Source organism: Nicotiana sylvestris, chromosome 3 (assembly GCF_000393655.2).
Source record: "Nicotiana sylvestris chromosome 3, ASM39365v2, whole genome shotgun sequence".
NCBI classification, from domain to species: domain Eukaryota; kingdom Viridiplantae; phylum Streptophyta; class Magnoliopsida; order Solanales; family Solanaceae; genus Nicotiana; species Nicotiana sylvestris.
Genome location: NC_091059.1, coordinates 192,151,577 through 192,223,665, shown reverse-complemented (window position 1 = coordinate 192,223,665; position 72,089 = coordinate 192,151,577). Strand labels below are relative to the sequence as shown.

At 37.9% G+C, this 72,089-nt stretch overlaps 2 protein-coding genes across 2 annotated transcripts; both read right to left on the bottom strand.

Annotated features, from left to right (window-relative positions):
• Positions 1-49,299: 49,299 nt before the first annotated feature.
• Positions 49,300-49,924, bottom strand: LOC104238040 (SNW/SKI-interacting protein A-like). The gene is made up of 2 exons (XM_070170392.1): positions 49,871-49,924; positions 49,300-49,764 (listed from the first exon to the last, which is right to left on the bottom strand). The coding sequence occupies exons 1-2, from the start codon at positions 49,922-49,924 to the stop codon at positions 49,300-49,302; spliced, it is 519 nt and encodes a 172-aa protein (XP_070026493.1).
• An 8,016-nt stretch (positions 49,925-57,940) lies between these two features.
• Positions 57,941-59,561, bottom strand: LOC104238035 (dof zinc finger protein DOF3.1-like). Its single transcript, XM_009792299.2, has 2 exons — positions 59,373-59,561; positions 57,941-59,264 (listed from the first exon to the last, which is right to left on the bottom strand). The coding sequence occupies exon 2, from the start codon at positions 59,016-59,018 to the stop codon at positions 58,344-58,346; it is 675 nt and encodes a 224-aa protein (XP_009790601.1). The 5' UTR covers positions 59,019-59,264; positions 59,373-59,561; the 3' UTR covers positions 57,941-58,343.
• Between the last annotated feature and the right edge of the window lie 12,528 nt (positions 59,562-72,089).

The following is a 72,089-nucleotide window of genomic DNA, read 5'->3' as shown; positions in this document are numbered from 1 at the left end:
CTGCACAACACAAACAAAATAGATGGAAAATTTAGGTTTTTTATCAACACCTAATAAAAATTTTAAAACAGTCAAATAGCTAATTTCAAATTCCCCGGCAACGACGCCAAAAACTTGTTGCGACCAAAACACTCACGCAAGTGCACGCGATCGACAAGTAATATAGTAGTAAGTAGAGTATCGTTCCCACGAGGAATTGTGATCAACTTATCGACTGATGTAGACTCAAACAATTATCAATTCAAGCTAAATTATCACAAAATATATAAAGAACCAATTTACAACTTACTTAATAATTGCACAATAATTCAACACAAAATTACTACACCAATTACACAATATTTTGATAACAATTTTGGTAAAGATATTCCAGGGTCATGGACTTGCTAGAGATCATGCTACTATTTTAGCTTAAGATTGATTTATTGAATTATTCGGGTTATTGATTATAGGGTTAATAATATTCATAAGAATCTTTCGAGTTCTTATGCATCTATTCAAGTTAAACTAATACCTATATGTCTATGGTATTAATATTAGCAAGAATGCATTTACAACTCCTATTTTTCAACCAAACAAGGCAATTAAGTATATGTCTATCTTAATTGCAAATCTTTCACCCGATGCCCAGGATCCGAATCTTGATCTATTTGATTCTATATGCAATCAAGAATTTCCTTTTTCAAGTTTAACTCAAGATCCGTAAATAATATTTCACTGTTAGCTACGCAGTAAAATAATTAGAAGCAGAATCAAATAAACAACCCATAACGATAGATTCAAGATCTTCAATCTAAGCTTCAAACAACAAGATCATCTAACATCCATGACCCAAGAATACTAGAGTTTTTAGCTACTCATAATTATACAAATAACAACAATAAAAATCTTTAAACATAATATACGTAAATACTAAGAGAAGGTTTAGAAAAACTCTTTCAATCTTTGCTCCAAGTTGATGTTCCTATTGATTTTTGATAGTTGAAGATGAGTTTCCTCCTCCTTCTCTCTCTAAAAATCAGCTCTTCCCCTCTTCCTCTGCTTAACTCCAATAATGGAGTTCTTGCTTTATGTAAATTGAGTGGGATTAAGAAGAAATTTCAATTTTACCCCTTTAAACAACCTTTCCCGAAATCTGGACTAGCGCGGCCGCGCATCTGACCGCGCTAGTCCAGTTGTCCCATATTCTTGATTCTTTTCTTGTTCTTCCACTCTAATAAATTCCGAGGGTTTTTTTCATTTATTGCTCCAAAATGGTTCCAATCATATTTGATTTACGTAATATATGCGTCTTTACCTGAAATGTATACAATTCACTATTAAAGCCCATAATTCATCAATTAATCACAATATATCATTGGAATATCATCAAGAAGAAGCATAAACAATAGCTAAATCACCCAGATTTTGCTTATTATCAATGCCCCAATTCCTACTTATGATTGTTTAAGGTTGTTATCATCAAAAAGGGGTAAATTGATAGATCTTAAATACTCTTGCCTTATGTTTTGATGATCTAACAAACTTACTGTCAAGAACCAGATAGGGAACCTGACCTACTTGGATTGCTACAAACTCTAATGGATTCCAGCTAAAGGTGAACTACTACAGCTTCAAGAGCTAGGAACCAACACAAGGACCTGATGCGCTTATGGTTTCCTCATAGTAGTACAAAGTCATTTAGACACAGCTGGAAATAAAGTGACTGACGGCACTGTTTCTTCCGCACTGCACTACACTATCACCCCACTCATTCTCTAACCAAACAAAGTACTCACATCATTTCAAGTGATGTGATTAAGATGCACCCAATGAGCTTTATATAAAAGATATCACTGGAAGGGTTCTGTTTCTAAATTCAAGCCTCTTGCAAAAATAGAGAAATCAATCCTCACAAGCTTGAAGAACAAGGTTGAACACTACTACAGACCAGTTTCCAAAAGATAGATCGTTGTTGTCCTAGTTGAGTTGTAACCTTGTTATTGCATTTACTGTATCTCCTAAACCGCTTATCTAGAAGCATTTCGATTAGGAATCCTCTTGTAAATCCGTAAGCTCATTGAGTTTATGTTGTGACTAGATTTAGTCATAAGGAAAAGTCTTTGTAATCATAGAGTTACAAAGTGGCTTGTGGTGATAGCATCACAAGTTAGAAAAAGCCTTTGTAACTAGGATAGTCACAAAGTGGCTTGTGGTAAAGGTACCACAAGTTAGTTGAGTAAATCCTTTGCAATAAAAATTATTGTAAAGTGACTTGTAATAGGTAGATTACAAGTTAGTGAAGTTAAAAGCCTACAGGTGTTGGTCGTGGTTTTTTGATCCCCTTGTGTGGGATTTTTCCACGTAAAAATCCTTTGCCTCATTTACTTACTGTTTTATTAAGTGCTCTCAGTAGAATCTTATAGAGGAACAAGTACCCTACGATTTGGTGGACCCATACAAGCTAACACCAAGTGACAAGCAGAAAAAATCCAAGGTTCTCAAGAGGATGATTTCTCATTGGGGTATAATTATGGAGTACATGTTAGTCACAAATGAGACTTGAGAGGATGTTGGAAGTGGGATGCTTTGGATAGTACTACATATCATAGCATAACCTTACCAAAAAGTAAGAAAGCAGTTATTACATTTTATGGTCATTAGTTTACCTCAGTTACCAGTTATACAATCTTTTAGTTAGCAAGTTTATGATTATTTAGTATGCCAATTGTCAGTTATTCAGTTACCAGATCTCTAATTTTCAGTGTATGAAAATTTTGATGATTGGTGAGACAGTAATGCCAATGGGTGCTAAAAGAAAATGTAAGTAACAGTGATTATAGCAAAATCTTCGCATATTTTAGGTCTGGATTAAGACCAAGACTCACCGGATGGTGCATGAAGTGATTTATCAGATGATGGTATTCTTTGAAAGATAGGTTTGTGCATGGTAGTATATTCGTATGTGTTTCACCTCCCAGAACAATTGCATTCACTCTTGAAAATGGAGCCAAAAGTTGGATGATGATAGTTCAGATGTTAGACTCTAACATTGGTCACTATAGTTTTGGATAGAAAAGAACCTAAGGGTAAAATGCCTAGGAGTCAGAAACGTTATTATTATCAAAGATGTGATTTCGTACAACTCATGCAAATGACTAGAAGATATGGTGTATGCAATGAGAACTAAGAGCAACCAATACTGAATTTCACGAAATGATTTTAAGTTGTTCATATTTATTCAAATCAGAACTAGAAGTATCACGTTAGTAAGCTACTATAAGAAGCAACTATTGATGTAAGATAAAAGATATGGCAATTCCCTCTTAGGTTATATGATTAAGTGATTACCATGGATGTTTATAGTATGATATGATTTTGTATTATATAGAAAGTTTGGGATTAGATATTCTAATTTTATTTAAGACAAATAAACTTTCCCTAAGTGTGATCCATGTACATGGTCCAAAAAACGATAAGTATGCGACCGTAGAACAGGGTCGGATGGTGAGGGAAGTTAGTTATCCAAAGTAGAACAAGAAAACGTGATTCTAGCAGATGTTTAGGAAAAGAATAATAAGTAAGTTTTGAGTTGATATAGTAACTTAGAAATTTCAGCAGAGCTAGTAGAGGTACAATTTGATTCACTTATCCAGGTTAACTCTAGTGAGTGGATGACAATTTGAAATACCGAACGTCTTTTAGAACCCAAAGAGTTTAAGTTAAATCTGAAGTACAGTGATAGTGGGAAAAACAATTAGCTAGCAGTAAGAGAGCAAACTATAGAAGTATATCCTTTAGAAATTATCGAAATGTGGTTTCTCTAAGATTGACAGTGTAAGCAGAGTTAAATTATTAAGATTGTGTATGATAGTTGTGAAAACATTAGATTTCCGTTATGTGAATAATTTAGTTTTTCCTAGTAAAAAACGATTTCTCATAAGTAAGTTGGAAGATGAGTCGTCATTGACATAAAGTGCAAGAATTGCATAAATAAGGAAAGTTATTTGGATCCCAACATAAGAGAAGGATCCGCAAGTACAAGACCTTAACCGTTGGTCTAAGGAGAGATGTGAAAATCGTCAATAAGTCTAATTGGAGATTAGAAACCCACATAGTTAGCATGGGACATTAAAACCATCAAATCATGCCCAATTATGTATCATGAGGGTAGTGCCGTTGCACGAGACTCTAATTTTGGAGTACTAGTCAAAAACTTAGCTCGCAACAATGTTAGAAGTGTTTTCAGGAAGTACCTTAAAAGGATAATAAAGTATGGGAAGTATAGCTCATGATTGAGGCAGACAAGAGGACTATAGTGAAAGAAGTTCACCACTTAGCCAAGATAGGAGTTCGACTTCGGACTCCGAAGATTACTGAGTTATTGTCTAGAATAGGACTTGTCCCCCTTAGTAGACAACGAGAAGGAGAAACAATTTGACGATCCCTATGTGTTGCAGTTGAAAGAGAAGATTCACAAGTATAAGACGATGGCTTTTGAATAAGGGGGAGATGATAGTACTTTGAAGTACCCAAGCAGATTGTGTGTTCCAGACATAGATGGACTTAAGGAGGGAAGATCATGTTAGAAGCCCATAATTCCAGGTATTCTTTCCATCCAGGTTCCCCAAATATGCATCATGATCAAGGAGATTTATTGGTTGAACGACATGACAAAGAACGTCGTAGACTTTGTGGCCAATTGTCCGAATTGTCAGCAAGTGGAAGTTGAGCAGTAGAAAGCCTAGTGTTTATCACAGAATACACATATTTTGAGTGGAGATGGTAAATATAAAATTTATAACAGGATTATCTTGCTCATTTTAAAATCATGATTTGATTGGATGATTGTAAATCGACTTACCAAGTCAGCACACTTCTTGCCGGTTAAAACTACAGATTCAGTAGAAGATTACACCAAGTTGTACATTCAGGAAATCATCTGATTGCATGGGACTCTGTTGTCCGATATTTCGGACTGTGGTGCTCAGTTTAAATTGAACTTTTAGAAGTTATTTCAGAAATGATTAGGCACAAGTTTTTCATCCTCAGAAAGATGGACAGGTAGAGCGCATTATTCAAATAGCTGAGGATATGTCCTTCATATTAAAAGTAATTAGGATGATCACATACCTTTCATTGACCTTGCTAATAATAACCGACCATTCTAGTATCAAGATGGCACGTGCGAGACTCTGTATGGGAGAAGGTGTTGATCACCATTAGGTTGGTCCAACGTTGGTGAAGAGGAGTTGTTGGGACCAAGTTTGGTCAATCAGACTATAGATAAAGTTAAGTTGATTCAGGAGAATTTGAAGACGTCTCAGAGCCGCCAAAAGTCCTATTCGAGCGTGCGGCATAGAGACCTAGAGTTTCAAGTTGATGATTGAGTGTTTCTGAAATTTTCGCCTATGAAAGGCGTTATGTGATTTGGGAAGAAGTGAAAGCATAGTCCCTACCATATTGGGCCATAAAGAATCTTGCGAAGGATCAGTCAATTAGCTTATGAGTTGGAGTTGCCACCAGAATTAGCGGTGGTACAGCCAGTATTTCACGTGTCATATTATAACATTCAAGTTTCTAGTACTCAGATACTCATGTTAGTTCAATACTAAACTACTCATGTCAGTACAATACTTAGATATTCATGTCAGCTTAGTAATCTAATATTGATGTTAGTTCAATACTCAAATATTCGTGTTAGTTTAATATTCATATATCTATATTAGTTCAGTATTCACGTATCCATGGCAGACCAATATTCAGTCAATGCAGTAGTCATTCAGTTCAGTATCTCAACAGTTTAGCAATCATGTATTCATTCAGTTTAGTATGCAAGTGTTAATGGAAGTTCATGTTTCCACCAGACCCATTTAAGGTCATGTGTTAGCATAAGTTACAATCAGGACAATCATTCGAGGACGAATGATCCCAAGGGGGAGATAATGTAACACCCCATACATTCAGACTAGGTGTGTGTCACGCCCCAAAAATCCGAGGAGCGCGACCGGCGCTCAACCGAGTAAACTCGACTCAGGAAGCCTATTAGGTTTCATTCTACCCAAACTAATTCATGAATAAATAGGATATGGACTCCATTAATCATACTTAGTAAGTATTTCATTAAGAACTCCCATTTCATTTTCATTAGCAGCTTAAATCATAATTATCAAACTATTTTTATAAATCTTTGCCAAACATCAATATTTCTACTTTAATTCCAATACCCGACACTACCCACAACCTGTCTACGGAGCCTCTAAACACAACTGAAGAGTAATGTAATATGGAAATGCCGGTAACAAGGCTCCGGCTATACCTCAGATACAAAGTACATGATGAACAGATGAAACAGGACCACGAAACGAAGTGGGGCTCACCAAGTCAGCTGAAAGGATGATGCGGCACTAGCTGCGACTAACACTACCTGCTATAGAAACACATACATCCATTAAAGACGTAGCGCCCCCGGTAAAAGGGACGTTAGTTCCATCGAATAACACTAGTGTGTATAACTAAACAACATCTACTTAGAAAAAACTTTCATACAAGAATAAGAAATCACAAGTATAACTCAAAACTTTAAATGATCACCACATTATTAAATAAAAGAATCATACAACTTTCACATCATTTTCCCATAGCTTTTAGTTTGGGGCATTTCACACTATTCATCATTTGTTCATAATAACACCGCTAACTTGAGCGGAGTCCGATCTCGACACGATCGGCTAGGTTGCCTCATTTGAGACATATACTTCAATCACAATCTCATTTTCCTTCTTTTTCGGAATTCATTCACAATACCACCGCTATCTTGAGCGAAGTCCAATCTCGTCCCGATCGGCTAAGCCGCCTTACCAAGGCGTTGTTCCCTTCTTATTAGTCATTTCGTTTCACATATATTATTTCATAGGCACTTGGGGACACAACTTATCACATCATTCTTGGTACTAGGCCGCATTTTACATTATTCCCAATTTCAATATTAGTTTTTCCATTAAGACAGTAGGTGCACACAAGAGAGATTCAAATTGTAAGCATAGATAAGACTTTATGTATATGACACAACAATGCAACTTCAATCTAAATTTGAGGTCTAAACATTTCAATACATAATTCATATCTTTTGCCCCTTTCAAGTTATCAAGAATAGCACATTGATCAAATTGAGATACATCTTTCATGCATATAAGGTCGCAACCCCAAATTCATGTGAAACAACAATCAATACAACAATTCAACTTTAATCTTACCATATTCACACAAACACTGATGAAGCTCAATTTCTAAAAATAGGGTTTTAGCCATACATACCTCAATGGAGCTTTCCTTAAATCTCTACAATACACCAACACCTCTAGCAATAACAATCTATAAGGAGATAGCGAAAATCGATTAATAATTAGGAAGATTATCCATGGTGTAACTCTCTTAGGAATTTCATCAAACACCTGTCACACCTCGTTTTTACCTACACCCCCCGCGAAGGAGTGTAAAGGAGTTTTTTTCCAATTAAAGGACAATCGAAATGTTATTAATTATTTAAAGATTCAGAGTCGCCACTTGGGAGATTTATGGTGTCCCAAGTCACTGGTTTAATCCTGAATCGAGGAAAAGTTTGACACTGTATTATGGTCAGTGAGCCAGAAATCCAGGTAAGGAATTCTATTAACCCGGGAGAAGGTGTTAGGCATTCTCGAGTTCCGTGGTTCTAGCACGGTCGCTTAACAATTTATACTTGGCCTAATTATCTGACTTATTACACGTATTAAACTTATCGTGTATTTTTAGTTTTTATAACCGCTTTTAGCTTAATTATAGAATTGTCTTGAAACGAATCACGCGTACGTATATTCGTTTTATTTTTGTATATAAGGAATCATGTCACGCGTACGTGTACATAATTAAATTAATAACATTTTTATTATAAGAATGAATTTGGCCGAAGTTGCGCGTGCTTAAAACAAACTACGAACATTTGTCATTTTTGTATGATTAAATGGTAGGCGGCGCGCCTCGGACTATATGAGCTAATTTAATTTAATAACCCCCGAAAACCCATTTTTATTGAGAAGATTTGTTCGAAGTTGCGCGAACGCATACTCCGAATTGTCTTTAGAATTGTAATCATGTCATGCGAACGTGTCCACAACCACGACAGTATATTAAATGTGCCTAAAGCATCTAACGCGTTATTAACTTTGCGAGGGCCTCAAAAATGAGCTAAATGGCACACCTCAAATTTTAAGTATTTTTTAAAAGAAATAATTATTTGAGGGCCACGCATTTGTCATTTTTATTTGTCACGGCGCATCCCGATTATAAAAGAGTTAGTATTAATTATCTGAGGGTCATGGATTATTTAACAAAAATGGCAAATCTCAATTTCTAAAGAGTTAAAATTAATTAAGTGAGGGTCATGGGTTTTGGGATTTTATTCAACATGGCACAGCTCGAGTTATTTTACTCAGCCAAAATGAACTAAGGATGTTCATAAGTGATTATTTTGCTAAATGGGAAAAATATGCTAGCTTTATCACTTAATTGCTTTACCAATTCCTATACGAAATGGCTCGAACCAACAGATCATATTTGTTTTAATCCCAATCCAATTTTGTATCTTCCTAAGATTAACAGACGGCCCAACCAAAGTAAATGCTAACCAAGCAGCCTATCGATTAATAAGACAATGAGAATTCAATTTAACGAAATTCACATTTTCTCAAACAGCTTATTTTCCAACTGAAGATAGAAGCTACATAATATTGTAGCAAAATTATGAATACTAGCAAATGACCAAATAAATACAGAGGAGGCAAATTATATTTCTTCAATTCTTACGCACCAAGAGGACAATACATATCCGCTGATTATTACTGGCTTCAAATGATTACTAGTTTATATCTAAAGCCCTTAAAAGAGAATAGCCATCGAAATAACTTAAACAAACATATACCAACCAAATTTCGAAATTACGACAAATCCATTGCAGTAGGAATGGAGGATCATAATTCAACATAGTTCGGATTTCCATTCAAACTTAAAAGCCAAAAGAATCAAACCTAATAATGGTTTGATTATGAAAGCAATATTAAACTCCAATTTCAACGATTAACAAAAGGCAATGGAATTTAACAATTTCAATTTCACACCAACGCAACTAATCACGCTGCTCCTGCGCAGAAGCTACCATATCTAGTGATATTTGATCATTCAATATCTAATTAAGCCAATGGCTACTCAAAATTAAATGCAGAACTCCATTACTGACCTAACTAAGCAAACATGTTGTCCTGACTTTTAAACAGATTTAAACATCATGACCAGGTCCATTTACACAGTGCTGGTTTTAGATTACAGATTATTCGACCAAAATCGAATCCCATATCCATTTTAAACCAAACTTAACCTCTAGAAGCACTATCACTGACCAACATTCAAACGTAAACATGTTCAAACTAAAACTCGAAATAAAGACAGAATTAAACTCTTCTAATGAGAATAAATGGCCAACATGCTTCAAATCTTCCTGATTTCCATATAACATAAGGTTTTACAGCGGGTAGAATAAAAATGTACCTGGAAATAAAAGAAGGAAGCAGAAAAATGTGGTATCAGCAGTAACCAAGAGCAGCAGTAGCATTCAACACCAGAAAGTAAACCAGCAGACTAATTTTGAAACCAAGAGATGTGATACAATAGTCCAGACCCTAATTTCAGTCTTAATGAATCAGCAGACCCCAAACCAGACTCGACTTAAACCCTTTTTTATTATCAGCTAACTAGAAATTGCTTCCATACTAGAGGAAAACTTCAGAAAATACCAAATGACTCAATGAAACAGTATATTTTCCTAAAATTCTGCAACCGTTTCTGATTTTTTTCCTTTGATTTCTCTCCCTTAGCTCTCTTTCTGTATCCATTTCTGTGTATCTCCTTTCCTATATCTCTCTTAGACTGTCCTCCCCCTCTTCCAATTTTCAGCTCCCTTAAATGGGCATTCCATTAGTGCATTTTCCACTACAACTTATCTTTTCATTTTTAAATTATCCACTAGCTTAGTGCTTTCTTAATTAATTCAGTAATGCAATTTCTACCCTACCACCCATTTAGAAGCTTCTCCAGTTAGGTGACAATTAAATAATTCCCACTGTTATCTTAAAGTCCCTTTTTTAAAAAACTTGAAATTCATGGACCAAGCTGAACCCAATTCACATCATTTAATACAAACAAAATCTACCAGCAGACTGCTTAAGCTCTTAATACAGAAAAACGAAACAATTTTAGCCTTTCAACAAAAATTATTAGGAATCAATTCAAGAATTACTGTTATATGAGTTTAAACTACTGAGCAACAAAACAAAAACCAATTTAAATCAACAAACAACCTATTAATTCGAAAAGAATTAAACTAAAAAAATCATAGAACAGCTGACCAAATAACATTATAACAACAGAAAGGAGTAGAAGAAGATAATAATAAAAGAAAAAAATAGAAAAAATTAAAACCAGGAATACCTACCAAGATTGATTGAACACTGTCTCAAACTAGACCTTCAATGATCTTCGAATTTGTGGCCGGAATAGACCTTAATCGAGTGTTCTCGACTGAGAACACACAACTAAGGTCGATTTTGAACTAAAGTCGATTCCCCAGCAGAGTCGCCAGAGCTGTCACACCTTCTTTTTACCTACACCCCCCCCCCCCGCGAAGGAGTGTAAAGGAGTTTTTTCCAATTAAAGAACAATCGAAATAGGATTAATTATTTAAAGATTCAGAGTCGCCACTTGGGAGATTTATGGTGTCCCAAGTCACCGGTTTAATCCTGAATCGAGGAAAAGTTTGACTCTGTATTACGGTCAGCGAGCCAAAAATCCAGGTAAGGAATTCTATTAACCCGGGAGAAAGTGTTATGCATTCCCGAGTTCCGTGGTTCTAGCACGGTCGCTTAACAATTTATATTTGGCCTAATTATCTGACTTATTACACGTTTTAAACTTATCGTGTATTTTTAGCTTTTATAACCGCTTTTAGCTTAATTATAGAATTGCCTTGAAACGAATCACACTTACGTATAATCATTTTATTTTTGTATGTAAGGAATCATGTCACACGTACGTGTACATAATTAAATTAATAACATTTTTATTATAAGAATGAATTTGGCCGAAGTTGCGCGTGCTTAAAACAAACTACGAACATTTGTCATTTTTGTATGATTAAATGGTAGGCAGCGCGCCTCGGACTATATGAGCTAATTTAATTTAATAACCTCCGAAAACCCATTTTTATTGAGAAGATTTGTTCGAAGTTGCACGAACGCATACTTCGAATTGTCTTTAGAATTGTAATCATGTCACGCGAACGTGTCCACAACCACGATAGTATATTAAACGTGCCTAAAGCAACTTAACGCGTTATTAACTTTGCGAGGACCCCGAAAATTAGCTAAATGGCTGATCGCAGTGGACTCAACCTAAGGAAGAGTGGACGCTAATACTTTTACCCAATAGCGGTATCGGGGTCAATTTTCCACAGGGAGCTTCAATTTGGAGTTGAGTGTTTGTATGGTCTAGGACTATGTTTTAGCTCCTAATTGATCTTCTAACATTTTTGGTTTTCTTTTGATTATCAACTACAATTTATCAACTACAAGTTTAAAGCTAAGTTAGGCTAAGATATAGATTCTAAGTTGTATGCAATATAGAGAAAGGCACTAGGGTCGTGGCATGTACCTAGGTGGTCAACTAACGGGTAGAATTCTTAATGCGAGAATGATGAATATGGGACTTATTCTATAACCGTTGCACTTTTATACCCACTCTCACACCTCCCGGTAAAGAGAGTGGTTTTGCCCAATTGACTCTCTCGAGACCAATTGGGTAGGCCAATTTGCCCAAGCAACTTATGGTTCAAGTTGGGTAATTACTCTCTCGAGGTTTAACCCGTTAATTGGGACTACCATTCTCATGGGTCCATCCCAATTCCTTGTTGGAATTAATCTTGGGGTCATAGACTCTCTTTCTCAAGAAGAGTCAAAACTCACTAAGCTAGATTTAGTGTTTACAACCACCAAATCTTAATGAAAACATAAGAATAATCCAAATAACAAATACCCAACATCATTCATGCACTAAACAATCACACCCATTAATTACCCACACTAGAGTTGAGCCACAACCCTAGCTAATGGGTTTAGCTAGCCATAATAGAAACAGAAATTGAAGAAATAGTAGATGAAATTGACATAATAATTAATTACAATGTTAATCTACTCAAATCCACGTTAATACTAGAAGAAATTGCCCAAAATAGGCTAAAACCATGTAGTCTCGAGTTCAGCTCCTATCTGATAAAAAACCAAAACTAAAAAATTGCATCTAAAAAGTAAAATGTTCTATTTACACTATACAGGAAAAACTAGACAAAAATACCCCTGAGGGTCTGGCGCGGACCGCGCACAAATGACGCGCGGCCGCGTAGGGGTTTGGGTCGTCATATCTTGCTTCTGATACTGGGGACGCGGACCGCACAAATGTGACGTGCGGCCGCGTAGGGTGTTTCTGAACTTCATCCACGCGGACCGCACTGATTAGGTGTGCGGCCGCATAGGCTTTTGCCTTGAACGACTGAGTCTCTGAACTATCATGCGCGGCCGCGTGGCAAAGCAGTGCGGACCGTGCAGGTTGACTTGGAAATTGTCCAGCCTCTGAACTCTCCTGTGCGGCTGCGTGGCAAAACAGTGCGGACCGCACAGGTCATTTTGTTCCCCACTTCAGTTGTCTTTTGACATTTGGCAGTTTTCACTCCTTTTTGAGCCGATCTTTGGTATTTGTCATCATGTCGCTCAAACCTGCAATCAAGCGCAACTTGTAAGCATTTTGGGACTAAGTTATGACAGTTAATGCACAAAGCTTAGGTAAGGATGGGTATCAAACATGTAGAAATTACAGTTATCAACTCCCCCAAACTTAAACCTTTGCTTGTCCTCAAGCAACTAAACTGAGACCTACCCCTCAATGGAAAACACCCAAGTAATTCCTGTTTATCCTAAAGTAACCTCAACAAGCATCAATTGGGACTAACAACTGCCCTCAATACGAATGCATCATTAACATATTTAAACTTTGAAAACTTGTGGATCGAGTGTGACACAAAGCATCAAGAGTTGACACATTTCATCAAGGAACCTTTCTCAATTTCTTTGGTCATTGTGGAACCCAAACTCACACATTCTCGACTTTCCCTAAGTGAACCTCACCTTTTTAGAGTATTTGCACACAAATCGAGGTGAATGGACTTTTCTTCTCATCTCTCACAAAGAAAAGGCCCTAAGTCCGGATCTAAGTACCATATGCTTGCCCCTTATGTAAGTATCCACTAATGTAGGCTTCCCTCAACTCAAGATCATATAGGGCTTTTGAGGAGTCATTGTGAAGGCTTTGGGTAAAGGTAGGACATGTTTTCGTTCAAATGGGTTCAATCTTCCCTTAAACACTTCTTTTGATTTATTTTGGCACACTTTCTTGACTCAATTGAGTAATTCACTTCTTTCAAGGGGTTAGAGAGACACATTGTCACTCTTTTTTTTGCAATTCAAACCGTTTTTCCCTTTTTACCACTTTTCCACACCTTTTTCACCTTTTTTTTTGTTGTCATTAGATTCCCTTTTTGGTTCTTATTCATTTTTTTGTCTTTCTTTTTTGCCTTTTTCTCTTTTTCATTGCCTTCCTTTTCTTTTGCTTTTGCGCCTTTTTACCACATTGATGCCATTCTTGTCTCTACCCCCCCCCCCAAACTTAGACATTTACCATTTACTCAAGGGAAGATTTGGGTGCCAAGAGAGGGTCTCATTAAGAAGGGGTATAGGCTTGTAGCTTGGTTCATGAAAGAAAAAGGTTTAAGGCTCAAAAGGGGTGAACTAGGGATTATTTCATTGGTAGGTCATGGAAATTGTTCAAGTTTTGCATTTTGGATCAAGGAGAGCCTATAATCACGTCTCAAGTCAAGTTTCACCTATGATTTCGTCTCAACAAATATTCAGGGAAAGTTCTAGACCATCGGCTCGGTACTTGGGCTCACGATTCGAATTCTCACTCCACACACTCAAGGATTGCCAAAGACAGAGTCGAGGGCCCACAACGACCTTAGATATGATTCAAGCGCACATTGGCCCAAAATGACCACATGATGATTGTTTGGTCAACACAAGAGTCTCAAGGCCACAACTTTCACCATCCTAAATACAACATAATGTCTTTGACCATATGATCAAAGGCAAATGTGCTTGGCCCAAGTGAAGCTTTGCCTGAGGTACACTTAACTACAAAAACTTGAAGATCAAAAAGAAAAATCAAAAACGGACTCAAACCCTTAAGAAGGTTGTCACGCCATCTATCATTGGGAAGAGCCACCCGGTTCGCACAACACTCTACCCTTGGAAAGAACTGTGGCATTAAGAAAACCAAGGGCTTATTGCAAACGCCAAGACAAAACAAAAAGGCTACGAGCCTGACTTTGCAACTAAAATGAAAATTTTTAACGAAAAATAGAAAACCAAAATGAAAATCGAATGAATATGTACAAAAGGGGAGTAGAATATACAACCAAGGGGAATGAATATACACAGAGAGTTTAAGAGCATCTAGAATGAATAGTTATATACAAGCCATCTACAACTACGAATGTGCTGAAAGTAAAAGAATATATATACAGTAATCCAACAGTCAATCAAAATAGTAGGGCCACACCCCCACAAATAAAAGCTAGCATTGTCCCCAATGCTAACTATAAAAATAAGCACCAAAATTAAAGAAAGGATATAGAAAGGCCCCTCAAGCCTCATCGGACACCCTGTGCTGGTCAGTGGCTCCTAATTCCTCTGTACTGGCAGGGACCTCAGACTGGTCCCCGACCTGCTGCTGTTGTGTTGTTGGGACAGGTGCCTGCTCAAGAACTGGCTCATCAACTGGTGGGGCAGTGGAGTGACTCTCCTGAACCGGTGCTACCTCAATCACAACTCCTTTAGTGCTAGGGAGTTTCCTCTTCTTCCTCGGCCTCTCCTCCTCCTCTTATATCGGTGCTACTGTTGGCTTTATAGCCGGATCCCCAAATAGTAGGTCAATTGGCAACTGATCCACCACGAGCTTGTCCACCTCCACTCGCAACTGTGTCACTGACTCCTTGGAAGCCTTCTGCTTTCTCAGCTTCTTGTGCTCCCGAGCCAATTTCTCCAACGCTTTGCCATGTGCCCCAACCGCCTTAGTCAAGGCATCCTGCGTCGCCATCATCTTTTCCTGGTTGGACAGGATCTTCTTTAGTATATCCTCAATGGAGGAAGGAATCTCAACAGTAACTGATGCTCCATGTGCCTGTACAGTAGTGGTCAAAGTAGACAACTTGGATGTCGCAGCTGACATCTAGTTGTTCAAACTGGCAAGGGAATGAGTGAATTGGTTTGCGGTGAACCGGTGAGTCTTTGATGAAGGGACTACCGGGGCAGCTGCAATAGAAGGACCAGCTGCTGACGACGGACCTGGAGGCAATGCCTCATCAGTAGCAGGAATGGTGGAAGGCTCACTGGGCTGCTCAATGACCGTTGGCTCTTCAGACTAGTCAGGTGCGGTGAAAGTGGATGCCACATTCTTCTTGCCCCTCTTCGGGTTGTCTGGACCCAACTAACTATACCATGAGTACGGGGCCACCGGAGGTACCTTGACATCATATTTATTTTTCTTCACTTTCAACTCTCGAAAGTACAAAGAGAGTGTGTTTGGGAAGGGGTAGTTTGTTTGGGTCTCATTACCAACTGTAGAAATCACTCTCGACATAATATTACCCACATTCAGAGGGAAAATCGCCATGATAGATACTACCAAGACAGCACGAGAAAGGGGAATGGAGTGATCATGTGTAGACGGGTCAAGTCGACTACACACGAAAGTCAACCACCCTTTGGCTTCAAAGTTCAGGGTGTTCCTGAAGATCTTTTGTTGTGCTTTCAACCAGACTGGGACTGTACCTGAGGCTACCAAGTGCTCAGCCAACCAAGGACGAACCTCCTCTTTCATTGCTAGCTTTTCTAAATATTGTGATTCATCCTCTTCTTCGAACCCCAGGAATTCATTCAATGATTTGCCATCAAATACAACTGTCTTGTCCCTTACTTTAGTTGCTTTTGAGTCCCAGACTACATGGTGAACATTGCTGTAGAACTCCTTCACCATATGCTCATTCGCCATCTCAACACGTTCTTTGAAGAAGCTCCAACCCTCTCTAGTGCGGAATTGTGCTTGCACATGAGGGTTTAGAGGGACAAGATCGGCATCTATGAACTTCCTCTACGGAATTAGTTTCCTTTTAGGCCACCACTCCCGGAATCAGTGGAAAGTAACCTCACTAACAAACCTGTCTGCCCATGCCTCCGGTTTTCTAGTACGCTCTATCCCCCCGAGCTGTGGCTCACCTCCCTCAGCATACCCTCCACTCTCCCCTGATAATGAAGCTGTGAGAGATGTGGAGTATTGCTCTTCTTCTCTTGCTACGGACTCACCAGACGAGTCCGAGATGACATTAATCTGCTTCTTGGAGGAGGCTACATTATCATGATCCGGGGAAGGGGAATCATGGAGCTGAAATGAAGTGGACCTGTGGGTGGGGGAAGACTCCGAGGTAATGCTCCGTGAAAGGGCACACTCACTCCCCGTGGAATGACATGCAACTCTATTAGCTTCCCGGATTATCTTCCGGGTTTTCTCTATCAATTCCCTGGTTTTAGGAGCAAGTTTCACAATCCACTTGCCTTTCCCCCCTCGGGAGGAACCACCTCTCCCAGGTTGTTTTTCTTTGCCCGCTCGTTTTTGAACCATTGTCTGCAAGGAATACATGTCTAACATTGTTAGTAGAAGCACATAAGGTGAAGTAGACAGTTCAGTTGAATGCAAAGACTGCAGACACAGTGACACAGACAGAGGGACGTGGACCGCACAGAAATGGTACGCGGCCGCGTTGGTTCAGTGCGGACTGCACAGAAATGGTCTGCGGTCCGCGCATGTGAAATACCCAAATGTTGACCTTTCTGAACTCTTCACAAGCGGTCCGCACTGTTTGTCGCGGCTGTGCTGGGCTCACGCGGACCGCACATAAATGGCACGTGGACCGCGTAGAGAGATTCATCATCTCTTAACCATAGTCACGTGGACCGCGCACAAATGCTGCACGGCCGCGTAGGGCTAATCTAACTGATCCGGGTGTTTGTTCAATTAGATCCAATTTTTTGTTCACCTTTGTGGGTCCTAAGTGTCCCTACTCAGTTATTTAACAAGATTCCATGCCCATGATTAAACAAAAACACACAAAAATCTAAGCTAACAGTTAAACTAAGAAGAAAAAGACGAAAGTAAGAAGTTACACTAGGAAAAAAGCAATTAAACAAAACAAAAATTAGACTATGATTGAAATAAATGAGAGTTGTTACCAGGGATTAATGAGATTTCAACTATGTGCACAATTAGTCTTGATGAACAGTGAAAATAATAGCTTAGGTGTAAATTTGGCAAAAAGGTTAAAATGAGGACCAAGGCCTCTATTTATAGAAAAACCCTGGGACCCAGTACTTACCTACCAGCGCGGCCGCACAAAAAGGGACGCGGACCGCGCTGGATTTTGCATCCTATACATTAGCTATTCAATTCACGTGGACTGCACTGTTTTGATGCGCGGCCGCGTGGAAGTCTTCAAAGACTTGATACTCTCAGCCATCGGCGGACCGCACTGCTTTGGTGCGCGACCGCGTGGGAAATTAGTCAGAGAGCATGTAATTCTGGGTCCTCTAGCGCGGACCGCACAGAAATGTCACGCGGCCGTGCTGGGTCTTCTGGGCCTTAACCCTTCAGCTACTCAGACCTACGCGGACCACACTATTTTACTGCGCGGTCGCGTAGGCAATATTCAGAGACTGACTCATTTGCACTTTGGCCCTGCACTGGTTCAACATTATCCCTGCAACACTTCACAAACTATCAGCTCAAAAATCCTACTCTACAACAGAAAAACAAAGAAAAAGAAAAAGACATGGGTTGCCTCCCAAGAAGCGTCTGATTTAACATCGCGACACGACGCATGTTACCATCACAGTCATTTCAAATGAATGAGTTCCACAACGAGGATGTCATCAATCTTGCCCAAATAGTGCTTGATACGATGCCCATTGACCCGAAAAACTTCACCATTCTTATTTTTGAGATCAATGGCACCAAAAGGAGTTACACCAACCACTTCAAATGGCCCGCTCCACTTAGACTTCAGCTTGCCCGGAAATAACCTCAATGGGGAGTTGAAAAGAAGAACCATGTCACCAACTTTGAATTTCTTCCCTCGGGCATACTGGTCGTGAAAGTACTTCATCTTGTCCTTATACAAGGACGAGCTGGAGTAAGCATGAAACCTAAATTCATCAAGTTCATTCAATTGCTCAACCCAGAGATTTGCAGCGACATCCCATTCTAAGTTCAACTTTTTCAGGGCCCACATAGCCCTATGTTCCAATTCTACCGGAAGATGACAAGCCTTCCCAAACACCAACCGATACGGCGATATACCAATCGGAGTCTTGAAAGTTGTACGATAATCCCAAAGAGCATCATCCAATTTCTTCGACCAGTCGGTCCTATTTGCATTGACAGTCTTGGATAAAATACTCTTGATTTCACGGTTTGACACCTCAACTTGGCCACTCGCTTGAAGATGATAAGGAGTGGTCACCTTGTGATTTACCCCATACTTGGCTAGCAACGATTCAAAAGCCCGGTTGCAAAAATGAGAACCCCTGTCACTAATGATAGCACGTGGAGTGCCAAACCTCGTGAAGATACTCCTTTTCAAGAACACCGCCACACTTCGAGCTTCATTATTTGGCAAAGCTATGGCCTCAACCCATTTCGACACATAATCAACCGCTACCAAGATGTAGGTGTTGCTACAAGAACTTACGAATGGTCCCATAAAGTCTATCCCCCAAACATCAAAAATGTCAACCTCTAGAATTTTGTTAAGGGGCATCTCATCTTTCTTCGAAATCCCTCCGGCACGTTGGCAGTCATCACATATTTTCACAAAGTCACTACATCCTTGAACAAAGAAGGCCAATAGAAACCACAACACAACACTTTAGACGTCGTTCTTGCCCCGCCATGATAGCCACCATAGGGCGAAGAGTGACAAGCTTCCACAATGCTCAATTGCTCTTCTTCAGGAACACACCGGCGAATTACACCATCGGTGCAAATTTTGAAAAGATACGGCTCATCCCAATAGTAGTCCAAACAATCCCGCTTGAGCTTCTTCCTTTCGTTAGAAGAGAGCTCATACGTAACCACACCAGTAACAAGATAATTGGCAATGTCGGCAAACCATGGCATGTCTAGATTTGAAACCGAGAGGAGTTGTTCATCCGAAAAAGCATCATTTATCTCAAGGCCGTCCAAAGGCCTCCCTTCCTCCTCCAATCGAGATAAGTGGTCCGCCATTTGATTTCCATTACCCTTTCTATCAACAATCTCCAAATCAAATTCTTGAAGAAGAAGCACCTATCTCATTAACCTCGCTTTTGAATCTTTCTTCGTCATCAAGTACCTACGGGCGGCGTGATCGGTATGAATAATCACTTTTGCCCCCATAAGGTGTGGTAGAAACTTTTCCATGGCAAAAACAATAGCAAGCAATTCCTTTTCGGTGACCGTGTAGTTCCTTTGAGCTTCATTCATTGTCTTACTTGAGTAGTACACCGGATGGAACATTTTGTTGATTCTTTGGCCCAAGACCGCCCCCACCGCAACATCACTAGCATCGCACATGAGCTCAAAGGGCAAGCTCCAGTTTGGTGCGGTAATGATGGGGGTAGTTGTCAACTTGTGCTTTAGAAGCTCGAAAGCCTCCATACATCTCTCTTCGAACACATATTTGGCATCTTTCTCTAGCAACTTACACAACGGGTTAACTACCTTAGAAAAGTCTTTGATGAATCTTCGATAAAAACCCGCGTGTCCAAGAAAACTCCTCACCCCTTTGACAGAAGTAGGGGGAGGGAGCCTTGAGATAACCTCAAATTTCGCCTTATCAACCTCAATCCCTCATTTTGAAATTTTTTGACCCAACACAATTCCTTCTTCTACCATAAAATGGCATTTCTCCCAATTGAGAACCAAGTTTGTGTTTTCGCATCGGGCCAACACACAATCCAAGTTTTGCAAACATTCACCAAATGAGTCCCTAACCACACTAAGAATATGAGTTTTGCGATTCTCAAGATCAAGAGTTAACTTCCTCGGTTCATAAGAATATGAGCCCATGCCATGTAATGCGTTCACACTCTCCACCCTTCTAGCATCATCATCAACATCTATGTTCAATAGCACGGCCTCAAGTGGATTCTCAACATTTGCCATTGTGCTTGTGTCATCCACTATCACCACCGTGACAATGTCAACAAACGAACATACCTCGGTGCTACCCAGTTGCCTCATTGATTTGCACACGTGGAACACCACCTTTTCATCTCCAACACGGAAGGTCAATTCTCCCGCTTCCACATCAACCAAGGCCTTCCCCGTAGCTAGGAAGGGCCTTCGAAGAATGACAGGCACCTCGAAATCCACTTCGCAATCCAAGATCACAAAATTGGCCGGCAATATGAACTTATCAACACGAACAAGGACATCATCAATAATCCCCAAAGGCCGCTTCATTGACCGGTCCGCCATTTGAAGCCTCATAGAAGTTGGACGAGGTTGTCCGATACCCAAGGTCTTGAAGACCGAATATGGCATGAGATTGATACTTGCCCCCAAGTCACATAGGGCTTTTGCGAAATCGGCACTTCCAATGGTACATGGTATTGTGAATGCGCCGGGATCCTCAAGTTTTGGAGCCATAGAATGCACAATTGCGCTCACTTGATGGGTCATCTTGATTGTCTCACACTCCATTGATCTCTTTTTTGTAACCAAATCTTTCATGAACTTTGCGTATCCCGGCATTTGCTCGAGTGCCTCCACCAAAGGCACGTTGATAGTCAAACTCTTCATCATTTCAATGAATTTCTTAAATTGTTTGTCACCCTTTTGCTTGGCCAACCTTTGAGGATATGGTGGAGGAGGTCTAGGCAAGGGTGCTTTGGGTTTTGGCACCACCGGTTCGGGCATATCAATGACGTGTTCCCTAGATGGGTTCACGGCCTCTTGAGTCTCCTCCTCACCCTCATCAATTTCAATTCTCACATCATCACTTGCACTTTGTTCAACAACATCCTCAACTACCAATGGGACCTCACTATTTTGTAACTCATCTTCATCTACCGTAACTTGGTTTCCTCGTGAGGCATGCACATCACCACCTCTTCCACTTCGCGTTGTCACTGCCATCATATGATTATTGTGCCCACCCTTGGGGTTTACTACCGTATCACTTGGTAGAGCACCATTTGGGCGAGTATTTAAATACTGAGAGATTTGGCCTAATTGCACTTCCAAGTTCCGGATAGATGTGTTATGCGAAGCTAATTGGGCCTCAGAATCTTGGTTCTTTTTCATCATTTGCTCGAACATGCTTTAAATTCTCCCCATCTCGCTTCCGGACGAACTCGGACCTTGAGAAGGAAAGGGGTAGATTGTTCGGTTGTTGGTACATGGGGCCACTTTTAAAACCTTGCCCTTGGTTGCCTTGGTTCCCACCATTATTCTACCCTCCTTGATTGTTGTTGTTGCCCCAATTATTGTTATTACCATGCCAATTTCCTTGGCTGCCTTGATTACCCCAATTGTTGTTTTGGTTGTTGTTATTCCAATTTCCTCCGCCTTGTTGTTGATTTCCCCAATTACCTTGAGGACGCCATTGTTGGTTTGAGGAGTTACCTCTATTCCCTTGATAGTTGTTGGCATATTGGACCTCTTCGCTTTAATCCTCATAGCACTCATTTGAATAACCACCACCATCATTGTTGTTGTCATATTGTTCATAATTACCTTGAGGTTGTTGCCCTCTTTGCCTCCTTTTTAACATAGAAACACCTTCCAGTGCGTTGACTTGGCGCGGGTTTTGGACTTGTTGTAATTGCGCCTTTGCCAATTGATTCATAGTTGTTGTAAGCTCGGTTATAACTTGGCCATGATCGTGCAATTCCTCGTGCAAATGGATGACCGTGGGGTCACCTTGGGGCACATTTGCTCGGCTTTGCCATGCCGAAAAGGTGTCGGCCATTTCATCAAGTACATCACATGCCTCTTGGTAAGAAAGTTTCATAAAGTTCCCTCCGGCCAATTGGTTCACAATACATTGATTTGTGGTGTTGATGCCCCGATAAAAGGTTTGTTGAATCATAGCCTCGGTCATGTCGTTATTAGGGCACTCTTTCACCATTGTTCTATATATTTCCCATATCTCATGCAAATGTTCCGTTGGCTCTTGTTTGAAAGCTAGAATTTCATCCCGAAGAGCTGCCATATGACTTGGAGAGAAGAACTTGGCAATAAATTTGTCCGCTAATTCATCCCATGTTGTAATAGAATGATTGGGGAGCCTTTCTAACCAATCCAATGCTTTACCCCGAAGAGAAAATGGGAAAAGCCTTAATCTCAACGCATCCTCGGACACGTTTTTCTGCTTGCTACCCCAACATGTATCCACGAACCCCTTCAAGTGCTTGTAGGAATTTTGATCGGAGGCACCCGTGAAATAACCTCTTTGCTCGAGCAAGGTCAGCATAACATTTGTGATTTGAAAGTTCCCCGCCCGGATTCGGGGAGGAACAATAGCACTGGCGTATCCTTGATTTGGTAGAACTCTGGGAGCCACTCTCGGTGGTGCCGGAGGAGGGTCTAGAATGTTGTTGTTCTCATTTGCATTTATATTGATATGCCGGCCTCTCCGTGGAAGTTGAGGTAAGACCTCATCTTGTTCTAGATCCTCTACCTCCTCCCCCGCTATCACATTGCCGAGAAGGTCATTTGCATTAAGAGATATTGTACCTAATTGATCGACACAAACAAAGTCAGTAAATAAGAAGGAAAGAGAAGCAAAACACAATACTAGCTACACAAATAGTCAACACCGTAAAGTTCCCCGGCAACAGCGCCAAAACGTGATTGCAGCGGACTCAACCTAAGGAAGAGTGGGCGCTAATACTTCTACCCAATAGTGGTATCAGGGTCAATTTTCCACAGGGAACTTCAATTTGGAATTGAGTGTTTGTATGGTTTAGGACTATGTTTTAGCTCCTAATTGATCTTCTAACATTTTTGGTTTTCTTTTGATTATCAACTACAATTTATCAACTACAAGTTTAAAGCTAAGTTAGGCTAAGATATAGATTCTAAGTTGTATGCAATATAGAGAAAGGCACTAGGGTCGTGGCATGTACCTAGGTGGTCAACTAACGGGTAGAGATTCCTAATGCGAGAATGATGAATATGGGACTTATTCTATAACCATTGCACTTTTGTACTCACTCTCATACCTCTCGGTAGAGATAGTGGTTTTGCCCAATTGCCTCTCTCGGGACCAATTGGGTAGGCCAATTTTCCCACGCAACTTATGGTTCAAGTTGGGTGATTACTCTCTCGAGGTTTAACCCGTTAATTGGGACTACCATTCTCATGGGTCCATCCCAATTCCTTGTTGGAATTATCTTGGGGTCATAGACTCTCTTTCTCAAGAAGAGTCAAAACTCACTAAGCTAGATTTAGTGTTTACAACCACCAAATCTTAATGAAAATATATGATTAATCCAAATAACAAATACCCAACATCATTCATGCACTAAACAATCACACTCATTAATTACCCACACTAGGGTTGAGCCACAACCCTAGATAATAGGTTTAGCTAGCCATAATAGAAACAGAAATTGAAGAAACAGTAGATGAAATTGACATAATAATTAATACAATGTTAATGTACTTAAATCCACATTAATACTAGAAGAAATTGCCCAAAATAGGCTAAAACCATGTAGTCTCGAGTTCAGCTCCTATCTGATAAAAAACCAAAACTAAAAAACTGCATCTAAAAAGTAAAATGTTCTATTTACACTACACAGGAAAAACTGGACAAAAATACCCCTGAGGGTCTGGCGCGGACCGCGCACAAATGACGTGCGGTCGCGTAGGGGTTTGGGTCGTCATATCTTTCTTCTGACACTGGGGACGCGGACCGCACAAATGTGACGCGCGGCCGCGTAGGGTGTTTCTGAACTTCATCCATGCGGACCGCACTGATTAGGTGTGCAGCCGCGTAGGCTTTTGCCTTGAACTACTGAGTCTCTGAACTATCCTGCGCGGCCGCGTGGCAAAGTGGTGCGGACCGCGCAGGTTGACTTGGAAATTGTCCAGCCTCTGAACTCTCCTGTGCAGTCGCGTGGCAAAACACTGCGGACCGCACAGGTCATTTTGTTCCCCATTTCAGTTGTCTTTTGACACTTGGCAGTTTTCACTTCTTTTTGAGCTGATCTTTGGTATTTGTCATTATGTCGCTCAAACCTGCAATCAAGCGCAACTTGTAAGCATTTTGGGACTAAGTTATGGCAGTTAATGCACAAAGCTTAGGTAAGGATGGGTATAAAACATGTAGAAATCACAGTTATCAATGGCACGCCTCAAATTTTAAGTATTTTTTAAAAGTAATAATTATATGAGGGCCACGCATTTGTCATTTTTATTTGGCACGGCGCATCCCGATTATAAAAGAGTTAGTATTAAATATCTGAGGGCCATGGATTATTTAACAAAAATGGCAAATCTCAATTTCTAAAGAGTTAAAATTAATTAAGTGAGGGCCAAGGATTTTGGGATTTTATTCAACATGGCACACTTCGAGTTATTTTACTCAGCCAAAACGAACTAAGGATGTTCATAAGTGATTATTTTGCTAAATGGAAAAATATGCTAGCTTTATCACTTAACTGCTTTACCAATTCCTATACGAAATGGCTCGAACCAACAGATCATATTTGTTTTAATCCCAATCCAATTTTGTATCTTCCTAAGATTAACAAATGGCCTAACCAAAGTAAATGCAAACCAAGCAGCCTATCGATTATTTTCTCAATTTAACGAAATTCACATTTTCTCAAACAGCTTATTTTCCAACTGAAGATAGAAGCTACATAATAATGTAGCAAAATTATGAATACTAGCAAATGACCAAATAAATACAGATAAGGCAAATTATATTTATTCAATTCTTACGCACCAAGAGGACAATATAAATCCGTCGATTATTACTGGCTTCAAATGATTACTAGTTTATATCTAAAGCCCTTAAAAGAGAATAGCCATCAAAATAACTTAAACAAACATATACCAACCAGATTTCGAAATTACGACAAATCCATTGCAGTAGGAATGGAGGGTCGTAATTCAACATACGTCGGATTTCCATTCAAACTTTAAATCCAAAAGAATCAAACCTAATAATGGTTTGATTATGAAAGCAATATTAAACTCCAATTTCAACGATTAGCAAAAGGCAATGGAATTTAACAATTTCAATTTCACACCAACGCAACTAATCACGCTGCTCCTGCGCAGAAGCTACCATATCTAGTGATATTTGATCATTCAATATCTAATTAAGCAAATGGCTACTCAAAATTATATGCAAAACTCCATTACTGACCTAACTAAGCAAACATGTTGTCCTGACTTTTAAACATATTTAAACATTATGACCAGGTCCATTTACGCAGTGCTGGTTTTAGATTACAGATTATTTGACCAAAATCGAATCCCATATCCATTTTAAACCAAACTCAACCTCTAGAAGCACTATCACTGACCAACATTCAAACGTAAACATGTTCAAACTAAAACTCGAAATAAAGACAGAATTAAACTCTTCTAATGAGAATAAATGGCCAACATGCTTCAAATCTTCCTGATTTCCATATAACAGAAGGTTTTACAGCGGGTAGAATAAAAATGTACCTGGAAATAAAATAAGGAAGCAAAAAAATGAGGTATCAGCAGTAACCAACAACAGCAGTAGCATTCAACACTAGAAAGTGAACCAGCAGACTAATTTTGAAACCAAGAGATGTGATACAATAGTCCAGACCCTAATTTCAGTCTTAATGAATCAGCAGACCCCAAAGCAGACTCGACTTAAACCCTTTTTTATTATCAGCTAACCAGAAATTGCTTCCATACTAGAGGAAAACTTCAGAAAATACCAAATGACTCAATGAAACAGTATATTTTCCTAAAATTCTGCAACCGTTTCTGATTTTTTCCTTTGATTTCTCTCCCTTAGCTCTCTTTCTGTATCCATTTCTGTGTATCTCCCATCCTATATCTCTCTTAGATTGTCCTCCCCCTCTTCCAATTTTCAGCTCCCTTAAATGGGCATTCCATTAGTGCATTTTCCACTAAGATTTATCTTTTCATTTTTAAATTATCCACTAGCTTAGTGCTTTCTTAATTAATTCAGTAATGCAATTTCTACCCTACCACCCATTTAGAAGCTTCTCCAGTTAGGTGACAATTAAATAATTCCCACTGTTATCTTAAAGTCCCTTTTTTAAAAAACTTGAAATTCATGGACCAAGCTGAACCCAATTCACATCATTTAATACAAACAAAATCTACCAGCAGACTGCTTAAGCTCTTAATACAGAAAAACGAAACAATTTCAGCCTTTCAACAAAAATTATCAGGAATCAATTCAAGAACTACTGTTATACGAGTTTAAACTACTGAGCAACAAAACAAAAACCAAATGAAATCAACAAACAACCTATTAATTCGAAAATAATTAAACTAAAAAAAATCATAGAACAACTGACCAAATAACATTCTAACAACGGAAAGGAGTAAAAGAAAATAATAATAAAAGAAAAAATAGAAATAATTAAAAACAAGAACACCTACCAAGATTGATTGAACACTGTCTCAAACTAGACCTTCAATGATCTTCAAATTTGTGGCCGGAATAGACCTTAATCGAGTGTTCTCGACTGAGAACACACAACTAAGGTCGATTTTGACCTCAAACCTTTAAACACATAATAATTTGGATTTTGAGATTTAGGTTTCGTTTCTTTAAATCTAGATTCGAGGGATTCCCGGGATATTCGAGGGATAAGGTTCATGGATTTGGAAAGAGGGGAGTGAGGAGATTCTATGGTGTAAAGATGGAGGAGATTGGGGTTAACTAGGGTTCGGGGGTCAAATTTCGATCGAAGATTCGATGATTTTAGCCGTGATTCGAAAGGAACGGTTTAGGGATTTGAGATGATGAGGCGAAGGAGAATCAACGGTGTTAATTTGGGGCTGTTTGGGCCACCGGAATCGCCGTGAGGCGATTTCCCATGGCGGAAGGCGGCAGGGCTAAGCGGTGAGACAGGAGTGTCTCTGAAGAGACGAGTGGGGGGTGTTTTCGTATATTAAAATGGTGATTAGATTAGGGTCGTTGGATGATGAGAATCCAACGGCCATGATGGATCCTTTAATGAGAACGGGGTCGTTTTGGCCGCTTGGGGTGGGACTGGGTCGAGCAAAGGAGACGGGTCGGGTTAGGTTAAAGCTTTGGGACCGTTCGATCAAGTTAATTCAATGGTCCAGATTGAAACGCCCGAAACGACGTCGTTTGGTTGAGGCTGGAGACGGACCGGGTTGGGGCTGGTTTTGGGCTGGACTGGGGTGGGTTTCCGGTGCATTTTATTTGGGCTTTGGGGATTTAGATTAACTTTGGCCCAATTCCGATTTCCTTTTTTTTTATTAATTATTTTCTTCCCAAATTATCTTCAAAATTAAAACCAAAAATCCTAACTCAAATTATAAAACCAAAATTGACTTAAAATACTAATCCACTTCAAATAATATTTATCACAAGTAATTAAATACTAAAAATAAAACAATCACACAATTTGACATTAAACACTTTAAAAATATAAAGTACGTTATTTTTTGTGAATTTTTTATTTTTGTAAAAATAACATTTTACTACTCAACTAAAAAATTATAAAATTAAATCCTAAATGCAAATGCAATCTACTTTTTTTGTATTTTTCATTTATTTAAACATACAAACATGCACGAACTCATGCAAATAATGACAGAAAATACTATAAAAATCCACAAAATTGCAAACAACGGAAAAAATTATTTTATTTTGAATTTTTTGGGGAGTGATTCTCAAAGGGCAAAAATCACGTGCTCACAACACCTAACATATGAAGTAGACCACAAGGTTTAGAAATGGCAATTCCTTCCTCCCTCAACCAATTTTAACATGAACTACCCATATTAGTTTTTTAACATCACATACTACAACTTAGTCCCACATGCATGGCCTATTTCTAACCCCCCCACAACATATTTGAACCTTTAATCTATTGCATGAAGTTTTGGAAGTAGGACTTACCCGAATGGAGGACAATCTATAGTTATCTTCCTTGATTCTTGAAGACTTGAGCAAGATTTGGATGATTATGAAGTTAGGCCCCTCCTTTATCTCTCTATATGCTCTCATATCTCTCTAAAATCAGTAGAAAATGACCCCAAAATGAACCCCAAAGCCTATATATTAAAATGGGGTCGGGTTATAAAAATAGGAAAAATAACCCTCCAAAACCGGGTCTGCGATCGCAGAATGGACCGCAAAATAAGAATGTGGGCCGCAAAATGCACAGCAAAATAGGTGCCCAAAACTGGGCAACACTGGCCCAATTTGCGACAGATCTGCGATCACAAAGTCAAAAATGCGACAGATTTGCGATCGCAGATTCGACACAGGATCACATTTTTCCAGCCTTTGGTAATTTGATCATAACTTTGTATAGGAATGTCCAAATGACGAACGATTTGAAGCGTTGGAAACTTAACTCAAAGACCTTTCATTTTATAGTTTGTTCATCAGATAAAACCTTATACATATTTAGATATGATTGATCAAAATATGGTCTTGTGCAAACTCAGTTGGAATCTTAACCTATTATGAAATTTTCCAATGTGACTTAGGCTTAGGCCTTTCCTTGGGCCCCAAATTACTTACCATAAGACTTGTACACTTATTCACCAAATTCAATTGATGCCCACCATGTTAATAGCACATAAATATTATAATTAGCCTACGTGGCACCACGAAATCCTAGATTACTTAGCGAAATTTTCAGGGGCCTTTCATTCTCCCCCGCTGAGGATCATTCATCTTCGAATGAGGAGTAGAGCCTGACCCAAATACCTAACATGACATATCTTTTTTTTACCCTACCTCAAGTCCCTAAATTTTGACTAACTCCCAAATTTTTCAGAAATTTCGGCAGCATCTCCTTTGTAACTAGGCCTATCCATCTGTCAGAGAATCACCCAAAACCATCCTAAAACTCATCCATAACTCGACAAAGTACCACAATGTATATATTAAAAACATGAACCTCAGCATTATAAGCACTACATTATCATGATGATACTTGGACATGGACTTCACATTTTAAATCATAACACCTAGAATGTACTTTTCAAATCAAAACCAATTGTTATACAATCAAGAGAAATACCTTATTTCCACAATACTCTTGGCCTTCAATGTGGCCTCTTATACTTATAGGCTCTTCCATAACACATTCACGGTAACAACCCCAACCTCCAAAATTATCTAACAAGGATGATAGCTAGATACCTCGCATAAGCTAACTATCTATTAACATTCACCTTCAATAATTTTCACCAGGATGATACACAAATGATCTTCACCTGCCTTCTTAGACATAGACATATGAAAACACAAATTTATAAGGAACAACTATGGGGAAACGTCATACTCCTAGTGCGACCTAATGGGAAATGCGCTTACGTACCCTTCATCATCAACTCACATAACCTCTACAGGGGAGAATTTTGATAATAACCGGTTAACCCTCCTGAATTCTAAATCTCTATGCGAACACCTAAACTAAACTCGTGGTGACCTTCACGATTACTCTAAGATATGCTATAATAAATTGACCATAAAATTACCTATTGAATATATATGATCACACGATGACCACGTTTGAAACTTCAATACCAAATAGATCTAATACAGTAAGGAGCAACAAAGTTCAAGATTGGGATGGAATTATTCAGGAATCCATTTATGCGCTGAGCAGAGTATTCCATGAAATTACATACTAAGAGACACGAAGATTTCTATTAATGAGGCTGACATGGTTTAATTCAGGTGACTACATCAATTTTCAGATAGATGAAGCATAGTGGTAACTAATATTCTTAGATAAGGTGGATACCATGTACGTGAACTTGAGATTTTTAAAGAGGTGATCAAGTAGGATGCACCAGTTGTGTCCCTGAGTGTAAGGTAAGTAGTTGAGCTCAAATGGTAAGACTCTTGCAACATGGGTGTGATTGGGGACGCAAATGAAATACGTGGAATTTGATTTCACTCCTAATAATAAGCGATACAAGGACTTTATGCCACAAGCGCATGAGGAGGGAAAAGAAGTCATCTACTTATGAGATTATCATAATTCGAACAATCTAACCCTTCCTAAGCCGGTGGAATGCCAGAGGTAGCAAAATTCCCATACATGACAATGACGTTGTCAATACTCCTAGAAGCCGAGTGAGTAGAGAGCCACATAACCTCATCAAATCCGACCCATTCATGACTTTTCTGAAAAGGTGACACACTTTGGTTTGAAATCATAGCAATTTAAGCTTGCACTTTAAGGCAAATCATTAATTTTGAAACCCATGAGACAAGCCCTCGTAGTTCTAGAGAATCGTCAATAATGGCAAGAAAGTACTTAAAATCATTACGAGCTGGTATAGAATAAGGCCTCGAAGCGATGGTATGAATAATTATGAAAGGGTGAGAAGTCTTGATGCACTTATCGGAGAAGAGTAACCTAAGTTATCTAGTCAAATGGACAAGTAGAGCAGGTAGATGATTGTTTAGGAGAAAATCTCATAAGGAGTGAGAGCAATATCTTTTTATCCTAACAAAAGGAGCATACCCCAACCCATGATGTCATAAGGCATAAAATTAGATTCAAGAGGAGAGTTACTAGATAAAAATAGATAGTAAGGCGGCACAACTAAGAGTACCACTTGGAATCGACAAGCTTAAACAGAGTTGAAGACATTAGAAGTCTATAGAAAAGGGAAAATTTGCCCACTCTCAGGGCGCTTGTAGAGTACATAAAAGTGAGGTTAATTAAATCAGATCATATAGTTGGATAACTAGTCGAGACATTGAGATAATATCGCATTGAAGATTATGGGTAAACAACACATAATGCAAGACAAATGAAAAGAAAGTGAGAGAGCCTTATGGAAGTAACCTTTACATTGTAACCACTAGGAATTGTGGTAATGTAAAGCGATTACGAGAAGCTACATTTTTGAAAGAAGATCTCTGTATGTAGTCACGTGATGTATAGCTCTAGAATTCAAAAATCCAATTATGTTTAGCAACTCTATTTCACAATGAAGCACTATAGCACACTTCTATACAACCAACTATTACCAGCCAAATTGGGAGACGCTATAAGACTTGACTGAGAGAAAAGTTTTGGCATACGAATGTGTTACTAGGTGTATTGCTCCTTGGTCAACCCAAAACCAAAAGGCGAGAGTTAGATTGATAAGCAGATCGTTGGACTAGCACAAGTGTAGATAATCCATTATCGAAAGGAGATTATTCAATCTCAGCAATTGCGGCATGCTATCAACCCTTGATGTACTTGAAGTGAGGTGGGAACCCAACGAGATAGTGTGAAATGATCATGGAATATTTGCAGATGTTAATAATGAGTTCTCCATGGGTTTGGACTTGAGGAATACCTAGATAGTAATGAAATACAGAAAGACAAGAGAAACAGACGTTGTGCTACGATAAGATAACCTCCAAAGGTGCGCTCGGTCTTGATGGAGAGCCTAGTGAGGGTCCTTACGAGAAAGGAAGTGTTACAATGACACATAGAAGGATATGTTCTCTCATGGTTATCGAACAAGTGTTGGGAAACTAGCACAATGAATTCACTAACTAAAGAACACAATTAACACATGTTGTGGAGATGTAAAGAGAAAATAAACATTTGTTATAAGGTGGACATGCTTCTGCTATATTAACCCCCAACCGCAATATGAGACCATGCCACAAGCAACCACAATACTAGGACAAAGTGAGCTACTTATTGGGGGATGTCCCAAGTGGACACGAAAGTTATACTAAGATGGCGACACAAGATCTTCCTATGACGGGGAGGTGAGGATCTCAATTTTTAGAGAGACTTTATGCACACGGTGACCATTTCGATTGACATGCACTCATGTCATATGTGTTAAGTTATGCTCTTATGTTACTAGACAGTGAAAAGGTTTTATGATGATACTCGCAAGAGAGTGTATTGACTGTTCAAACCATATAAGCCATATACACAACTGAGTAAAAGAGTGACTCGTGAAGGATCGCAACACTGAGATGCTTTACATGGAACTTGACACCACATAGGTAAACTTTACGACGGTGCAGGCATAGGCACAAATGAGCAGATGTTGTCCATAAAAAAGATTTTGTAAGAAATTCATCGGATATAGTCCCTTGTTGAGAATTTAGGAAAGCAAGTCAGAAGTGCTAATCCTAGAGTCATAACTCCATTCAAGGACACAATTTTAGAACTTAATCCCACGAGAATGTAAATAAAAGGATTGTAATAGAGTGGATACACGAATAATGCGTCTCGTTCAAAGAGTCGATACATGCAATGTTTTGTTATTCAACACCTTGTTAAGACCATGTTTATGAGAATTCTTCAATAAGTATGTACACATGCAATGAGTAAAATTTTCGTGTTATTCATAATGATGTACTAGGGAGTGACTTACTTGGTGACTTTAAGTTGATAGGGCAATAACTTAATCAATGCCCCTCGACTCCACATCCCGAACACGCATCGGTAACATACCAATATACTACATTATCTGGTGGTGCAGTGAGATTAATAGTAATAAGGGCACTCCCCTCTTAGCGATAGGTTCTACCAATCCCTACACCCTGCTCAATACATTCTCCTAACAAGTCCTTGGGTAATCCATTCGAACTCAATGGTGGGACCACTACCCTCTCATGACTTCAAATTCGCGGATTATGGTATCATGATTACTCATTTTGAGAGTAAGGCTTGGATAGAAAACAAACTCCCTAACTTGAGCTCTATCACACGATTGGAGTATCAAGGAAGGGTGAAATTTCTAAATGTCCGAATAACCTCCAACTTATAGATGTGGTCGACTACACACTGATAAGAAGGACTCTACTAGACACGGCTCTGAGACATCCTAGGACACTTTAAAACCTTAGGCTCTGATACCAAGTTTGTCACGCCCCAAAATCCGAGGAGCGCGACCGGTGCTCAACCGAGTAAACCCGACTGAGCAAGCCTGTTAGGTTTCATTCTACCCAAACTAATTCATGAATAAATAAGAGATGGACTCCATTAATCATACTTAGTAAGTATTTCATTAACAACTCCTATTTCATTGTCATTAGCAGCTTAAATCATAATTATCAAAATATCACAAGTTTTATAAATCTTTGCCAAACATCAATATTTCTACTTTAATTCCAATACCCGACACTACCCACAACCTGTCTACGGAGCCTCTAAACACAACTGGAGAGTAATGTAATATGGAAATGCCTGTAACAAGGCTCCGGCTATACCTCAAATACAAAGTACAAGATGAACAGATGAAACAGGACCCAGAAACAAAGTGGGGCTCACCAAGTCAGCTGAAAGGATGATGCGGCACTAGCTACTACCAACACTTCCTACTATAGAAACACCTACATCCATGAAAGACGTAGCGCCCCTGGCAAAAGGGATGTTAGTGCCATAGAATAGCACTAGTATGTATAACTAAACACCATCTACTTAGAAAGAACTTTCATACAAGAATAAGAAATCACAAGTATAACTCAAAACTTTAAACGATCACCACATTATCAAATAAAAGAATCATACAACGTTCACATCATTTTCCCATAGCTTTTAGTTTGGGGTATTTCACACTATTCATCATTTGTTCATAATACCACCGCTATCTTAAGCGGAGTCCGTTCTCGACCCGATCGGCTAGGTTGCCTCATTTGAGACATATACTTCAATTACAATCTCATTTTCCTTCTTTTTCGAAATTCACACAATACCACTGCTATCTTGAGCGGAGTCCGATCTCGGCCCGATCGGCTAGGCCGCCTTACCAAGGCGTTGCTCCCTTATCATTAGTCATTTCGTTTCACATATATCATTTCATAGGCACTTGGGGCCACAACTTATCACATCATTCTTGGCACTAGGACGCATTTTATATCGTTCCCAATTTCAATATCGGCTTTGCCATTAGGACAGTAGGTGCATACAAGAGAGATTCAAATTGTAAGCATAGATAAGACTTCACGTAGATGGCACAACAATACAACTTCAATCTAAATTTAAGGTCTAAGCATTTCAATACATAGTTCATATCTTTTGCCCCTTTCAAGTTATCAAGAATAGCACATTGATCATATTGATACACATCTTTCATGCATATAAGGTCGCAACCCTAAATTCATGTAAAACAACAATCAATACAATAATTCAACTTTAATCTTACCATATTCACACAAACATCGATGAAGCTCAATTTCTAAAAGATGGGGTTTTAGCCATACATACCTCAATGAAGCTTTCCTTAAATCTCTACAATACACCAACATATCTAGCAATAACAATCTATAAGGAGATAGCGGAAATCGATTAATAATTAGGTAGATTATCCATGGTGTAACTCTCTTAGGAATTTCATCAAACACCTAACATGCGAAGTAGACCACAAGGTTTAGAAATGGAAATTCCTTACTCCCTCAACCAATTTTAACATGAAATACCTATATTAGTTCTTTAACATCGCATACTACAACTTAGTCCCACATGCATGGCCTATTTCTAGCCCCTACAACATATTTGAACCTTTAATCTATTTCATGAAGTTTTGGAAGTAGGACTTACCCGGATGGAGGACAATCTATGGTTATATTCCTTGATTCTTGAAGACTTGAACAAGATTTGGATGATTATGAAGTTAGGCCCCTCCTTTATCTCTCTTTCTGCTCTCATCTCTCTATAAAATTAGTAGAAAATGACCCCAAAATGAACCCCAAAGCCGATATATTAAAATGGGATCGGTTATAAAAATAGGAAAAATAAACCTCCGAAACCAGGTCTGTGGTCGCAGAATGGACCGCAAAATAAGAATGTGGGCCGCAGAATGCACCAAAAATAGGTGCCCAAAACTGGGAAACACTGGCCCAATTTGCGACAGATTTGCGATCGTAGATTCGACACAGGATTGTATTTTTTCAGCCTTTGGTAATTTGATCATAACTTTGTGTAGGAATGTCCAAATGACGAACGGTTTGAAGCGTTGGAAACTAGACTCAAAGACCTCTCATTTGATAGATTGTTCATCAGATAAAACCTTATACATATTTAGATATACTTGATCAAAATATGGTCCTGTGCAAACTCAGTTGGAATCTTAGCCTATTATGAAATTTTCCAATGTAACTTAGGCTTAGGCCTTTCCTTGGGCCCCAAATTACTTACCATAAGACTTGTACACTTATTCACCAAATACAATTGATGCCCACCATGTTAATAGCACATAAATATTATAATTAGCCTACGTGGCACCACGAAATCCTAGATTACTTAGCGAAATTTTCTGGGGCCTTACAGTGTGGATATGTTAAATGGGTACTAATTTAATATTTTAGACATATGAAGTCCTAGCGGGATGATTATGGATGAAAATAGTTGTTTTAGAATTAAGATGGAGAGCGAGGTGCATAAGATTCGACAAAATCAATTAAGTTTACGAAAGATTTGTCTTTCAGCAGAATTTAGTGTAATTGTATAAGTAATTTGGGAAAACTCAAAACATCAAAGTCGTAGGCATTGGAAATATATTACTAACGATATATTGTGGAGTCTAAACGGATCTTTGTGCAAAACGTTATGTGTGTTTTATAGAACAGTGTGCAATATGCGCACCCAGTGCATGCCTCGTGCGCGGCCGTGCACTTGTGGCAGTGTTACTGCCATTTTGCACGGTCAGGTACACGGTCAAGACTTTAGGTGCATGGGGGCGCACTTGGGGGATCATTTTAAAGCCCTACTTCATCCCTCTCACCCCCAAAATACAAAAACTTGCTCTAGAAAGGAGAGCTCTCAAAAACTTAACTCCTTAAGGGTCCCTCCAACATCCAAGGTAAGTTCTAATGGTGATTCTAAGTTAATTTTAATTTCCCAACATTTTATTAATATGGGTAAACCCTCCATATCATTAGATATTCGATTGGGACATTATTGTTGAGAGAAGGAACCCTAGAACTCGAATTCAAGGGGATTGAACTTTAAAAAGGTAATGTCTACATCGTCTAATTGATTCTAGCATTGGATTAATGATCATAGACTCTAGTTCATGAGATATAAGTTGATGGGTTTGATAGAAAAGTATGAACGGTTATAGGTTTGGGTTGTTGATTGTTGATTATTGGTTAAGGGTAGGGTTGTGCATAATTTGGTAAATACCGAATTACCATACCGAAACCGAAATTTTTGCTATTTGGTTTACATTTTAAAAAAAATTAGTATTTGGTATTTTTTTTTTAAATATTGAAGTACTGATACTGTACCGAAATATATATTGGATTAGTATTAAATATCATGTCATCCTTGAAGCCCTCAGTTACCAGAGAGCTTCAGGAGAATGTTTCTAGTTCCATGTTATTTTGTTGAAGCCTGTGCGCCACCTATTTTTGTCTATGCACTTAATGGATGTTACCCGAATAGTTTTTGTAAACAACACTTGTGAAAGACTTATTTTGGTCACGTTTTAAGAAGCTTATTGGTGTCCGGTATATTACGGAGATGCAAGTTAGAGCTTTAGACCAGACATACTTATATGTTGATGAAGTTTTTAAATATTATTTTAATCTTATGCTCTTGTTTAGAGAAGTCTCATATATGTTGTGCAGTGCTGTAGCATTTATAAGATTGATTTTACTGCCCCAAAATATAACGTTCTGAAGCTGCTTTAGAACTGAATAAACAGAAGTTACCATACCGAATAAATCGAAACTGAAAGGCGAAAAACCGAACTATACCAAATCTAATTAGGTACGGTATTGGTATAGCATTTTAGAATACCGAAAATACCAAATCGAAATGTCTAAATACCGTACCGTACCGACCGACGAATACCCCTAGTTAAGGGTGTTGTTTACCTTATGGGTGATAAATAATGATATTGATTATAACCATTTGAGACTTTAGAATTTATCTAGGAGAAAGAGAATGGGTTAATGGGTGTAGAGACACCATTAATAAGGACTATGAAGCTTTATTCTCACCAAATGTTTGATAAAATACTTAAGTGACCAAAACATGAGTATCATAGCTGATATAGAATCCCTTTGACTTGTATTGCTATAGATTAAAGTTGAAAGGGGTTGACAAACGTTGTATTATGCTCAAGAGCAGAAAGTTAAGATATGTGAGGCTAACTCTCTATGTTTGGGAACATTAATGATTCTCCTTACACTATGTTTCTTTTACGACGTTACTAATTGCCTCTCAAATATAGTTTAGCCTAGTTCCTTGAATAGTTGTAGAACTTCTATTCTTTAGCTTCATAACTCGTTCATGACTTTCATTATGAACGTTGTGAGCTCAGTGCATATTCAATATAGACTTGGATTTGATGCCCCCGAGTCTTAGTATAGATTACTCAGTATGCTATAAACAGTTGAAGTTTCAGTGTTCATAATCAGTTCAAGAATACATGTCTCAGTCTAGTCCTATTCAGTATTCTAGTATTATGTAACTCAGTGTGATCCAGTATTCCAGTATCATGTAACTTAGTATGATTCAGTATTTCACTATCACATATTGCAGTATGATTCTCGGTTCCTAACTTTAAATCCCTGAATGTTGAACACCAGTATTTGGGCATAAGGATGCAGTTTATGCTTTATGCATCTTTGGGCCGGAGGCCGTAGTTATGTATATGTATACTTGGGCCCGAGACCGCAGTTTAATATTCATATAAACAGGTTGTTCATCATTCAGAAAAGAGAGTACTCATATCATTACTTCCTTTGTTCAGTTCACTTATTAGTTGTCATTTCAGTTATCAGTTCAGTTATCAGTTATCAATTCAGCTATCAGTTATCATTTCAGTTACCAGTTATCAGTTATCAGTTAAGTTATCAATTATCAGTTATCATTTTAGTTTCAGTTTCAATAATTATCATTTCAGTTATCAATTATTAATTCTCAATTATCAGCTTAGTTTTAGTTTCAGCATTTAAAATTCTTTCTTTTAGTTTCTTTACATACCAGTGCAATTCAAATGTACTGACGTTCCTTTTGCCCGAGGCCTGCATCTCACGATGCACGTAATGATTTACAGGTTGATGATTCAGAGCGCTAGGATTCTTGTACCAGCTATTTGGTGATCCCTAGTTCTTTTGGGGCATTATCATCACCTTACAGTCTTCAGTATTTTCAGACAACCAGTGTTTTCAGTGCTTCATTAGAGGCTTCATAGACTAGAGTAACAGTTAGATAAAGTCTCAGGTTTTTCATGTTAAGCTATGTTGGCTGCAAATATGTTTCAGAATTGTATTAGTATTCTCGCACTTTGATTTATATCATTCAGACTTTCAGTATATCAGCATTTGTTAGTTTATCTTCCGCATTCAGTATATTATGATATCACATGTTGATTCAGCCAGCCAGTTGGTTCGCTCGGTTGCATGTAGTCAGGCATCGGGTGTCGTGTTACGTCCAGGTCCAGGTTCGGGACATGACAACTTTACTTGTATTTCCATGCTAAATTGTTACTTGTTAGACATTGTTTCTCTTTGCTGAAAGTATTAGTTATTTCATAGTTTCGTTGCCTCCTATTATTTGCTTAAGTTGTTTATCGGTACTTTCAAGGCATATTTTCAGGATTGGTCTCGCTGTATAATATTACTCATGCAGATTCTATATTGAATGAGGTTTCCTTTTCTTGGTTCAGTTTGGTAATTATTTATTGTAAAGGCCTTGTCATTTAGCCTATTGATTTGATTATGGACTTTGAGTTTTTGGTTCTGATATAGTGGGATCGGGCTGCACGCCGAAGCAGGTGTAATAAGGGAGGATTGATATGATAGAATAAGGGTGATATATATATATACACACGCATGGTGAGATCGGGCCGCACGCCATAATAGGTGTAATAAGGGTGGAATGATATAGTGAAATAAGGGTCAAATTACGATATTGATATTAATATATGGTGAGATCGGGTTGCGCGGCGCAACAAATATATTATTTACTGTTATTGATATTCTTATGGTAGAATAAGGGAGAATTATGTGTTGTCTGGTGGGATCGGGTTGCGCGCCTCAATAACCTATATGTTTTCTATTTCTTGAGTTACGTTATTTTTTCGACATTTTGTTTGAACTGGTAAGATTGGTAAATTCTGGATGACACTGGTTTATCTTTGAGGTTGTGGCTATCATTTTCTATTGGTTGTTTAATTTTGTACTGTATTTCAATTATTCTGTCATTATTATATATTGCGTACAGGTTTTAGTGTAGGTGACCCGCCTTAGCCTCGTCACTACTTCATCGAGGTTAGGCTCGTCACTTACCAGTACATGAGGTCGGTTGTACAGATACTACACTCTGCACACTGTGTAGATTTTGGAGTCGGTTCTAGTGGTGGATATTAGTTTGCTCGGATTGGACATTGTTGGTGACTTGAAGTACGGTTGTTCAGCGCTTGCAGCTTCTGAAGTCCCCATCCTTTTTTTCTTTTTAGCTGTATAACTTCATTCAAACAGCTTATACTTATTTCAAACTCTTATGTGTATTACTTTAGAAGCTTGTGCACTTGTGACACTAGGTTTAGGGGATTATAATAGACGTTTGGTTGTTTAACTTCCGCATTTATACTTAGAACATACCTATTATTTTAGTTCGTTATTAATGCTATCACTTTAATTGTTAAAAGTAGTAAATTGTTCTAACGTTGGCTTGCCTAGAAATTGAGATGTTAGGCCATCACGATCCCAACGGTGAAAATTCTGGGTCGTGACAATTTTCTCTGTGGAACTTTAGTTCATCAATACACTTCTAATTATTTAACGTTAGGCTTGTGTTTCACACCATCTGATAAATTCTAACAGGGATGTGGGCCCAACTCTTAAAAGATAGATGCTAGATTTTAGCTCTAAGTGACTTAAGAGGCCCACTTCATGTGGGTTGGTTCAAGATAGGAATCATTATAAATCCACATTGTGGTCCTTGGTAAAAATTGTACGAGGCGCTCTATTTTGTTGCCCCCATTTAACCTATACCTACTTTTTAAAAAAGTTTTAATTTGTACCCATTGTTTAAACAACTTCATGCCTATTTCTCCTCCTCCTTCGCTTCTAAATGTTGAAGATAGAGAGAACAACTTATATTTGCTATTTTAGCTCATTACAGCTAGGAATTAGCTTCTGGACCGTCCAGTTCAGAAATTCTAATTTTAATGGCTACTGAAACATGAAAGCACGACTTGATTCCTTGTGCATTAGGTGAAGCCACAGTATAAAGAACAGAGTAAGAGACTCCAATAAAGCAAACTAAATTATAGATACGAAAGCTTCCCTACAAAGGGTCTAGCTTCAACAACCCATAAGGGGCGGCTAGCCAAGATACACAAACAGTTAATTTGTTTATAGTCACAAAAGTTTTCCTACAAAGGGGCTGGCTTCAACAACCCATAAAGGATGGTTTTCCAAGCTACACAACTCAAAAAACTTTTGTACTATAACTAACGTTAGTTGTTTATAACTCAGAAAACTTTTGTACTACAACAAGCTAACTTTCAAAGAGTATTCTTACTCTATTTTCATATATGGACCAGTTTTTCCATCCATTCGAAAGAAAGAACAAGAGGAAAATTAGAAAGCACTCATATGTAATATATCATAAAAGATTTACAAAGGTTACAAGATGATCCTACAACTACTACAAGACCTCCTTTATATAGGACTAGGAGGTTATTACAAGACAAACTAACATTAAAATAAACCTATCTTACATGGAAAACCTATCTACAAGTGGGTCCCTTTTGGCATATGAAGGACCTGAGGCAAACCAACTAGAAAACTCCTGAAAACATGTGAAAGAGGTGAAATATACATGGTGTAGCACATGAAAGTATGCGGGAGCATGTGATGGCATGTGAAAGTAGGGTGTTGCATGTGATTAAACATGTGGAAACACATGGAAGCATGTGGAAGTGGGGCCCGGATAGTATGGAAAGATGTGAAAATTTGTCTTGGCATGGGTAGATGATCTTTTAGGGTTTTTTGGTAGGTAATATGAGATTATGGTGGGATTAGCAGGGATTAAGATAATGATCTTTCATTGATTCTCTATGATTTTTTCTAGGCATCTTTTCAAAGACCTTGTGTAGTAACGCCTTGAACTTGACGTTCCTTCTTCGTTGTGTTCCTTCTTCTTTGGATTGAGAGATGTAATTTGCAACCTTAATCTGGAGATCTCGTGAGTGATCTTTTCTCGGATGACTTCGTATGGGGTTTGATATTCCTTTGCTGCTTCCCGGACCCTTTCCCAGTGAGGATGATTGCTGGTATAATTCCAGCTTGCCCAATCTTTTAGCCATATCTCCCTCGCGATGTACCTGTTTTGCTGGAAAAGGATTCTTTGTGCCTCGCTATATTCTTCTTCCATGGATAAAATGGACACGGGAAATTTCGACCAGAATGATGCTTCTGCTTGCGCCTGGACTTTTCCATTAATAATCTTCACTGGCCTATGGAACATGAAAACTTTTGCTGTGTAGGAATCGCTGAAACATTTTATCAAATATCTTCTAGGCTTCAACCATAGTAAAAATATTTTAAGAGTTGGTTCAATGTTATCAAAATCCTTAAAGACGTTGCATTTGAATTCCATGAAAATATAGTACTAATAGCATAGGTACAAGAAAACCCATAATAGTTCATGTGGAAAATCTTTGGCTTATGTTATGAATGTATGGCAGAATGGATATTCTGGATTAACCCCATAAGGCTTAAGGATGGATCCTCCATGTTGTCGAAAAACTTGGATCTCATAATAAGTTCTTCATTCCATTAAAATTGATGGATCAAAGGGATCCATGAGGTTGAACAGCTCCGGTAGATGATCCATTGGTTTCAATGAACTTGTTCCTGGTACATTTGAAAACATGAAGATGTGGTTGATTAGCTTTTGTTTTGACTTAATTTTTGTGGGGAAAAATCTCTTTGAGAATTCTTCCTGTCGAGATAGAAAATCTGGGAGAATATTATCCTTTCCTTTCAGGTGCTTGACTTGAAACTTGTATGAAGAGAACCATTGTGCCCATCTGAGAAGCTGAGGATTGGGAATAATTTTTTCATTTATCTAGATCATCTTTGGGAAGGCCTTCATCTCCATTTCTATCAGAAATTCTGTATGTATCAAGAAAAAGTTGAATTTCTTGATTCCATTCTTTACTGCAAGAATTTACTTGAAAGTGGAGTGATAATGCTAGTCCGCATCTTTGAACTTTCCGCTGGCATATCCGCATATGTTTTTCTGGCCATCTTTTTCTTCAAATAGAACGGCACTCCAATATTCATTGATGGCATCAGTTTTGCAGTATCTTCTTATCATCTGAAGGGATGTAGAGGGACTTGACGTTTTTAGATATCTCTTTTATTTCTCTGACTGCTTCATCCTGTTTCTTTCCCCATGATGGAGCATTTTTCTTGAGCATTTCTGTGAGTGGTGAAATGTATATAGAGATATTTGGGATGAAATCTCTTACATAATTTATTACACCCAAGAACTATTGGATCTGCTTTGTTGTGAGGTTGGTATCCGGAAATTTGAGTAATTCCTGACATATATATGTGGTTCTGGACTGTATTCACCTTGGACAAAATGTATTTCGAGAAAATCGACCTCCTTTTGCGCAAGAACCATCTTTTTTGCTGAAATCATGATCCCGTACTATGTTATCAATGCCTCAAATTGACGAAGCAAGTTGATATGTTCTTCCAATGTATCACTAAATAACAGGATATCATCAATGTAAACTAAGGAGGTATGGAGGATGGGTTGGAATATTTTTATCATGGCTTTTTGGAATAAAGAGGGTGCAGTTTTTAATCCGAAGGGCATGACTTTCCATTAGAAGTGATGATCAGGGATGCAAAATCCCGTTTTGGGTCTTTCTTTATGGTGGATTCCCCATTGCCAAAATCCAAATTTTAGATCAAACTTGGAAAAATATTTGGCCTTAGCTAATTAGGAGAAAATAATGAGTTTATTTAGGATAGGGAACTTATCATCTTGGAGGAAGTGGTTAAGTGGTTGGTAGTTAATAACTAACCTGAGTTTTCCTCTTGTCTGCTCAGTCTTTTGTTGACCTAAAATGCTTTGCATGACCATTGTGAATCTCATGACTCTATTAGATCAAATTCAAAGAGTTTTTTACATTCTTTCTTTGCAAGTTGAAGATGATCTGGATTCATGCCTGAATGAATGGCTTTTGTTGGATTGATATTTTCATTCTTCTTGAAAGGGAGCTTGATAAAAAACTCTTCATTTTTCCATAATGGGCTTTTTCCTTTCTTCATGAAGTCCGTGTGAGATTTAGCACATGAATGCTCAATGAGATTTTGCTCAATCTCTTTGATTTGTTCGTCGTTGGTGATTTGAAATAGCCTTGTAATCTCAAAATAAGATTTGAAATGCTTCTTAAAGACTATCACGTTAGCTTTGATCTGGAGTTGATCTCTAAGTTGTCTGTAAATGTCGAATCCAAAAATAAGATCTTTTCCTGGTACATCATACTTTATCAGCTTGGTTCTGTATTTCAATCCTGGAAAGAACTCAATTGTGACCGGATGCTTTGTGATGACGGTGGTAGTCAATATTCCATTTGATGCAGTGTAAAAATCCTTAAAGTGCGGCATCCATTGATCTTCAGGGAGAACAACAAGATTTATGAGTGAGGAAGCAGCTCCAGTGTCAATGAAAGCAATAACTCAAGATGGTTTATCCCATTTGGATGAATAGACTTTGAGTTCGACTTGAGGAACAACTACAAGAGCGTTGATCTCCTCTCAGGCTTCGATCACTGGTTCTGAAATTTGGTAGTGATCATTGCCTTGATCTTCATAGATATCAAAAGAGAATAAAGTTTCTTCACTATGTTCATCATCCACAGAGAATATGGATTCAAGGTCCTCTTCTTTTCCGAGATATATGCCAGTGTAACCTTCAATCTCTTCAAGGAGTTTGACAAATTTTCTTGATTGGGGATAGTTTTTCACGAAATGTCCAATTTTGTGGCAAATAAAGCATCTGTTTTTCTTGTGAAAATTTCCTGGTCTTCTACGTCTAAAATATTTTGCACGTCTCTTGGACCTTGATTTTCCATCTGGAATTCTTAGCCATCTGAACCTCCTAAATCCTTTTTGTCTCCTGGTTGTGTGGCAGGAATATCCTGATCCAGTAATCAGATCGGATCTGCGACATGCTTTGTCAAGCGCTGGATTGTGTTGGATAATTTGTTTTAGGGCTGAGCGCTTTGTACAAATGTCATCTAATGCGACGAAAATAGCTTTCCTGATGTAGACAACTTGTGGGATTGTTATTGACTAAAACTTTTCTTCAATGATGGTCATGGTTTGGTTAGCCAACAACTTTGGAATGGAAGAGACAAAGGCTTGCTTCAGGTTGATGTTTCCACCAATTTCAAAGTATATCTTTGCTATTTTTTGAAAATGTCTATCAATGTCATTTCTGTCAAATGACACACACTTCATCTCAAAGAGCTGTCTTAGCATTTTCTCTTGTCTTTGGCTAGTATCTCCACAAAAAACTTCATGTAGGATTCTCATGTTGAAGGCAAAATCCTGGGAAGTAAGAAAAGTATTTTGTCTTGAATCCCAAGTGAATTCCACCAATCTCTGAGGATTCCTGAGAACCGGGAAGTTAGTTCTGAAAGAATGATATACTTTTCTTGTTCCACCAAATTTTTGGTCACTATCCAAGTATAGAAGTCTTGTATCCTTTGAGGCCATTTTAAAACCTTGACGTCATCTAAGGTGAAAGTGTGGAAGCCAGTTCCAATTGATTTTGATGCCATGGGTTCATGTCTTCTTTCTGGGATTGGCTCATCCGTCATGCCTTCTTGATCATCCTCTACTTCAGATATTTTTGGGTCTCTTGGTTGGCTTACAAAGATTGGGGGATCGTCTTCTTCGGAAGAGTTTGTTGTGGACTCATTGCTTGATTGAGAGTTATCTTCCATTGTTTCAGCGTCTGATGAATTTAGAGATTTTGACCATGGGGTATCTTATTCTGGTATATTTCTTGCCCGGGAGACATAGAGGCCTGGAGTCTTATGATCAAAAATCATCAAACTTTTGGGGTTAGACCCTTTTGAACTTTCTCCTTAGTCTTGCCTTTTTTTGGTATGTTTCTGGGCTGCAAGGGCATCTTTCCTTTCCTAAACCATTTTTGCGATATCGAATTCAGTTTTTTCTTTCAAAAGGTTGGGTGAAAGAAATGGGATTTTGTGAGGTAGTTAGAAAAGTAGAAAAGGTGTAGTCCAATTTTGGAGGAGAATATGCTTGTGGTGACATGGGGTAGAAGGTAGATTATGAAGGGGAACTGGGGCTTTTTGTGGCTCAAAGTGATTATTTTTCAGAAGTTGAATTTGTTCCTTGATGGAAATCGTCTCCTTTTATTGTTGTTGGAAGAACTGGAAAAGTAAAGTTCCCGGTGGACAAATTTCATATTGTAAATTGGTCAATCTTAGTTTCAATGCTTTGATTAGTCCTGCATGGTGAGACGATGGCTGCTCCACCTTTTTCTTAATTGTTTCCACTTTGCTCATTATCTTGTTTTGTGTACGGGCCACGTTTTTTATGGTGTTGCCAATATTGTTGAGCACTTTGTTTTGACAGATGGAATTTTCTAATTGTCAGTTAATTGTTGCTTCGATGTCACTTGTTGGGGTTTTTTCTCCAGTAGGTAGTACTATATTTTTCTTGGGATTTTTGGAGCATGGCTGATACCCTCCTTTTCAAAGGGTTGGAGTGAAGGAAAATCTTGGGTATGACTGGAGCTTGAAGGACTTAGCATAAATATATGTGGTTGTGTGGACTTTTGGGTTGATGGAGTTTTAAGCTCAGATGGATTTTTGGACTTTGGGGTATGAACTGATGGTGGTTTGGATTTGGGTGTTACTTCGTTGTCTGCCCAACTTGGAGTGAACTTTTCTCGTAATTTTGGCTATTCCTGGGGTTTATAACTGATAAGAAATCATATTTACCTACACGGCTTAATGAGCTAACTGAAGGATCTTTATTTTCATATTTGGCTAAAAATTGTTTTTCAGTGGTTTTTCCCTTTTTTTGAATTTTGCTTTGGTTTCGTTAAGGCCGAACCTTTCCCAATGATGTTGGTGGTGTTCATCATATTCTCCAATTGGATCCTCCAAACAGTCTTGGCAGTCACAACCAAGATCCCATGGACAATGTCCTGTGAAGGGGCATTTGAACCACCAAACTCATTTACCCTGTTTGTTAAAGTGTTGGCACCAGTCATGTTCTTCCATGATGCTTTGTATATCCCAGAAGAACTCTCCATCAGGTTCAGGTATGTATCTGTTGTATCTTTGGGTTGAATCATTTGACAAGAGAAAGATGGTTTTATTGGGTTTTTTGAGATGGGAATGGTCAAAGCTTATGGAAACAGTTTTGTCATTTCTTTTGGTAAAAGTTGGCTCACCAGATTGTAGAGATTCTTCTGGTTCCCTTAACGTTTCATAATTTGTGATCCAGGAATCAGGAAGGATATTGACAAGCTCATCTCTAGAAATTTATCTGGGTATTTGGGTGCACATGGTGTTTCCTTTGGTAGCATCAATATTCAAGAGTAAAGCATTTTCTCCTCTGGGAAGGTAGAGACCCATGGCATGATTTTGGACCCGCCACTCCATTTGGTGATGAAGAGTGGCTTGGATAGAATCTTTGGCTTGTGGGGCTCCCTGGATTTGGACTTGGATTTTTAGGGATTCGGTTAGGTACGGGTCATAAAGGGACATGTTAAAATTTGGAAAGATAGTTATGAAGACTGTCCCAGCATTTAGGGTAACTTCGGCAGTACCCAAATTTGCATGTTGGTACTCCAAGTATCTTGTATCTAGAAGAGAAAGTCGAGCAACAACAGGTTGACCTTTTCTTTCGTGATATGTTAAAGCGATTCAGATAGCATCAAAATGGATATGGGTAAAACTATGGTTTCTTTTACTAATGGTCTTGTTTTATAGGGAGTATTGCTTTTCAAATTTTCTGATAATTCCGTTATTCTAAGGCTAAAATATACAATAAATAGTAGTTAGCAACTGGATCTTAATGACAACTTGTCATTGTTGTTTTAGAACTTCAGATCGAAGAATGCTAAAGTTCAGCAAATATAAAAAAAAAATTCAGCTCCTAGAAAGCTGAAGTTCAGCAAATACAAAATAAACTTCAGCCCTGAAGTTCATCACAAACATAACAAAGCTTCAGCTAAAACATGCTAAGTTCAGCAAATATAGAACAAAACTTCAACTAAAACATGCTGAAATTCAGCAAATACAGAACAAAGCTTCAGCTAAAACATGCTGAAGTTCAGCAAATACAGAACAAAACTTCATCTACTAGAATGTTTAAGTTTAGCAATTACAAATAAAAACTTCAGCCAACACATACTGAAGTTTAGCAAATACAGAACAAAACTTCAGCTACTAGAATGCTTAAGTTCAGCAATTACGAACAAAAACTTCAGTCAACACATGCTGTTTGTGTTATTGAACTTTACCATTTGCACTATGAACTGAAGTTTGCAAGTCAGGCCAAACTTCATGCAAAAATATCTGAAGTTTTGCTACACTTCAGGCAAAATATTTTGCTACTTCAGGCCTGTATGTCTGAAGTTACGCGAAAAGTGGGTACGCTTGCAAATTTTTTTTGCAAAGCGGGTATAAGTTAAAATGTGACCCAAAAAGAAGGTATAGGTGCAAATGCCCCGTCCTTTGCTCCATCTCTTTTGCAAATCATGGGTTGCAGGCCTTTCTTGGTAATATCACAAAATATGTTGACTGCATTATATAGATTGCTGTAGTTGCTTTGATTATCGCAATGAGAGCTGTATGTATGCTTCTAGCCTTCCACTTTATGATTGTGTGTAGATTTGAATCTTAGGCTATAGTTTGGTCTCAATTCATCTGTTGTTCCTTGAAGTTTAACAAAATTTCATGTGGATAAAAATGTGAGGAACAATTACACACAATTGAGATATCTTAGGTTTGTTTTGTAGGGTGGGAGGAATAGGTAAAACTAAACCATCAATGAGTGAGCAAAAAAGAGCATAGAGTATGGTGGAAGAAAGTTTGTCTTTTTTACCTTAGAAAAAGAAATAAAAAAGAGGGAAGTTTATCTTTTTAATATAATAGTAAAGAATATGTGTCGATGTTTTTCATGTTCTTACTGTGTTGTATATACTTTTTAAGAGCTGGGAAAAAATTAATCGATATCTGCTTAAATTCTTTTGCCACTTATGTTATACAAATGGACTTGATTGTTTGGCATCTTCGTACTTTTAATAAAAAGATAAGTAAATTCAAGTGAAAATTCTGAATTGCTTTATCATGTCACTCAACCTGCTCTATCAGAACCTGTGTAGTGACAAAAGCTGGAAGAAAGTAAAAAAAATGCGGTAGGTGGGGAAAACAGAGATATAAGTAAAAGTTACAGGTTGAGTTGATGGGACTAATGCCAAATGGAGCACAACTGAATTCTCATAGTACTTCTTAAAAACATATAGGTGCGGGACAATACTTACATCTGCAATGAGACGTACATGAGAAAAAACTGAAATGAAATCTACTAGATTCAAGAAATGAAATTAGATGCATAGATGCTGAGGGACCGGGTAATATGACGAATGGAAAAATGTATTGAAAAAACATATAAATGCTTTGAAAATTGATTATTTAGGAGAATGAACAATTTGTATGCTCTTTTAAATATATTTTGTAGGAAATGGACAGAGAGTAAGTCTAGCTACTCCTCCCAATTCTTGAGTCTGTCTTGAGCGCTGAATAAGAGTCATTTTCCATGTTGTTCTTAGTCGCTGGCTAGAGATGGTCCAAACCAAATGGATCAGCATCCTCAAATTCCAGAGGTCTATCTCTTGGAGCAGTCCTCTCAGATGTTCCAGCAAATGCCTTGTCAGGCTTGAAGCGATCCGTCTTGATGATCTTCTCCAGCTGCTGCTGCTCGTCAGCACCACCATATACATCAGAATCCACGTCTTTCTTCCGTCTGTATGGAGTAGACTGAGCAGTAAATAAGTGTTTATCATAGATGTTGTAGGCATCATCGGTACTGGCAAATCCAGAATTCATCCCCTTCTCTTGGTTGAACAATCTCTGGTCATACATCATGACCTCGCCTCTTGATGTAGAAGCCATCCCAAGAGCCACCTTCTCGCTGATATCACGGTCTCTATCTCTGTTGATCTTTCTCTTCTTATTACCACTCATTGCTGAAGCATTTTTTGCCTCATCCAATCTCCTCTCGCGGCGTCGTATCTTCTCTCTCTGTATATAATCCACACTAGTCATATCATTCATTAGTGAACCTGCAACAGTTCCATCTCTTTCTTTTCCTTAGCTTTCATCATCAGCTCTTTGACCGCATTGCAACCGCTTCTCTGGCTTTCTCCTCTGCAACATACAAAGCCTCCGAAAATTTTGCCATATTATCATTGACCTGCACCTCTTGAAGTCCCCTGATGCCATCAGCAGCGAGACGCCTATCAAGGGGGATTGTGTAACCTTTTGGGTTCTTCTAGTTTGATATACAAGGCGGAATCTTCCAATCCTGTTGATCCTTCAATGTAACAGGACGAGGAGGAGAATGCATAAGAGGCACAGGTGGTGAACCAGAGCCCCTAGGGATCTTTTTGTGCTTGAACTTAGGTGGCTCGATAGGGTCCACTGGCATCGTCCAACCTTTGCACTAGGTTGTTGCTTTGATCAGGCACCGTTTCTACGATGGGTCGTAATCGGTCAACCGTCTCCTCTAGGGATGCTAGACGCTCCCCATGATTCACCATGGTCAGAAATGGTGATGATGGCAAATGTTTTCCCTCGTCCGATGTCGAGCCTAGGCTCTGATACCAACTGTTACGCAACGCCTTCCTGATGATCTTTGGAAGGGCAACGTAAGGCTAAGCAACCGATGTCAGTGCGGTTGCTGTCCGCCAATGAGGTCCTCGCCGCACGCTAGACTAGATTGTCAGTGCCGTGCGGGAAAACCAATGTCGTGGGCAATTGCGGAAGCTTGAGAGAGAATTGGGTTTTGAATGATGATGATGATTTTATTGATGAATGAAAATGCTGATTACAATGATGCGGTGTCGAGGGGGAGAGACACCAGAAAATGCTTGCTTGAAAATGTTTGATTGTTTGGTCCCCCTTAATAATGCTTAAAAAAAATAAACCAACATTACAAGACTAGTCCTAATAAAGCTGTAGAAGCACACTGAAATGAAAATGATGTAAACTAGCCTATGATTACAATGAAAAGGACTTAGATTATTACAAGGAAAAACTAAGTCCGATGGCAGCATCTTTGTCTTGCGGGTCAGGGTCTGCGCGCGCGTTGCTGTGGGCGCGCGCGACACTTGATGTGCTGGCCTGAGGCTGGGCACTGGTGCTTGGCATCAGGGTCTGTGCGCGAGGCGCTGTTGGAATGGGCCTGCAGCTGGGCGCTGGCGAGGCATCAGGATCTGCGCGCGCGGCATTGTCAGGGCGCGCGGCGCTGTTGTCAATGACCAGCCCTTGGGCGCTGGCGAGAGGCATCGGTGGGGCGACAGAGGCACATGCGCGCTTGTCACTTGGCGCAGCCAAGACCACGGGGCCGACCATGGCGCTAGGCATTGTGAGGCTTGCTAGGCCGCCATGGGGCGCGGCCAAGGGGTCATGGGGCATGTCTGGAAAGCAGCCCATGACATTACACATGCATGGCTTAATCTTTGAGACAAGCATATGACTACTGGCAGGATCAACCAGGTAGCAGTACTAATCCTAAAAGGAAAAGGATTCGATTCTACACCTACTTATACAGGGATTGGGAACACTTTCTTTTTTTGTGGGGGGGGGGGGGGGGTCTCTATATAATGTCTCGTAATCCTAAGGAATGGAATGGTAGATAGACGGACAATAATTTCTACTCCTATTTATACAACAATTAATTATTGGGATCCTAAATATATTAAGGAATTTTTGCACCATTCCTTTTCTTTTAAAAAAAAATTGATTTACCTCTATATATATACACACACTAGTCAATTATTTTGTAGAGAGGGAATTATCTTTTTATAAATAGGATGTTTTCTTAACTCGTCTCGAAGACATGGATCAAAGTTGTAATCTTACGCAAATATTAGATGTTATATTCTTAAAATGTTTAAATTCCTTATATAATTGTAGTATTTTAAACATCATAACCCAATATTTCGGATATTGAATATTAACTCATTTAGAATCAATTTGCTGAAATAGAATTCATTCTGAACTGCAGTAGATGGATGGAAACTTGGTGAAACAGACGTGTTTAGACTTAACCTGCTATAGAGGCCAATGCTTTAGTTCTAACTGTAAGATGAGTCGACTAAGAGGCCATCTACTACACAGTCATGAGCAATGGTGGAGGCAAAATTTCGGGGTTCACAAAAAGAAAAAAATTAAAAAATTAAAAGAGATTGTAGCTAGTGGGAATTAAACAATTGATCTCACAAAGATCGCTACAAAATATGTGCAAGAATACCCTTATGCCGTCAAGAACTCCACCATGACAAATACCATCCTATGTGGAGAAAGGAACCTTTAACTTCTATTTAATCGCGTACTTTTCTTAGGTCACGTAAGATGATATTGGACATGGTGAAGGTCCTAACGAAGAAAGAGTATTTTTGCACCTATTTTGTGACATTAGAGGCTGTGGTGAACGAATAGTATAACGAGGTATAAATGATCTTTTTCGCATAATAAAGGAATTTTTTTTTATGCTTTTCCGTTATGTTTTTAATAATCTATACCCTAATCTCTTTATTTCCTTACATCATAATTAAAATACTCTTTTTCTTAAATTATATATGAAGGTAAAATAGGAGAAATATCTCTAAATTTACTTTTACGGGCAGAGGCCTGGATTAGGTGAAACTCTTCCTATAGATGACTTTTTACTTTGGGTGAATTGAGTTTAAGCCATTCAAACGGTAAATTTGACTATGCTGTAATCCCTTTTTCTTCACCTACTATGATTTAATCCTTAGGAAGATGTTTTTTGCCCCATTCCTTGTATTAGCATTTAAAAATGCAGTAAATTTCCTTTCTAAATTTTTTTATTTAATTTTCTCAAATTGCAAGTAATTTTTAGTTCTCTCTGTCTTTATTTGGCTAGAATAAACCTATAAAAACTTTATTATTTCCTTGTGTTCGTTATTTAACAATTTTAATTACTAATTCACATTATTTCCTTGTATGATAACACTAGAAGCAGTAAATGTTCTTTCCAAGTTTTCAAGTTTGTTCATCAAACTTTTTAGTTTTTAACATGTCAGGAAAAGCACGAACTTATTAACAAATAAAAAAAATATTTGTTAAATTAGTAGCTTGAATCCAAATTTTAATAAGAGATTTGCATTTGTACAATAAAATCCATACATGAACGTTGGTCTTCAAGCTTTCTTGCACGTATCTCGACTATTCATAACGAGTTAGGTAAGATTTTAAAACCATTCAAAGTTAATGTAATCTTTTCAAATTATGTTCATCTAATAATTTTATATATTTTAAATAGTTCAAATATGTTTTAAGATTAAAAATGATTTCATACATGTTTCTTAAACTTACATTATCCGGAGATTTCAACTTTTTTACTATTGAGTAGAACGTTAATAATTTTATACTTTTCGATAATTCAAATCTATTTTGAAATGGAAAAATAGGTTGATCCACTAGGGACCTTTCAATTTTTAGTGCTTGAGGCATATTGCTTTAGTGACATTGGGCTTAATCCAGCTTTGATTAGTAGGAGAAATGAAGAATAGCCGAATTAGAAGCTGAAAATTAATTAGAAGGCTTAAAAGATAGTTTGATAATATATTTTTTATTTATTTATTTATTTATTTGGTTTAAAAGAACTATTTTTCAGCTTCTGCTTCTTGAAAGAATAAAAAATGTGTAACTAAAATTTATTCAGCTTCAAATTAAACACATGTTTTAGATTATAAACCAAGCATTCACCAAAAAAAGTAAATGTACTAAATAAGTAAGAAATTTTTAATTCCTATATTACGATCCTTGTATTAGTTTATCCACAAATCAGATGATCCCTTATCAGAGGCGGACTTATGTGTTATGTTAAGGAGTCACTGGACCCCGTAAACTTTGACAGAAATTTTGTATGTGTGTGTATATATATACCTTAGAAATGATTAATTTAAATCGCTTGGCACTCTGAACGCTAAAAGCCTTTATGCGGCACTAGTTGAACCGAATATTGTGCCCTCATCACGTTAAAATCTTGGGTGCGCCTCTGCCCTTATGATTCTAAAACAGATCTTTACCAAGATTTAAATGACTAGCAATTTGATGAGTTCGCCCACAGTCGAAATAGACAACATTGAAAACCAAAGTCAGAAATCTGCAAATTGGGTTGTCAAACAAAGACCCAGCGCCACTCCCTCGGTGGTTGAAGTCAAGGCTTCAATACCATTAAGTACCGCATTCATTCCAAGATTCCAAACCATAGCAACTCAAATATTTTATCAAATGGATAATAGAAAGGCAATAAATGTTATTTATATCTATATGACATTATGACTCTATCAACATCAATATTTCAGTTGTTCTTTTTCTTATTTTTATGTACATTCAACATTTTGAGTCTGAAATAGTGGATACAAGGGAAAAAAAACTTTTATATTTACATCAAATGAATGAATGCATAACACATGTTATCTACATGTACTTTTAATGAATGTATATTCTAACATTAATTTCTAGCGAGTGAATTGCTTACTGTTAGGATCGAAAAAAATCAGGTGTCATGCGGAATAGGGCTGTGCACGGATCGGATTGGATCGGATTTAGCATATTTCGGATTCGAATTTCAGATTTCGGATTCTAGAAAATGCAATCCGAATCTGATCCGAATTATATCGGATCGGATCGGATTTTAATGTTTGGATCAGATCGGATATCGGATCGTATTATTATGCCTCAAAGTTAAACTAATATGTATATTTTCTTTGTAAAAGAGGCAATACATTAAGAAAAATTCATGTTTATGTAATTATGAGAGTACTATGATGTCAATATAGCTAAATCTAGCAATTGTAAAGGTAATAACTTGGAGGTTGATGTAAATTAAAGTGTAGTATTTATACATGTCCTAATAATTTCGGATTGGATTGGATTAAAATATACCAATCCGAAATCCGATCCGAAATCCGAAATTTTAAAAAACATAATCCAAAATCCGAAATTCAAAATTGAATGGATCGGTTCGGATTTCGGATATCCGATCCGAATGAACAGCCCTAATGCGGAAGCTAGCAAAGCAAACTTGAACGATGATATATCATACAACAAAAGAGAAATATACCAAAAGAGACACAAATATTTAACGTAGTTCGGTCAACTGACCTACGTCCATGGCGGAGATGAGCAATCCACTATATAAAAAGAGAGTACAAAATATCGAGAGAACAACTTCACTAAGAGGCAAACACAAGTGACACACTAACACTTGTCCCGTAGATTTCTCCCCCTAAACACAACTCTCAAGCCCCATATGGCTACATTGTGGATGATATTGAATGAGAAGGATGGATCCTCAATTTATAGAAGTCGAAACTTTTTCCTACAAGAAAAAGGACTAGCCAAATATAGGACAATTATAATTTCCTTCTACAAAAAGGAAAACCCAATTAAGGTAATTATATTATCATTTTTCTTCAACAAATAGGAAAACCAAATATTATAAGATAGGGGCGGCAAAAGAGCTCGGTTTTCTATTTTGCGATCTTTAGATTTGTAAGATCATAATAGAGTCCATTACTTTCTATTATGCTTAATTACGTAAATTTATATGATTTGGTGTAAATTTAAGGAGTAAGCAAAAAATTCTATATATGGAACTTTTGGGTTAAAATAGCACGGTCTAGCCAGTTTTCGGACTTGTCATTTAAAAATAGCCAGCGTTTACCAAGTCAATGAAAAATAGTCATTATTTTGCTGCAATAGAGACCGGTCTAGCATAATATACTGGAGTTCGGTGCACTTGTGTATCAACTTCCAGCATATTATGCTTGACCGGTATACTTTGCTAGCTCCAGTATAATATGCTGGAGACTGGAGCATCGGTGCTCCAAACTCCCGTATATTATGTTGGACCGGTATATTATACTGGAGTATTTTCCGGATTTTGAATAGTATTTTCGTTCAGATTTATCTTTACATAAAAAATGGCTAAATTTCGATTACCTTTGAAATTGTGACTATTTTTGAATGAACACTTATAAATCTGGATATTTTTGAATTTCTCCCAACTTTTGGTCATCAATGCACTTCCAATTATTTAATGTTAGGCTTGTGTTTCACACCATCTGATAAATTCTAACACGGATGTGGGCCCAAATCTAAAAAGATAGATGCTAGATTTTAGCTCTAAGTGACTTAAGAGGCCCACTTCATGTGGGTTGGTTCAAGATGGGAATCATCATAAATCCACATAGTGGTCCTTTGGTCCATCTCTTTTGCACATCATGGGTTGCGGGCCTTTGTTTCTAATCTCACAAACTCTAATCCAATTGCTTAGTTTGGTAAAATTATACTAGCTGCTAATTATTAGAAAAAATTACGCGACACATCAAATATATATATATATATATATATATATATATATTATAATTCATGATTTTTTTTGAATTTTATAGAAAATCTATGAAATATAAGATCAATTGTCTTGAATTGAAAAAAGAAAGTGGCAAACTCTCATAGTTCAGTTGGTTAGACTAACCACTTGGTAAATGGAGGTCTTGAGTTTCAACTAGCAACAAAGGCATTTTATTTTTCAAAAATCTGTATTTTGCAACAAATATAATGACAGGGGTTGTTTTTTGTATATACCCCTGTATTTCGTCTTGGTTGTATTTGTTGCGCGAACGAATATAGTTGATACATGTTGTATTCGTTGCACATTTGAATACAAGTGACGATAACAATTGAATTGTAGCTACAAATGATAAATTAGGCAAACTATAGTTACTAGGCTTTAAACTACCGTGCTTTATGAAAATTCCTCCTACCATTACACCAATTCTAACAAGCAGATTGATTTGACAAGTTTTCTTACGCGTCAATTTGGACAATATAATATGCAGCTCCAATTGAAGTCTTAACTTTTTTCTTGTGCTGATTTGAACTACATCAAAATGATCCGTTGATGAATATTATAGTTAGTCAAACCCACATAATATTATAGCTAATCAAACGCACATAACTCTGTGCGTATTGAACATATAATACTTTCATGGGCTACATTTAATACTGTATTAAGAAGGAGTGTTATCATTTTTAGCCTGCGTTATGAATTATTTACATTTGGTAGCCGAAAAAGTGTACAATTAAACCTCTTTATAACAGTACCCGTTTGTTTCGATATTTTTTGGTTGTCACAATGAAGTGCTATTACAGAAAACATATATTATAACGTAATATAAAAATTGGTTCCACGAAATAATTGGCTTTTATAGCGAATGATTGTTATACAAGGATGTTGTTATAGAGAAATTTAACCGTATGAAATTTATATATAATATACAAAATATATATATAAACAAAAAATATATATTAGCTCTGCTATTATTTTTACGGAAGCTATACAATATTATTTTTCCTATTAATTAACGGTGCCTTTACTTTTTCTATAATTTTCTGTATCGTTTGGACCATGGTATTCGGCGACATGTACAATCACTGCAAGATGGGGGGCAGAAGAAGATCAAATTTAATTTAATTGTAGCAACTAGCAAACGAAACACACTAAAAGGGGAGGCAAAAAAGATAAGATAGAATATCGAGTTAAGGGAAAGTCGAGATCATGTCTAGTCCTTTTAAGACGTTACAACAAGTCTAGAACTCTTCAATACTATTTAATTTGGGATCTTCATTGTATTTCACCCCTCTCCATCCCATCATCCATCAAATTAATTTGGAATATATAATGCAAAAAGAACAAAAATAGTCTCCTTTTCTAATGTTCCCTAAAAAGATTTTCAATCTAATCGAATTATTTACATTTCAATAATAGTTCAATTCCTATATTTTAAAGGGGTATTATCACTTTTAACCCGCACCAGAAACTATTTATATTTGGTAGTCAAAAAAATATATTCGACTATTATTTTTACAGCGGCATTATTTTTCCGATTTTAAAGGAGATTAATTGCATTAGTAGCAACACAGCCCTTGGGATTAAGGTGATTTGTTCCATACACCAATTATAGACAATACCCTATTCCCGGGTCAACAAATGCATCCACGTTAGTATTTACGAGCAGACCGGAGTTAGGTGAAGGTTCAATTGAATATCGCATGCAGTATTGTTATTTTAAATATCCTTATTTGAATTCTTGACTCCACCATTGCTTACAAGGTAAAAAGAAACGAACCAAAAATTATGTTGAATAAAACACAAGTATTGGCACAACAACAAAAAACCACAAGTATTGGCACAACAACAAAAAACCTGTATAGGCAGACCTTACCCTACCTTGTGAAGGTAGAGAAATTATTTCCGATAGACTAACGACGTAACAACAACACACATCGTTAGTATATGTATTATATTGCATTACCTATAGAAAACGAGTATCATTGCTCATGCACAGCACTTCACCACCACATTTTCCACAAGTAAATTATGTACCACTAGTACTAGAGTGCAATCAGTAACAACACTTCCAAAAGAATGTCAAAAAAGAGAATTTAAAAAAAAAAAAAAAAAAGAGAGAATAAAAAGTTAAATACTTAGCAAAGTAGTAGTTAAATACCTTCTCTGAAAATAGTAATACTAACTCTAATAATTTTTTTGGCAATTTCATTCACTGGAAATTGGAACCTGGTGTGTAAATTGCAAGATCAGGCCAACCATTGCTACCACCATTCCAACAATTATCAGAATCTCCGCCATTTTGAATTCCCAAATATGTATGATTCCCATTTTGACGGGTACCGTCTGAGCCCGAACCCAAACCCAAACCCGAATTTGAATTTTGGTTCCTCGCAAATTCACCCAACTGCAAATTGGACCCATTATTATTACTCGGATTCAAAGCTTCCATCAAATTCCCAAATTGCGGTCCGTTTGACTCCAACAGCGAACTGAATTGCCCATTACTCATATCAATCACTCTACTACTGTTTTGATCAAAAGCTGGAATTGCAGGTAAACCAAATGGCTCTGGTTTTGGATTTGTTATCTGATCAGGTTTTGAGGATGAAACTAAAGACGACGTCGTTGAGGAGGAAATTTTCTTACTTGAAGATGATGAACGTTTTGTGTTCTTACGAGAACCGCCACCAACTGGAATATTCCTAAGAGTACCACCTTTGGTCCAATACCTACGACAACTCTTACAAAAGTGACGTGGCTGAGAAAGATTATAATTGTTGTAATAACAGAATTTTGTATTTGGTGAATCACATCTTGGACATTTCAAGTGTTCTTGCTCTGGAAATTGTGGCTTTATTTGTGTATAAATTGATGGATCTTGCATATTTAATTTTCTCTTTAGCCTATAAAGATTCAGTCTTTTTGAAATAAACCAAGTGAATTTTGAGCTTAAAAATGATAAGGAAATAGTAGTATTGAAACCAAAATTTTGGTTCTTTTTTTTTAGTGAATTTTCAATGGATTTGTTTGTTACTATGAAAGAAGAAATGCTGGCTTTTGGGGGTTTGAGAAGTGGCGAAAAAGCACTAAAAAGAGGACAAAAAAGACAAGATATTTTCACTTGTAAAATCTGCAGAAGGAAAACAACAAAAAGGTAAGAGGAAAAAGCAAGAACTTGTACACAAAGAGGGCTATTTTAATTTCTTGAATATATGAAACCAGATTATAGGATATTTACCTCCAAATTTTCACCAAAATCAGTGACTCTGCAGAAAAATTCTGACTTAAAATCTTTCAGGGAATGAAGAAAAACAAAAGGACAGCAGAAAATAAATATACTTAGATTTGAAGTTTGATTGAATGATATGAAGAATTCCGCGTTAGAAAGAGTTAAGAAGAGAGAAGTAGAGTTTCCTTTCTCTTTCTCTTTCTCTTTCTCTTATACTCTTTTTAGGCTTATAGAATTGGAATTTTTAGGAGTCTATAGTGTTTAGTGAAGTCTCACTCAAGCTGATTTTAATAGATAGGCTAAATACTAAAGAGGAGTCTAGTCTAGTAAAAAAGACACACTGCCATTCATTTTAAAAAAGAATTAAAAGTTGAGAAAATGATATTGTATAGTCGCGATAAAAATAATAGTTGAAAAAAATATATAAATTTTTTTGTATATTTTATGAATATATACATTTATATGTTATATATTAAAATTATACAAATATTATATACTTTTTTAATTATCAGATATAAATAGTTTCTATACCGCATAATAGCTCTTAAAAGTTGGTGGGCAGAAAAATAGAGAACAATCTAGAGATGATTAAAAATGTTTATATAAGATTCTTTTAAGCTTTGGCTAGCTCTAGGTAGGATAGAATAAGCCAAAAGCTAGTAATATTGTATTGTTAAATTGTCAATGTAATTAGTGTTTGTAAATTCAAACAAGGAGACTAAACGTCAATTCTTGTCTTTATAATGTTCACTTAACCTTACACGTGTTTATTAATCTTTGTTTTCCTTTCTTCTGCAAAAACTACTACATCAAACATCCTCAAATCAATTTTATCTATACAAATCTTTACAAGAATATAATACTTTATAATTGGCACTTGGACAGTTTTTTGAGAATTTTTCACAAGATCTTTACAAAATGAAACATTTGATATTCACGATGTTTTAGCTTAGACAAAATGGCCCGTTTGGCCATAACTTTTTTATTTTATTTTTTTTCCCGAACTTTAATTTTTTTTCGGAATCAGTTTAATCATTAAAATTTCAAATTTTACTTGATGTTAAATTTCAGAATTTTGTAAAATTGTGAAAAACTTCAAAAAAATATTTTCCAAAATTTTTACTTCAAATCACTCAAAAAAATTAAAAAACAGCTCCAAATTGCATTTATGTCCAAACACAACTCTTATTTTCAAATAGCATTTTTACTTGAATTTTTTTTTCTTTTTTCTGGAATTTTACAATTCTCATGTCCACCCGTTTAGTCCAAAATAAAAGTCATTTTAAAAAACCAAGAAAATATTTTTTCCGTAACTTTATCCTTGTTCCAAAAGATGAATTATACCCTCTTAACAGCTATTACTCAATTTTAAATGGATTAACACCTACTAAATGGATTTTTTAAGTAGTGTGTTAAAACTTTAAATAATATTTAAAAAGAATATAACATAATTTGTTTGATATTTGTCTAAAACTTTTAACTGCCAAACAACACCAACATAAAAATGTTCTTAATGTTATAAAATAAAGACTATAAAGTAAAGACACGTATAGAGAGACACTGATATATTATTCGAATTCAAACTAATGTACATAATGAACTGAAATCTCTTCTATTTATAGAAGAAAGGAAGTTGTTGTGTAAGCTGCTGTGTAAGCTGCTACTACAAGCTGCTGTGTAAGCTGCTACGCAAGCTGCTACTATATCGGATATGGATAATCTTCTACTGAGAGCAATGTTTATCCATAACGGAGTACTGAATGGATAAACTTATTATACTCGGTATAGATAATCTTCTACATAAGGTAATGTTTATCCATAACCGGGTACCGAAGTGATAAGCTTCTTCAGGAAGCTTATTTCCAATAGAGTACTAAATAGATAAACATATTTACGGTGGAGTCTCATATGGATAAGCTTCTTCAGGAAGATTATTTACAACGGAATACTAAATGAACATCCATAATATAATATATTTATAACACTCCCCTTGGATGTTCATTAAAAGATAATGTGTCTCATTAAAACCTTACTAGGAAAAATCACGTGGGAAAAAATCCTAGTGAAGGAAAAAGAGTACACATATTTAGTAATACGCATTGCTAGGTGACTTATTAAAAACCTTATAAGGAAAACCCCATGGGAAAAAACCTTAGTAAGGAAAAAAGAGTGTATCGCGTATTTTACTCCCCCTGATGAAAACCTTGTTTCAAATATTTGAGTCTCCGCATTCCAATCTTGTATACCATCTTCTCAAAAGCTGAAGTTGGCAAAGATTTAGTGAATAAATCTGCTGGATTATCACTTGAACGGATTTGTTGTACATCAATGTCACCACTTTTCTGAAGATCGTGTGTGTAGAATAATTCTGGTGAAATGTTATTCGTTCTATCTCCTTTTATAAATCCTCCCTTTAATAGTGCTATGCATGAAACATTGTCTCCGTATAATATTGTGGGTCTTTTATCACATTCCAACCCACATGTTTCTCGAATGAATCACTGATCTCAATCATATGCACTCCCTGCTTGCCGGTTTGAAATCGAGCTTTATGGGTATCGGATAAATAACCTGCATCTGCATTACCAATACGATCTGCACCACTTTTGTTAGCATTAGCAAGATAAATAAGTGCACCATCTACACCGAGATAGAGTATTTCAGGACCAAGGAGCTCCTCATCCTCTTCTAGAGGTTGGAACGGATCCTTATTCACTTCAAGTGATTGAATATTCATTGGTGTACTTAATGGGTACACTTTGTCCATGTAAAAGTATTTTTAAGACCCTCTTGGAGCTCTTCCGGAGTTCCAATAAGATTTATGTCACCAACATAAACAGCAAGTGTAACAAATTTTGATGACATTTTCTTTATAAAAATACATGGACAAATAACATAATTTATGTAACTTTCTTTCAGCAAATATTTACTGAGGCGATTATACCACACGCGCACAGATTGCTTTAAACCGTACAAAGATCTTTATAATTTGATCGAGTACATTTCTCAAGACTTTGAATTATATGCTTCGGGCATTTTCAATCCTTCAAGGATCTTCATATAGATTTAGCCAAATAAGTCATATAGGTTAAGACTTGTATCTAAATGGTATGACATCTTCAAGTGTCTGGACTGCTAGTCCGATCCTCACAATCTTTTACAATATTGTGCACTATATTGTATTAAATATATCGTCGACGATCATTTTGTGTCAGTTCCGAAGCGACATAACTTGTGGAGATCTCAATGGATTAATATTATCAAAAGTTCTCATCCTTCAGGAAATCGAACATAATTATCTGAATGCGCATTAATCACATCAAATTGTGATGCCTCAACCTCTTTTAAAATATTTACTACTTCAGGAGCAAATCGAGGCGTGCATTTAATATAGAGAATATTTATGTAGCTTATCTTCAATTGTAACTATAGAAAGCCTAAATTATCACTTCTGGTGATCATAGACATATACCACTTCTGGTGGTTAACAAAATATAATTACAATGAGATATATGAAATATAACTACTTCTGGTGGTTGTATATTTCTTGCAAACTCTGCTAGAGTTTAAGTTGATCTAATAATATTATCCATATTCTTCAAAATGACATAAATAAGATATATTATAGTAAACATCATTATCAAATCATAATTTATTCTTTATGTACAACAATTACATAACCATACTATCTATTACAAACAACAAAAATTAAAGTATTTACATTTCTATAGATTCACCACCGATTACATGACTTGTTTCTCCTTCTGAGAGTGCAAGTTAATCAGTTACATCCAAATGCATGAAGTCTAAATTATCTTCAGAAATAAAATTTGCTTCAACATTTTTCTCTGTCTTCTTTAGGGAGGCTTGATAAAGCTCAACCATGTGCTTTGGCGTACGACAGGTACGTGATCAGTGCTATTTTTCTCCACATCTATAGCATGCATTTTCTGCATTTGGTGTTTGCACCGCTTCATGCTTTTGTTCCTTCCTTTTCCACTGCTGGTGTTGAGGAGTGTTCTTTGGTGCATTATTATTACCATGATTAGAGTTTCTTTCCCGACCACGACCATGACCACGACCTTTTCCACGTTTAGCCTGGTGGAAGTTCGTCTCATTCACTTCAGGGAATGGACAAGAACCAGTAGGTCGGCTTTCATGATTTTTCATTAATAGCCCATTATATTGCTCGGCTATAAGAAGATGTGAGATAAGTTCAGAATACTTTTTAAATCCCATCTCTCGATATTGCTACTGCAGGAGCATATTCGAGGCATGAAAAGTGGTGAAAGTTTTCTCCAACATATCATGATCAATAATATTATCACCACATAACTTCAATTGGGAAATAATTCTGAACATAGCAGAATTATACTCACTGATAGATTTAAAATCTTGTAGCCTTAGATGAGTCCAATCATATCGTGCCTGTGGAAGAACGACCATCTTCAGGTGGTCATATCTATCTTTCAAATTATTCCACAGTATGACTGGATCTTTAACAGTAAGATATTCCATTTTCAGGCCCTCATCAAGGTGATGGCGTAGGAATATCATTGCTTTGGCACGGTCTTGGTTTGATGCCTGATTTTTGTCTTTGATGGTGTCTGTCAGACCCATCGCATCAAGATGAATTTCAGCATCAAGCACCCAAGACATGTAGCTTTTGCCCGATATATCCAGGGCTACAAATTCAAGTTTAGAAAGATTTGACATTATTTAGGAAAAGAAAGTTCTTACCTCAGATACTTTCAAAATATTTGCTCGAGATGGCAGAGTCTCGTGCTGATAACGTGTTATAAAATAAAGACTATAAAGTAAAGACAAGTATAGAGAGAAACTGATATATTATTCGAATTCAAACTGATGTACATAATGAACTGAAATCTCTTCTATTTATAGAAGAAAGGAAGCTGCTGTGTAAGCTGCTACTACAAGCTGCTGTGTAAGCTGCTACTACAAGCTGCTGTGTAAGCTGCTACGCAAGCTGCTACTACAAGCTGTTGTGTAAGTTGCTACTGCAAGCTGCTGTGTAAGCTGCTACTATACCAGATATGGATAATCTTCTACTGAGAGCAATGTTTATCCATAACAGAGGACTGAATGGATAAGCTTATTATACTCGGTATGGATAATCTTCTACCTAGGGTAATGTTTATCCATAACCGGGTACCGAAGTGATAAGCTTCTTCAGGAAGCTTATTTCCAATAGAGTACTAAATAGATAAACATATTTACGGTAGAGTCCCATATGAATAAGTTTCTTCAGGAAGATTATTTACAACGGAGTACTAAATGAACATTCATAATATAATATATTTATAACACTTAAAATATTATGTGGTTACAACAAGAAATAATACTGGTTTTTTTTTATTCAATCAAATTTTTAAATGGTGACAAAACAAAATTGTTCTTTTGTAGGAAATAAAAATTGGAGGGGCTTCAACCTCAGCGGCATCTTTGGGAAAAGAGTTTTGTACTATTAGGCGTTATTAATTTGTCGCGTTAGATAACGATTAAGGAATGTCTTATTCAAATAAAGAATTGAACATGACTCCTTATCCCTAAAATAATCCGCCTGATGACTTTTTCCTCTACTGTCAGCTAGTCTTAATTCTTAACTTTTTAGTCGCTGATTTTTTAATCCTAAAAAATTTAGTGGGTTTAATTTTTAATGTAAATTTATTATGCGTTAAAAACGATGAGTTCAATTATAATATTTATTAAAAGATTTAGTAATTTTTATGTATATATTTAAGTTTTGCGTTAGATATAGCGGGTTCATCTATTTTTTTTTTATGTACAATGAGACCTTTCTATAACAATATTATTATAAAACGACACTTCACTATAAATATCAAGTTTTTCGGAATCAAATTTTATGTAGGGAATGTAATAATATGTATTTTCTATAATAACGTTTCACTATAACATCCAAAAATATTCTAAACAAACAAAGCTATATTTATTACGTATAGAAAAGTTTGACTATTTATTTATGTTTATTTGCAACTCGGCTCATTAAGAAACCGAGCGAAGCCGACAACAGCAGCAGTCAAAGCCAAAAATAGAAAAGGTTGCGTGCAAACGAGGCAGAAATGAGACTGAAGAGAGCATCATTTGGACTCGATGAGATTCATCGTAGCCGTTGGATAGGTTGAGTTGGAGGAATCAGGAGCGTCCATATGTGAGCCACAGAGGTGGAATCGTAGCGTTGGGTGGCCGAAAAACCAGAGCCAATGTCACCGGAGACACGTGGATAAGCCCCCATTATTATGTGAGCACTGCGTTTTAATGGTGGCGATAGTGATAGAAATGTGAAATAATTACGACGATACTTCTAATGCGGATCATGCCACGAGGTAAAAGTGCAAAAATAACTGCGGAAAGAAAAAGATAGGTAAAATCTAAAATGTTAAAAGACCTTTTTTTTTTTTACTTTTTTAAAATACAAGTAAATTCTTCATTCAAGATCTCTTCGACATATTCAATGGGAACCAATGAAAGCAGAAAATGTATGTTTAGGAGCGGAGCTAGCATATCAATTATAAATTCAGTCGAATTAAGTAGCTTTGGTCCAAATTTTGTACTCGTCTAGAAAAATTTATTGAATATGTTAAATTATTAATTTAGAACCCCATAATTTAAAATAATTAGAATTTCAAACACATAAATTTCAAATCTTAATTCCACCTACAACTACCACTTTATTCTCTGTATACTTTTGGTTTAATTTGTAAAATAAAGAGAATATATAGGTGATAATGTTTCTATAGTAATTGAGTTTACAATTAAATATCGAAATTTCGTGCCCAAAAGGCGATGCAGATAGATGCACATACATGTCTCCATAAATTCTGCGTATAGGTGAAATCTGGTCAATTTAAGATATATCTGTACCTGATTAGTACACATGTTTCAGAAACGAAATAGAGAGCTCAATAGCTTTCTGGCCAAAATTATAGTTTATAGAATTTTGGATAGGCTTTTACTAATATATGTAGAGGACAACGAAGAAAAAAAAAACAATTATTCAGATGAGATGCATGTAGTACCGAAACAATAAGTGCATAATATGTATTATCTTTTTTCCAAACTTAAATTTGATTCTGATAATCAATATATATTCTTGAATCTATTTCTCACTTGCAACAAAATTATTTATTTTTTTGAGTTCATCCGATGTCCGATACATATATTATAAGTCTAATTAAATCTGAATTTACGCCGAAAAATCCCACTTTAGATTTAATAATCCCAAAAATGGCAAACAGAACAAACAATATGGCATTTGCAATTTACGCGGAATAGACTGAGCTGGACCCATTAGGTTCCCATATTCAACTTTACTTTTGTCAGTATTGGTGAGTCTACGACTACAATTTAATCCGGGTTGAAAATTGGAAAATGGTTTCATATTGGAATGGAGAAGTAGTAGGGACACGTATTGTCAATGTCATTACATTATTATTTGTTCCAAATCGACATGGATTCTGCTCATGCATGTGTTATATGTACGAGAACTTATTTCTCAGACAACGTTGTCACGTCCTTAGTTGTTAACTAAATACACGTGCGACACTTAACAACTCGCTTACGATCTTGCACAACTTGCTCACGTTCTTGTTATGTCAAGTCAGCCTTACTACACTCAAGATCGCTAAGAGAATGGAAGAAAGAACACAAGAGAATTATTAAAGGAAGCTTTGTATTAGAGATAACTTGAATTGTTTGCTTGATGAATTACAAATGAATGACCCCCTTTATATACTAGTCTCCTAAGGGCTAGTATGTAAATATTAATTATTACACAAGTCCTTGATATTTACAAGATAAGGGTTTATTCTAGAATTCTCTACAAGCCTAGAAGATTCCAAGGACTTTCCTAGCAAATCCATAAGGATCTAGGTTCTTCCTAAGGAAATGTCCATACCTCTCTAGAATCTTCTCACAAATGCTAGCCTTCTTCTTATGTAAGCTTCCACATGGCATTAATATATGCCAAATGGCACCTATGTGGCATGATGACATGGCGGTTCATCACACTCTCCCCCACCTAATTTTGCGACGACCGCGGCGCAATGCTGCTGCATAAACTCTCGGATCTTATCTTTGAATTGCCACAAGTCTTCATATCGTTCCCACGTGGTCTCCTCCGGTGATTGCCCTTTCCAATGGACGAGGAACATAGCGGTGGCTTTTGCCCTTGTTTTCGCCTGGCCTGGTAATCTATGATAGCCTCAATCTCCCAATCATGCGAGGCGGTGATAGTCATTGGCGCCCGACTTGATTGGCCCCTACTCGGATCATCCTTATCTTCATGATATGACTTAAGCATGCTAGCATGGAAGACATGGTAGATCTTGAGATACGATGACATGTCAAGCTTGTATGAGATCTTGCCTATCTTGGCGACAATCTCAAATGGCCTCTCATACTTGCGAATCAGATTCTGATGCATGCCCCGTAGTTCCTTGAACTGTCTTGGGTTAAACTTCACCATGACCATGTCCCCAAATCTATAGTATGCGGGACGCCGCTTACGGTTCGCAAACTTCTTCATCTTCTTAGCTGCCTTATCCAAGTAGGACTTAGCAGTGTCGAGCTGCTCCTGCCATCCTTTGGCCATATGATAAGCCATCAAACTCTTTCCCTCGCACGCGGCTGGTAATGAATGTGGAGTTTGTGGTTGTTGGCCTGTGGCTAGCTCAAATGGTGTCTGCCCAGTGGACTCACTCCGCTGCAAGTTATAAGAGAATTGGGTGATGCCTAGGAGCTTTGCCCAATCTTTTTGATGCGCGCTTACATAATGCCTCAAGTAGCATTCTAGTAAGGCATTGACTCGTTCCGTTTGTTCATCCATCTGTAGGTGAAAACTAGTAGAAAAGTGCAGCTCCGTACTAAGTATGTCAAACAACTCTCTCCAAAAGTTTCTAGTAAAGCGGGGGTCTCGATCACTGATTATATGCCTTGGTAAGCCCCAATACTTCACCACGTTCTTAAAGAACAGCTTGGCGGCTTCCTTGGCTGTGCAACCTGGTGAGGCGAGCATGAAGGTGGTATATTTGGAAAATCTATCCACGACCACCATAATAGTACCATAACCGTCGGACTTCGGTAGGCAAGTAATAAAGTCCATAGTTACGCTCTCCCATGGACGCTCTGCAACTGGTAGTGGCTCCAAAAGTCCTCTGGGTTGTTGTTGTTCAACCTTGTCCTGTTGACAGACAAGAGAAGTCTGCACATAGCACTCTATGTCATCACGCATGCGTGGCCAATAGTAGACCGACTCAACCAGGGCCCTAGTGCGATATTGACCTGGATGACTAGCCCATATTGTGTCATGACTCTCCCTTATGATCCGTCGTCTAATGTCTCCAAATTTAGGCACGTAGACCCGCCGACCTGTGGTAAGTAGTAGGTCGTCTTCTATCCAAAACCGTCTCGTCTTGCCTTTGTTGGCTAACTCGATAAGTTGTTTGGCTGCTAGATCATGTTGCATGCCTTCTTTTATAGCTTCCCTAATGTCCCATCTCGCTGAAGTAATTGCAGCAAGCTCGACTTTCCGGCTCAAGGCATCGGCTACAACATTACCTTTTCCCGGCTTATACTCCAGCGCATAATCAAACTCGGCCAAGAAATCCTGCCACCTAGCCTGCTTTGGTGTGAGCTTCTTCTGTGTCTGAAAGTAGCTAGTAGCCATATGATCAGTCTTGACCACGAACCTCGACCCGAGCAGATAATGTCTCCATGTATGAAGGCAATGCACAATGGCAGTCATTTCCTTCTCTTGTACCGTGTAACGCCACTCCGTCTCATTTAACTTGCGGCTCTCAAATGCTATGAGATGCTTATCCTGCATCAGGACACCCCCAATGGAGAAATTTGAGGCATCTGTGTGCACCTCAAATGTCTTGGCAAAGTCAGGTAATGCCAAGACTGGCTCCTCTGTTACAGCTGTCTTAAGGCATTCAAATGCCTTTTGACAATGCTCCGTCCAAACCCATGGCTTGTTCTTCTTTAACAACTCAGTCAATGGTGCGACCTTTGCTGAGTATCCACTGATAAACCGACGATAGTAGTTAACAAGGCCAAGGAAGGATCTCAACTCAGTTACCTTTATATGTGCCTCCCACTCCTAGATAGCACGTACCTTAGCCTCGTCCATGCGTAGGTCTCCATTGCTAATGACATGGCCCAAGAAGTGCACCTTTGATTGTGCGAACTCACATTTCTCTCTCTTGATGTATAGCTCGTTCTCTCGCAAGACTTGGAAAACCTTCCTTAAGTTCTCCATGTGCTCCTCCAAGGTGTTGTTGTAGATAACCATGTCATCTAGGTAGACTACCACGAACTGATCAAGGTAGGGATGGAAGATCTTGTTGATAAGGGTGCAAAATGTGGTCGGTGCATTGGTTAAGCAGAAGGGCATCACCAACCACTCAAAGGCCCCATATCTCGTCACACATGCTGTCTTTGGCTCATCCCCTTCCACAATGCGAACCTGGTAGTAGCCCTTTCGAAGATCCACCTTGGTAAAGTACTTGGCTTGCCCAAGTCTATTGAACAAGTCAGCAATGAGCGGGATCGAGTACTTTTTATTCTTCATGGTGACCTTATTAAGTGCTTGGTAGTCTATGCACAAACGTAACGATCCATCCTTCTTCTTCTGGAACAATACTGGTGCGCCAAACGGTGCCTTTGATGGGCGAATGTGACCGGCATCTAGTAGCTCATTCAATTGTTTCCTGAGCTCCTCTAGCTCGGGAGGTGCCATACGATATGGGGATAATGCGGGTGGCTTATCCCCTGGCTCCAACTCAATCTTGTGATCCACCTCTCGCCTGGGCGGCAAGTGCTTAGGCAACTCCTTGGGCATGACATCTTTGTTTTCCTTAAGCAACTTCTCTATGCAAGGCGGCACTGTCTCTTGAAATTTTTTGTTTTCCTCTAGACTTGCAATGGTTGCCACGAACGTCGGCTCCCCATACTTGATCCCCTTGACAACCTTCATAGCTGAGAGTTGTGCTTGGATCTGTTCGTGTGGCATAGTCACTGTAGGTACCATGCAAGCTCATTCTCGCTGCATAACCAAGAGACGTTGGAGGTAGGGGTCGATTAAAGTATGACAATGTCTAAAGAACTCTTGCCCCAGTATGATGTCAAAGATATCCATAGCGGTTATGGTAAAGTTTGTCATACCTTTACAAGTTCCCAATTTGACACCAAATCCATTAGCTACCCCACGAGCATTCTGTATCTCATCATTCACGGTCTTGACGCGAGAGTTGGTTGGAGCAAGCTTCAATTCCAGTCTCTTTGCGGCAGCCTCAGTCACGAAATTATGAGTTGCTCCAGTATCCACCATTGCACGAGCGGGCTTTTTGTTGATGGTGAGATCCACGTACTGATTGCCATTCTTGGTAGGTTGGATAGATTGCTTCGTGACAGCACCACATAATCCGATCATACCCAACTGTGCGGTTCCCTGACTCTCTCCTTGTGGCTGCTTCTTCCGCTCGCGTACTATGGCACTGAGGCTCTTGAGGTCAGGACAATTCCTGAATCCATGTGGCCCTCCGCATATATAGCATCCCTTCTTCTCGACCTGCGCCTTCTTCTCGGCGTAGCCCTGACGACCACTCGACCTTTTGAAATCTTGAGTCTTGGAATATTGTTGTTGTATCTCCTTGACTTTGCCACGGCCTCCCCCACCTTTGACATTGTTAACCTTTGACTCCTTGCCATTGCCTTTGTCGTGCTTGTCATGCCTGAAATCCATCAATGATTCAGCCTCCACTATGGCTTGGTCTATATCAGTGACTTGTCGGCGTTGCAACTCCTGTTTAGCCCAATTTTGCAACCCGTCCATGAAGTGGAACAACAAGTTATCATTGGTCATGTTGGGGATTTGAAGCATAAGGGTAGTGAACTCCTTGACATAGTTACGTATGCTCCCTATTTGCTTCAATTCCCTAAGCTTGCGCCTTGCCTCGTACAAGACATTGTTTGGAAAGAACTGTCGCTTGAACTCCGCTTTGAACTGATCCCATATGCTAATAGTACATAGACCTTTATCCACGTCGGCCATCTTCCTTCTCCACCATAGCATGGAAGTCTTTGATAGGTACAATACCGCAGTGTTGATTTTGGCCTCGTCGTCCCTCACTTTTCCATGCCTGAAGTAGTTCTCCAAGTGCCAAAGGAAGTTTTCCACTTCTTGTGCATCACGAACACCTTTGAACACCGGGGGTTTGGGAGCCTCGATCTTGGCCTCCCTCGTCACCACAACATTACTGGCTACCTCGGTCACGCCAGCATTAACATGCTCATCGAGTGATTCTATATTTGCCTTCATATCATCGATAGTACTCAAAGCCTCCATGAGTCTGCACTCTAAGGCAGTGATGGTTTGCCTTAGTTCCATCTCAGTCTGTGTATGTCCCTCCAAGTCATTTCGGATACTCTCAATCTCATCAAGAGTATGACCCTCAAGAACGTTAAGGGTGCCTTCCACCTTCCCCAACCGTTGGAAAAAGATCTCCACGGCGTCCATCCCCGCGTTCATCTTCATCACCCACTCTTTACCGAGCAAGACGTCCTCTGGAAGGACCTCCACTTCATTCTCGCTCGCCTCAGTGGCAGATGGTTCTTGGGATGTAAGCCCTTCGTTTGACACAACCTCAGGTGGCACCTCCTGGCTCTTGTTGGTGGCATTCCTCT

Bases quoted from the DNA above. Each gene is read 5' to 3' on its own strand.
- LOC104238035 (XM_009792299.2), bottom strand. From the start codon at position 59,018: ATGCAAGATCCATCAATTTATACACAAATAAAGCCACAATTTCCAGAG.
- LOC104238040 (XM_070170392.1), bottom strand. From the start codon at position 49,924: ATGGCAAAATTTTCGGAGGCTTTGTATGTTGCAGAGGAGAAAGCCAGA. The intron at 49,765-49,870 runs GTTGCAATGCGG...GATTATATACAG, and splicing joins AGGAGAAAGCCAGAGAAGCG to AGAGAGAAGATACGACGCCG.